At 35.9% G+C, this 55,096-nt stretch overlaps 1 protein-coding gene across 5 annotated transcripts; it reads right to left on the minus strand.

The window, feature by feature from the left end:
* Positions 1–1,336: 1,336 nt before the first annotated feature.
* On the minus strand, positions 1,337–39,895 carry LOC127811662 (uncharacterized). Of its 5 annotated transcripts, XR_008025768.1 has the most exons (15): positions 39,561–39,895; positions 38,977–39,098; positions 38,730–38,890; positions 32,865–32,982; positions 32,392–32,426; positions 13,180–13,255; positions 13,041–13,071; positions 12,243–12,365; positions 12,079–12,158; positions 11,438–11,695; positions 4,411–4,512; positions 4,237–4,287; positions 3,241–3,408; positions 3,039–3,126; positions 1,984–2,041 (listed from the first exon to the last, which is right to left on the minus strand). XR_008025768.1 is itself a non-coding variant. In XM_052351734.1 (14 exons), the coding sequence occupies exons 1-14, from the start codon at positions 39,712–39,714 to the stop codon at positions 1,869–1,871; spliced, it is 1,557 nt and encodes a 518-aa protein (XP_052207694.1). In that variant the 5' UTR covers positions 39,715–39,894; the 3' UTR covers positions 1,337–1,868. The 5 variants fall into 5 exon arrangements, 4 of the variants coding, with proteins under 4 accessions (XP_052207694.1, XP_052207693.1, XP_052207692.1 ...); XM_052351734.1 differs by lacking the exon at positions 3,241–3,408 and having other exon boundaries at positions 1,337–2,041; positions 12,079–12,146; positions 12,243–12,362; positions 39,561–39,894; XM_052351733.1 differs by lacking the exon at positions 3,241–3,408 and having other exon boundaries at positions 1,337–2,041; positions 12,079–12,146; positions 39,561–39,893.
* Positions 39,896–55,096: the final 15,201 nt, after the last annotated feature.

A 55,096-nucleotide genomic window follows, 5' to 3' on the forward strand; every position in this document is an offset into this window, starting at 1 on the left:
CGAAGAAATCTGTTTGAAAATAACCAACTGAGCTACTTGCAGTTGGTTTCAAGCTCTCATGTCTTGCAGCTAAGTTGGATTTCCCTTACGTTTTGGCTAGAGCCTTATGATTTTCCTGTTAAGAAATGGGATTCTCTGCAGATAGAGACGTGCTTTGAAGTCTTAGTGGGCTCTGTAGTGTTATAGTGGGTTTGACAGGAAGAGGGAAATGGAATAGAGTTTGAGAGAAATATTAGTATCAAATGAAAGTGGATGGAAACACTTTTGGTCAGTTCTCTTTCAAGCCCTGCTTTTTTTTCTTTTCTTTTTTTCTTAGAATGGGTGAACATGGTAATGTATTATGACTATATTAACTTCAATATTTTTAAAAAAAATTCAACTTCGTTCTTGACTTTACAACATATTGTATTTTCTTTAGAAGGGTGTTAATGATATTATGTTTTAGTACCTTTTCCACTTCATCTACTTCCATTGCCTTTTCAAATAATAAATCTTTTTCGTTACTTCTCATCTTATATTCTTAGGCCCAAAAAAGAGATATATATACATCTCTCATTTTAGTTCCATTCCATTCCATTAATAAGTCTTCAAATCCTCGTGGTGTGACTTGCCGTGCATATTATATTTGCAGGCTAGGGGCATGTTTGCTTTGCTTTCATTCCTATTTTCTAAAATTTTAGAATGAAAACAAAATAATATTTGATTATTTGTTTTTGTTTTTGTTTTTTAAGAAGGTAAAGGAAAAAAAAATGATTTTGTTTTAAAACTGAAGGAACAAAAATATGTCCACAATTCCTATTTGATTTATTTTTTGTTCACCATTTTGAACACCAACAATACGTAGGGGTGGATATAATTTGGTTTAAACCATTGAATCGAACCACTCACTCTGTTTGATTTGCTTTTAGTTTAGCTTTTTAAAGATCACTTGGTTAGAAAATCAAACAGTAAATTGTTTTATATATTATTATAAACAACATTTACTCAATATTTATTTGAATTTGTGTTAGTGGCTTTTATAATATTATTATTATTATTATCATTTTGAAGATAAGCTACATTAGTCACTGGAGTTCATTTATTTTGATTGCTACCAGTTATTGGACTTAATGATTTCTCTTATGAAAGCCCCATCTTTTTTGTGCAATTGGTTCAATTATCAAACAGGGATATTAGGGAACAGTGCTGTCTGGAATTTAAATCCTCGAACAGTAATTTAAATCCTAAACCAATTTAAATCTCCATATTTTTAACTGAAAATGAAAATAATACATAAATACAAACACCAAATTTCAACAGCTAAGAACTAAATTTTCATTTCAAACCAATCCGGAGCAGTAAGCAAGTCTCAATGTCATGTTTAACCAATTAAACATTTCAAAAAACAAAAGAACATATTCCTCCTCAAGAGTGTTACAGCGTTGAAATGATAATTTCTACCATAAAACTGAATCTTTTGTACACTGCAAATCACAACACTCTATTTCTCTACTAAATGGTGCCCAAAGTTTCCAATGTAACATGATCTTATTTTTACCATACAATTCAAAACCAAAACAAAACAAAACAAAAAAAAAACTTCCTCGAGCCCCAAGAACTTGCGCTCTTCCCTTCAACATGATTGTTAAAACCCAAGTCCGTCTAGGACTCCCATTTTACAGAAAGAATTTCCCAATAATTTCGAATACCATTAGAACTTTACACTAATCTCTCTCTCTCCCCCCCCCCCCCCCCCCCCCTTTCTCTAACCTCTACTGAGACACAAAATATATACTCATTGATAGTTCTTCGATCAAATGAGCGACAGTCAAAATTTTGGTAGCAAGAAAAAAAATTTCTTTGTGAGGTGGTCATAAAAGAGAACATGCCTATGGAAACTTTGTGCCGAATATACCGTTAGATCCTGGGACCGGGATATGACGAATAACTGGCACCGGCGGCTGCGGAAGAGGGAAGTGGTTTTGGACTGTAAATTGCTGCTGTCCACCAGCTATAAAGGATGGGGTCACACACAACTGCAATGCTTGAGGTGCTGGAGTCCCTGCAATTAGGTAGAGTTAATTTGAAAAAATCATAAGCAATCTGAATATCCGGCCAAAGATTACAGGGAAAAAGTGATTTTATTGTTAGAGCAGTGACGTGTTTTAACCTACTTGTTACAATTTCATGTCACTCTATTCCCTTTTTTGTTGGTATTCTCAACTGGTTCCCGTAGAAATAGTAATAATTTTGATCAATCTTCATAACACAACTTCTACTTCTGGTAACTACAAGGCCTCACACATGGTCCATACAATTGACCCTCCCATATGGTCATTGAAGTTTACCATAAGAGATCTTAGACAATGGCAATGCAAACTCATTCACGTTTACCCTAAGAGCTGATAACCAGACAGGCCCCTTCAAACTAAGAAAAGTAACATCAACCACGCTAGATACAGACCACAAAGTACAAGTGTGCTTTGAAGGGGAGCAAATCTCACCCTCCCACAATACTAGTGCATGTGCACGATCAAAATTCCAGGCTTGTGCAGTTTATCATATCGCTGGGATGGGGATCCAGTGGCCCAATCATATTGCTGGTAAGCCCTCTGGTAGGTAGGGTTTGGTGTGGTGTGGTGTGGTGTGTGTTGTATTCTTGTCTAAGAAAACAAGCAAATATTAGTGCTTTCTTTTATGTAGTAAGTGCCTGACAACAATTTTTCAAGACTCTTCCAAAGCCTTGTCATACTGTGAGGAAAATGTATCAAAGTACTGGAAGGATCAAGATCATGCTCAAATTCATTTTTACAACAAAACTTTGTGAATATGAGACTTCTTGCACAAGGATATGTATGCTCGTTAAGCAGGCTTCAAGTTGGCTAAATCGATATAGATTTTTACTCCAATGCAATTCTTTCATGGTACTATAATTTCAGTTTAACATAAATCACATTGGATATTTATTTGCACACCCAAGAATCAGCCTAATAAAAAATACGCTATTACTTCATGCAATGCAATATGTCGGAATACAGACAATTGTGTTTCTTCCATACCTTGGTGCTTGGGAAGATGGCCCTGGTGTGAAGTCAGCAAAGGGCGTGTAGATACTTGAGAGAAAGCTGACACACCCTGATTCACGTGCTGCAAGTTGACATTAAGGGAAAAAGGCAATTTTAATGTAGCAGAAAACAGAGAGAAATAGGGGCAATATGAAAGAGAAATGAGAAAGAAGCAAGAAAAAGAAAGAAAACAAACCTAAATGGATAGGGAAAAAAAAAGTGATCAGCAAGTTTGTATATAGAAAGTGTCTAGCAGGAACTATTTTGGGTTTATCATTTATGAAATAAGGCTCAAAAGGTTGTTCGCTCCATAGCCCTCAAGATTTGCTTTTACCAGATGCCAATAGATGCAATTCACCAGACTCTACAAACAATCAAGGACTTCATTGGTGCATGACCACTAAAAAAAATGATAAATATACAAAAAACACTTGTATTTTAATTATTCCAGCACAATAAGATTGAGTGCAAAAGATATGTGGCACATATTTTTCAAGACTCCAATAGTTATTTGCTTCGGCATCTAGCAGGAATTATTCTGGGTTCATGAATAGCCAAGACTGTTTGGTCCATGGACCCTCAAAACTATTGTTTACCAGATGCTAATAGGTGTAACTTGTAAGAATTCGTACATTAGATTTTATCACCATAAGAAATAGTAATACAACAATAGTGTTTTTTTCATGAATTAGTTCAACATAGTTAGTTTAAGCTCAACATAATCACGGAACCTATTTTTCTAGACCATTTCCCCTACTAGAGTTGGAATCGCAGCGCAGCAAGTTGGATCAGAAACAACAATTAATCCAATTAGTGGAACTCACAAGTGAATATGCTTAAAAAAATTTAAGGTAAACCACAATGTGAAAGAACTGTGGACAAGAAAATCATTGTTTATAATATAATTTGAAAGAGGGGAACAGTGAACTTGAGCATCAACCAGCTCCAACTACAGAAAAACCAAACAATGTTTAATGTGGGAGATACCTTCATTTTGTTCCGTTGATTAAGAATGGGATTATCATGCTCCTCCATCCACATGATTATTTCCATACTTTACAAAGATAATTTAATATAGATTATATTGCAGTCCTAGATACCTTTATCTTGTGCTAGCTTCTCAACAAACATTTCAACTGCACATATTAATGTCATGCAATCTTTCAAGTTGCATTGAATGATCATAACTTACATGAGAAACAGGATGCATATAAACAAGCTGCCCCGATCGTCCAACCATAACCTGAAGGTCACAATGAACAATAAAAAAGTCACAACCTCTTTGTCACACTACACAACACAAAATTAACTTTGAGGAAGAAAAGCACACCAAAAAAATCCTGAGAAATAAATCTCTATTATTTACATTTTGGAAATTTGGATGCATATACGTGGGCCCTGCTTGGATAGGATGATGGTGACCAGCATAAGTCGCCAGCTGGGTCCTGTCCCCCACATGTCCAATAACCTGTAATCAAAAAGAAAATTAAATAGGAGACAATAACTCTAGACACTTGCACACTGACAAGGTTATTAGCACAGTTAGTAGTAGATGTTTGATGGCAATTAATAACTTACTAGTTATGCTAAAATTAATTGGAGAAATACAATAGCAACAATAAACCTTAACCCATTAGTGGGGCAGGCTGTATAGATTTTTGCCAATCATCTGTTTCTATGACTATATATCCTGCTAACATTTAGTTGTCCAACATTTTGTGCAATATAATAAAGCTGATTTTATAGCCAGTCAGACAAAACTTTTCTTTTTTCTGTTACAAAGATTTTATAATCGCATAAAATGCTGGAAGTACTTTTCTGCTTAACCATCTTGCATTGATTCTGTTAGTAACATCCTCAATAATCTCTTCGTCTTTTTGAACAATTGACCTGAGATATCTGAACTAGTCTTTTCTCAAAATAACTGGATCTTCAAGTCTCAACACAATATCATGCCAGTTTTATTTTTACTAAACTACAGTCTATATTATTCCATTTTTGACATATTCAATTTGAAATCTTTGGATTTACAAGTGTCATTCCATAACTAGAGCTTAATATTTATACCTTTTCTCTTCTCTACCAATACAATATCATATAAATACCATACACCAAGGTGTCTCTTCTTAGATAAGCTAAGTAGTAAAGGCATGAAAACTCAATGAAAAGCATAAATGTAATCCAACTGTAATGGAACCTCCTTTAAAACACTTTTGTAAAGGCAAAAGCTTTTATGAGAATTCCATCTTAGGGTTTTCTCAGGTCTATAATCCCCATACATAAATCCTTCTTATTATTTCTAATACTTTTTATTCTCAGCAAATAGAAAGCTTTTAGTGTTGACTTACTCAGCATGAAAATAATTCATTTTCGAAGACCTTGATTTCCTTTCTTAATTTGCTCAATCACCCGTCAAAGTATCATAATATGGCTAATTAGTTTCACCCCTGTAATTTTCACAATTTTTAATGTCTCCTTTGTTCTTGTAAATTCTTGTAAATGAGTAAATAGTGTTATTTTTCCACTCATCAAGCATCCTCATTAAATAGTTTCATCAACCATAAAATGTCTTTTCTTCCCATGCATTTCATATTTCTATCTAGATATAATCCAATCTAATAATTTTACCAGTATTCATTTTTCTTATAAGCTTGCTTCACTTCTTTCATGCAAATACGTCAATATCTATAAACACATAAAGTCTATCATCTTTGGAATTACAAAGATGTTCCAAGATGATATTTGTTTCTCCACATTCATTAAGAGTGTATGGTATTTTGTTTTGTCTGGTTATTCATAAAAAAAATTTATACACTTCTGAACTTGCTTCATTTATTTCCTTCTTGGTGTCCTTTCTAGCCAAAATATACATGTTCAAACGTAGAGAGTGCTGACACTTTGGATTTTACCCTTTACCCCATGGCCATTGGTGTATAATATTATATGTGTGTGCAAACACATTATGCCTCCTTTTGGTGAAAAACTCGAGATAACCCTTGGATCAGAAACTCACATTTCAAATGCAATTGTTAAGTAGTGCCACCTACCTCTCTAAATGGCATCATTTAGTATATATCCAATCTGCATTCAACATATGCCTCCTGTCAAGCTTCTCTTCTAAACTCCGGCACACTTGCCTCGAGTGATGTGCAATAGCCCCAACCCACATGATACTATCCACAAGTTAGTATGATACTTGGGTCTGCTACAACCCTTCTCTATCTAGGCACATAATTCCCGTTTTGAATGGACTGTCCACCCAACTATTCCTCAGTAGTACTCTGTCATGAACCTAGGGTTCATAACAGGTTCAAGAAGTAATTGGGGAGGGATTGAATTGGGGAAGAAGTCATAATTGAAATAGAACTGATAACAGAATGATTGGAGAAGGAAATGGAGCAGAAATGGGGGGAAGAAATCAGTAGAAAGGGAGAGAGTAATAGAGAGAAACGGAAGGGAGATTTAGAGAGAAATGTAGAGAAAACAATCAGAGATTCAATTATCAATTTCCAGCATGCCTTCTCCCATGGAATGGGATGAATACATATAGGTGCTGCTTGGCGTGGGTGTGGATGCAGTAGATCATTCCCCCCTCCAGCAGTTACAACAAACTATTTTGTCCTTTTCCTAAGGCCTCACATGTGGCCTTTCTAATTCTAACAAAATTGATAGCTGGAATATAGGTGCAACAATTAAAGTAAAAGAAATACAGCATAGCTATTCTAATTAACTCTTGGGTTGTGACAATTCCCTCTCCTTGAAAAGTTTCTTGTTCGCAAGAAACTTATTACATTGAAACGTTCATATTCATCCAATTCTAGTTTTCTCTATCAATTTAATGTTTCTTTCCTTCTTTATCCTTCTAGACTTTTTCCTCCTCTTTTTTCTCAACCGTAACATCATCATGACTTGCTACCAGATCATCTTCAACCATCTATTTATCAGTCAATGCAATTGACCAGCATCCAAATTTTCCAACTGGAGGAGGAACCAATACAACAGCTGGAATTTTGTTCCCTTCGGAAAAACCTACAACTTCTTTAGCTACCTCCCTTAGTTTTTTTCCAGCTACAACCCGCACTGGGGGCTGTCTGATACCTATTTTAACCCCAGCCAAGGATGATTCAACCTTCTTTGGATCCAAAGACAAAGGAGCAATATACTTAGGGCCTTCTTTAATTGCATGTGGTCCATCACAATCTTAACCCGGCCTAGGATAAATGTTGTAGGTATTCCCACTCTTAGCTTCCAGTAAGTCCAGAATCAGAGGGAGAATTCCAACTCCAATATCTGTATAAATTGCTGGTCTTTCAATTAGATTTTCTGACCCAATGCTATTCCATTTCCCACAAACTTCTGATCTGGAACGCTACCAAATCCTTCCCCCATGCACTAGCCACCCGGGGTAACGAGTTGGCTTTGGCTTCCTCTATCACTTCATCAATTGCTTCCCTATTATTTCCTTGCAGCCTTTCAGTAGATGCATCGTGGGGTATTATTTTTTCTTCTAACTTCTCAATCACTGCAACTGAATCCCCTTCCTGCCATCTTAACTTCTCCTTCGATTGGTCCATTTTTGAGAAATTCCTCCTTGTTAAAACTTCTGTGATAATCATCGAAGTATTCAATAGGAAAGTTGCAATGATACTTCTTGATAAGTATCATCGCAAACTCTTGCAACTTCTCACGGAACATAGGGCCAAATTTTCCGCACTCTTCATGAATCCCATTGCTTGTTCCTTTGTCCATGTTGCTGCCAACTGCAAATGCAGCCTTCTTTGGTTGCCATTGAGGCTCCATTCCAACTGTAAAGGAAGCTTTCTTCTGCTGCAATTGAAGGCTCATCTGCCCCATGTATGCACTGCCTCCCCTAGCTTCACGAGTTGGATACCCCACTGAAAATGCAGCAATGGTCCGCTGCAATTGAGGCTGCTCTCTTGCATGAAAATTAACCACTAAAAATGCAGCATCATTCGACTGCAATTGAGACCCCATTTGTTTCACGTGTGCCCTGCTTCCCTTAGCTGATTTTTCACAATCAGCATACTTTGAAGACCAAGGAGCTATATACATATTGCTCTTCTTTGCCTCTCCCATTCAAACAAAGTTAACCAAAATTCAAAGTCGAAACTACCCTTTGTATACCTTACTAGCAGCCTAGAATTCAATTGGAATCACCTCCTATTGCGGCCTGCAAAAATTCGAACACTGACTGTCAGCTTCACCACTAGAATCGGCTGGCTCGAATTTGCTTTTCCTTCCACATTCGGCCTCAACTTTCAGCCCAAGCTCAATTTCCGTAACCTTAGGAAAGTGATCGGTGAGTAGTTGTCTGAACTTCTAGTTCCATTGACTCACTGGACTCTAGAATTCGCTGCTCAATGAATTCACCGAAGTTGCCAAAAACAACATCGGACCAGCCAGGCCAAGTTGCCTTCAATCCTTCTCAACCTGGACCTTAACTATGGAAACTGATTTCCCTGCCTTACACTCAAGTCAAAATCACAGCCAAAGAACAACTACTGCCCAATCACCGTCCAAGGCTCCCAGCCCAATTTACAATCGTTTCTAATTCCAAAATCACCAGAATTCACTGTCAGATCAATCGCTACACCTACTCCCGAGTCCAAATCGCAACACCCACTCCAGTCACGACCTCCTAGACGTCCGCATCAACCTCCAATGGACTCGAGATCGCCTCAAGACGTCCACACTCTTCGTCCGCTACAGTCACAAACGCCTATTGGTCCGTGTCACCTTCGACAAACTATCGCCTCTGGGATCGTCTAGGCTGCTCGCTTTCCTTGAGCGAATGAGATGCAACCAACAAAATTATGCGAAATTGAGAATTCGGGGGTTGCAGTAGCTTACGACTTGGCTTCCAAGTCCGTTGAAGCTGCATTCCCTTCCACTTCGAGCAAGACTCACTGAAATTCATGGCCAAGCGTCAATGGTCGGCTTTGTCTTCAAGACTCTAACACACTTTCAGAATTCTCAAGCCGAGAGCCACTCCTCTGTTGGACTCATGGTAATCTGAATTCGCTTAGCTTTGCTTCATCGTTCGGACAAGTCGGATCGGAATGATTGAAATGGTCTCCTCGTTTGATCGATGCTAATCTGGCTCGCTGAAAATCACTTGAGGCTTTACTTCAATCAAGCCTTCCTTCTCGCTATCAACTCACGATCAAAGTGACTTCAATATTACCAGTGGAGTTCCCACCCAATCACCGACCACTGGTTGGAATTCACCTGAATTCTTGAATCGGCCTTGATTCCTTTCGAATGCTTACACTCGCCTATCACACCGTAACCAAGGAAACTCGTTAGAGTCCTTGTATTCGCTGGAATCACTTAACAGAGAGAACCGCCGAGAAACGGTGGCTCTAATACCAATTTGTCATGAACCTAGGGTTCATAATAGGTTTAAGAAGTAATTGGGGAGGGATTGAATTGGGGAAGAAGTCATAATTGAAATAGAACTGATAACAGAATGATTGGAGAAGGAAATGGAGCAAAAATGGGGGGAAGAAATTAGTAGAAAGGGAGAGAGTAATAGAGAGAAACGGAAGGGAGATTTAGAGAAAAATGTAGAGAGGAAAATCAGAGATTCAATTATCAATTTCCAGCATGTCTTCTCCCATGGAATGGGATGAATACATATAGGTGCTGCTTGGCGTGGGTGTGGATGCAACAGATCATCCCCCCCTCCAGCAGTTACAACAAACTATTTTATCCTTTTCCTAAGGCCTCACATGTGGCCTTTCTAATTCAAACATAATTGATAGCTGGAATATAGGTACAACAATTAAAATAAAAGAAATACAGCATAGCTATTCTAATTAACTCTTGGGTTGTGACATACTCCGTCCTCTAAGCATCACCTCCCTCCATGGCAAGTTGCACAACTAATACACCTCTCAAAAACCCTTGGTTCAAGGCAAGACCTATGTACCTCAAAATCATTATAGATTTGAGAGTACACTAGTTTAAGGGTTGTTCATCTAGGCACTCAACCCTCCTCCCTCAAGCAGACCTCACTTTGAATGGTTACACGAGAGAGAGAGAGAGAGAGAGAGAGAGAGAGCATACAATATAACAAGCCAGATTGACATTGTTTATCAGTTTCTGCATATACCACACAAAGTGCCCAACTACCCTCTTAACACTTAGTTGCCCCCTAACTAACCCAAAGTAGTTGGCTTTTCAACCAATATTGCTAGCCAAGGAGCATGCCTCCTACCCTTAGGTCATCATGAAGTGAGTTTGTCTTCCAAGGCTTAGAAACACATAAAAGTTGAAGAAGAGACTACATCCTATTGTCACCTCCCCTCTATCTCTCAAAAGCATTTACTCTCTCCCTTCAGGTCTCCTGTAATCTAGCAATAGCTTGGCATCTTTATTCTTCCCCCACGGGCATTCCTAATCTTCACTCCAGCAACCCTCCTTTACTGAAAGAAAATGAGGGGTTTTTTGGGGGGGCCCTAAAAAATCATCTTTGTTTCAACAACATATCCAGCCGTTATCCCACTATGTGGGGTTGGCTACATGAATTCTAAACTTCTATGTGGGTTACATCCCAACAGATAGTTTGTCTAGAATTCATATTTGGATCCGATTAGGTTTTACGCTGGCTGTCGGCTACCTAAGGATAACCATGTGAAATACTTGGACAATTTTGTTAATGCACTCTAGAAACAATTGTAGACTTCAGGTTGAAACCATCCACATATGGTTTGATAACATCAACAATCCTAAAAGTTGCATCCATACTTACTGACCATAAATAACCACCAAACAAGAAAGAGAAATTCAACATAGCCCCAAAATGACTGTTAAGTACTCAAATGGTCAGAGGTATATTGTTGTTATCATAGAAGCCTATACCTTCGGCACTAGCCACATCTTCCTTGTGTGCCATGAAGCATGGTAGCAGAAAAACTAAAAAATTACCAACAAAAGATAGGAGATAGATAGGTATTAAAATTTTCCTATTCTAAATCTGTATTCAACTCCACCTGCGTTGAGTAATCCCTTTTATTTCTTATCATAATTGATCCCAATACTGGATAAAAGAGAAGGGTTGCATTAGGTCGCAACCAGTGCAAAAATCACCAGATATTCTTATTGTGAATTCTACACTAAATCTATATTATCACGGTATCACCACAAGAAACAGACTGTTATCATCCCAATAGTAATAAATGGAACTTCCAAGTGCTTCATCTCAAGTGAAGAGTAAAATAAAACCCAAGTAACTTATGAATATTGAACATTCCATTCATTGTCTTGTTTACAGAAAAGTCAGAACTGGAAACTCAAATCGCCATTAAAAATAATGCATGATTACATGTAAAGAAAGGGGGGGGGGGAGAGAGAGCGCTTGATAAACATACCGGTTGAGGATATTGAGAATCACTGTCACCATTTCCGGCCATTAAGTTACCATAGGGAACAAACTTAACAGGCAGAGATGAACGAGGAACAAAAGAACTGATGTCTGCTTCTGGCTGTGGACTAGCAATAGGCACCACAGGGAAGTTGTCTGGGATGTAAGTCACATTAGCAACTGCTGGCACTGCTGGAGGAGTCACTGATCTATGATTGGCAAATGATGGACAAAACACCTTTGCCCCAGGGTTGAGCTTAAATTCCTAAAGCCAAAAGGTTCAAAAGAATTATTAATCTGGTCTAAACAAAAAAATTAAAATAGTATTGTGAGTTTTTTAGGGAACATTTACATTCAATTATCAAATTAATGAGTGACTGAAATCTTTCAATTTCTGTCAAATTGATAATCCACACCCAATAACTAGGTAATAACTGGAGCTCCTTATCAATTTGCCTAATCACCAGATTTGATGGGAAAATTACCAATGGGGCTACAAGCCCTGATGTGCTTCAAACCCTATTTTTACAATACTTTTGGTTAACGGTGGATTATTTTTAAACTATCATAGAATGAAGAAAGAAAATTACAGAAGCAGCCATGTATTAAGCTACAATGCATGCAATAATATTTGAAAGATCCATTTACCTTAGAAGTCAAACTTGAACTTTTTGGAGGAGCCATCCCATTTGGAATTGATAAATTGACACAGGATTCTGCAGTGCCCCCTAAAATAGAAGTTCCAGCAGATGAAACACCTAAAGAATTAGCACTAGAAAGTGAACTGTATTCTGAAGGATGCCTTTCCTGACCTTGATCCTTCAGTTTGATAACAGGAGCAGGACGTTCAGATGGTGCACCACTTTGTAGCTGCTTGGATGATGTATCGCGTTCAATTTCTTCAACAGCTATTGACTGAGCAGAGCAAGCATCTACTGTGCATGAAGTTGGTGTTTTATAATTTGATAATAGCATTTAGTTGGGTGAACCAGGTAATCTTAATAAAAGATTAAGCAACACCAAATTTCAAACCTAGTAACAGCACTGAATTGGGCCACAAAGGAATCCTGCTAGAACCGATTCGGAAATATATATGCAAGCAGCAATGAGCAAGGGAAAAAGTGGCATCCACAAAGATCGGACAATAAAATCCTAACAGCACATGGGTTACCAATTGCAAGAGAACTAACCCATCACTAGATGCACCACATATTGGAAATTTAGTGCAGATCGCATCCAGTGAATCAGACTATGGAAAGCATCAATTAAATTTTAACCAGTTCTATGCCACTAAACAGTAGTCATTGACAGATACATGTAAATATATATATATATATATATAAACACACACACACACATATGAAGGCTATTGTTGAAATAAATTCACCTAGCAAATATACTAATCCAGACAGATAAGAATTCCAAGGCCTACTATGCTCCTTATTATGAAGTGCACCTGCCACGCTGGAAGTCCTCAAAATCATATATGCTAATTGTTTCTCTATTGGTAATCTAAAAGATCAAATTGATTGACAGGCAGGCCATTTCTATACAAAGTTAAATCCAGTCATTTTGAAGCTATAAACAATTAAGAGGAAAATTTAACTCACAGCTTGGAACCGAGCCTTGAGCTTCACGTGTCTGTAGAAATGGCAACAGAAATAACATTAAGACAATGATCAACTACCATGTAAAATAAAAATTCCCAGTTCCTAACAAATAAAATGCTTTCATACTATCTCAACATACACTTTCTTCCTTTTGAAAGTTAGACTTCTGTTGATAATGAAACTGTTTCTCTTGAGACCTCCCATCTCTAGCCTCTCTGTCAGAAACAATTCGACCATACAAGTGACTCCATTAGCAAACAAATAAGACACAATAAAAGGATATCAAAGTTTTGGGTTGGGGAACTAGGACAAGCATATTTATGTCCACCAAGTCATAATTAAAAAAGCCAACAATTGAGTCAAGTGACAATGGTAGATATAGCCAATTCTTCTATAAAGATGTCCAGCAAAATCAGGCATGCACCACATGTTTGTAGATATGAAAAGGAACAATGTATTGACTCAAAAAATGTTGAAATCATCATTGAAAATCATGTGTATCCAAGTCCCTTATGGGACACACCTTCTGGGAAAGAGACTCAAGTACTAAATTGCATTAAGTTACCTGCAAGAAAAGAAAGAAAGAAAGAAAGGAGTGCTTTCATTATCATACAGCACACAGATATGCACTTCCTTCCAGGACTCAGCTTAAAATCTTATCCAGCATCCATGCCATGTTGACACCAAGCAAAAGTGCAAAAGAAATTGTTAGAAATCCAGAAATCTTTCCTATAATTGCTTCTTTCCTAAAATATCTCTATTTCCTTATTTCTAGAGTTTCCTTTTTTATTAGGATAAGATTATGTTTCCTATTTGATATTGTTTCCCTTATTTTTTTCCTTCGTTGATTGAGTTGACCAATCCCTAATTATTTGGGATTGGTTGCCTAAATCAGGATCCACGCACTTGTAATAAATACCTATTGTACGGTTACACCATACAATACGATATAAAAAAGTATTCTTTTCCACATGGTATCAGAGCCACCATCCTTGGGCTCTCTCTCAATCAGCATTCACTACTGATAATCGACCTTATTGCCAATTTTTTCTCTCTGTGCCTTCAGCAACTTGCCAATAATCGGCCTTCCCTTCTGCACCCTTGCCATTTTGCCGACCTGACCAGCATCTTTCTACTCTATTCTTCCTAAATAGCCATAATTGACCACCTAAAATTTTTCTGACAATAAGTGATTCAGGAAGTGTTACCTCCACACCAACCAGGCTTGTTTCGCAGCCTTCAATTAATTCATTGAATTGAGAACTTCGAATATGAGAAAATACCGACTTGATGGAAAGAATTACATTCAATGGTCACAAATTGTGAAGACACATCTTAAAGGGAAAGTAAAGCTTAGCCACCTAGAAGGAACCGAACCTAGCAAAGAAGATTCAAAGTTTCAAGCCTGGGATGAAGAAGATTCCATGATAATGTCATGAATATGGGGCTCGATGCAACCTGAAATCAGCAAAAACTGTATGTTTCTTCCCACTATCCGAGAGATTTGGGAAACCACTTGTCAGTCATACTCCAAAGCTCAAGGCACAGCAGTCATATTTGAACTCAAGATGAAGATTTCAATGACAAAACAAGGTACTCATTCAGTCACCGAGTACTACAATATCATGAAGGGACTTTGGCTTGAAACAGACCACTATCAAAACATATAGATGAAATGCCCAACAAATGCTAATACTTGTTACAGCCGAAGGGAACAACTGTAATTAGTAGCTTGGTATGATTGTAATTAGGACCCAAGCTGCACATGGCCACTTGGGTACTAACAGCAGAGAGTTAGTTACTTAGAACTCTCTAGATTGTAAGCCAAGCAACCTATAAATAAAAGCTATCTCGGGAGAGTGGGGATCATGTGAGGATTATTCCACAGATCTCCTCCCCCCCCCCCCCCCCCCCTCTCTCTCTCTCTCTCTCTCTCAAATTCTCCCGGTTCTTCTCTCCTACCAATTCTTCTTCCCTCTTCCTAAATTCCGGAAGAGTCCACTGTCAAATCTCGGATTTGACAATCTTCAAAGCTATATGGAGAGGGATAGAATATTTGAGTTTCTGGCAAGTTTGACCATGGACTTTGATCAGGTTCAAGTTCAACTAATCAGAAAAAAGCAGCTACCATCATTAATTAAAGTTTTTGCTATTGTAAGATTTGAAGAGTGTCAACAGAAAGTTATGCTTGAGACCCAACAAACAAAAGGGTCAGCCATGGTATCAAAAGGGGATAAGGACAACAGCAGCCTTGGACAAAACCAAAAGCCAAATTCAGCGAAAACATCAAGCCAAGATGGGTTATGGTGTACTTATTGCAAGAAGCCATGATACACGAGAGAGAACTGCTACAAACTCTATGGAAGGGCCAAAGTTCTCAATCAGACTAAGGGTCGGCAGCAACCTCACACCAATCTAATGAATGGGGAAGGAACTCCTCGAGAGAGAAGCCAAATGTCATGAACCTAGGGTTCATAACAGGTTTAGGAGGTAATTGGGGAGAACAAGACAAAGAGGGAAAGAAAGAGAGAAATTGGCGGGAGATTGAGAGAATGCAAGTGAGGGAAATAAGAGATTTCAATTCATCAATTCAAACATGCCTACTCTCTTACAGCAATGGCTTATTTATAGCCTCCAACCATCATCTGCCTATGTGCAATACAACTATAAGCCTAACAAGTACTATATCCTTATTACAATATTGCCCTTATACTACTATTAGGGACATGACACCAAAGAACCTTTGCAAGGGGAAGAGCTTGATAAAATCAGGGCCTTTCTTGACATTCTCTCTAAATCTTCTAATGTGTGTTCATTAGCTCAATCAAGTGAGTGCCTAATCTCTGAAAACTCTAAAGTTTCTAATAATCGTGACTCATGGGTTCTTGATTTAGGAGCAACTAATCATATGACACATGACCCAACCTATTCTGACACCTACAAACCTTCCCCTGGTAACAAAAGAATCATTATTGCTGATGGATCTTCTGTTATTGGTAAGTCCTCAACTCACCCTAAAAGATGTTCTCCATGTTCCTAAGCTCTCTACCAACCTTCTCTCCATCCACCAACACAACAAAAATTTAAATTGCAAAGTGATTTTTTTTGTTAACCATTGTGTTTTTTAGGACCTAAATTCAAGCAAGTCCGATTGGGGTGAGCATTGGATTTGCTAGGGAATGAAACAGGCTCTACTACCTTGACCTTGAGGATTCAAGCAAGTCCGATTGGGGTGATGCTCAACAGGTGCTCTCTAAAGCTCATGGTGTTTCCTTCAACTCATCCAATCTTTCAAACTCATCTAAAACTTGGCTTCAACATTTTAGGCTAGAACATCCTCCTTTCAATTTACTAAAAAATGTGTTTCCTTTACTTTTCCAAAATGCTGCTATTGATAATTTTCATTATGATATTTGTGAGGTTGCCAAACATCATCATGTTTCCTTTCCTGTGAATATCAAAGAACTTCTAAGCCTTTCTTTTTCATCCATAGTGATGTGTGGGGACCATGAAAGGTTTGTGTCCTTTATTGATAATTGTACTCAAACAACATGTTATATCTTGTGAAAGAAAAATCAAAAATTAGTTCGATCTTTTAGAATTTCCATTAAAATGATAACTACTTAGTTTGGGATATCAATTAAGAGGATTAGATCCAATAATGAAAGAAAATATTTTAATCAAAATCTTAAAAATTTTCTCAGAAAGGAAGGAATTGTTCACCAATCCTCTTGTGTTGATACACCTCAACAAAATGGAATGGTTGAAAGGAAAAATACACACATCCTAAATGCCACTCGTTCCCTCCTATTCCACTCTAATGTCCCTAACCAATTTTGGGGAGAAGCTCTTTTAACTATTGCCTACCTAATCAATCGGGTTCCCTCCAAAGTCTCAAGTAACAAGAGCCCCATGCCCCCATACAGTTACTATCTAAATTATATCCTGATTTCTCATATCGTAACAAAATACCTCCTAGAGCCTTTGGATGCATTGCTTTTGTTCATATACACAGTCAAAACCAAAGCAAACTTAACCCTAGAGCTCTAAGATGTATCTTCATTGGATACTAACACTCAAAAATGCTACAAATGTTATCGCCCATTGACCTGTAGAGTCTTCATCACCAGGGATATCACATTCAATGAAAAAGAACCTTATTTTCATTCCTCCAATCCCTACCTTCAAGGGGGGCATTCATTGGAAGATAGAGGATTAGACTTCACAACACCACTTCCTTCCTCCACTCATATACCACCTTCTTTGTCTCCACCTAATTCATTGGAAGACATTGTGGCTGAAGAACATCACCAGCCGATTGAACCAGCTCCAAAGACAGCTTCGAAGCCAACCAAACAGAAAGTTTACTCAAGGAGGCCAAAGTCAAATTCGTAACCGACACAAATCCAAGCAAATGAATCAATATCAAGTAATGAAATCCTCAACCTACTTCATTTGTTGATGAACCTGAATGTTGCAATTTAGATTTACCTATTGCATTGAGAAAAGCTAGCTAGAAATGTACCCATCATCCCATCTCCTAGTTTGTTTCACTTCACAAACTAGCCCCTCAATACAAAGCCTTTATCACTACTCTTGATTCAGTTGCTATTCCCACTGTCAAAAGGAACTTTGAAGAGAATAGAACTTCCATTCCACGTATAAGCTAATATATACAAGAAAGCTCCTAAAAACTAGGAACAAATTACAATCCTAATTAGTAGGACTAGATTACAACAATAGCTTCATAATTTACAAATTTACATAAGAGATTAAAAAACTTAAAACAAATAAAGCTTCATCTTCTCGGCTCCTTATCCTCTTCCATTCAAACTTTAAACTTCAATCGTTGACACTCCCCCTCAAGAATGAGAATGGATATCATCCATTCCAAGCTTGCTAGTCATCTTCTGATACATGGTTGCGGGTAACCCTTTAGTTAGAATATCTGCAAGTTGTTCACAAAATGATATATACGGGGTACAAATCAAGCCACTATTCAATTTTTCTTTGATAAAATGTATGTTCACTTCAACATGCTTAGTTCTATCATATTGGATTGGATTGTGAGCAATACTTATTGCTGATTTGTTGTCACAATAAGAGTCTCATAGGTGCTATCAAAGTGATTTTCAAGTCATCTAGTAATATTTTCAACCAAAGCAACTCACAAACTCCTAGATCCATGGATTTGAATTCTGCCTCCGCACTTGACCGGGCCACTACACCTTGTTTCTTATTCCTCCAAGTCACAAGGTTACCCCCTAGGAAGGTACAATACCTAGATGTAGATCTCATATCCACCACCGACCCTGCATAATCTACATCAGTATAAGCTTCAAGTGTCACACATTCTCCCCTTTTGAACATAATGCCTTTTCCCAGTGTTCCTTTCAAATAATGCAGTATTCTATAAATTGCCCTTAGGTGAGTTCTTTCGAATCATGCATGAATTGGCTAATCACCCCCACTGCATATGCAATATTCGGTCAAGTATGAGCTAGGTAAATTAGTTTACCCACTAGCATTTGGTAGGACCCCTTATCAACTTCATTATCCTCTGGAACTTCCCCCAATTTATGATTGGGTTCCATTAGAGTTTTAGTTGCCTTACAACCTAGTAGTCTAATTTATGTTAGCAAATCCACAATATATTTCTGTTGTGAGATAAAGATGACTTCTTTTGAGTGTGCAACTTCTATGCTTAAGAAGTATTTCAATCTCTCCAATTCTTTAATTTCAAACTCCTTGATTAGGTATTCCCTGAGTTTATTCCTAACTTCTTCATCATTTCCAGTCACAAGAATATCATCCACATACACAAGTAACACTGTCACTCCCCCTGTGGCCAAGTGATGTATGAAGAGGGTATGGTCTCCTTGACTTTGTTTATACCCTAAAGTAAGAATCACTTTCATAAATCGACCAAACCAAGCCTTGGGAGATTGTTTAAGACTGTATAAAGCCTTCTTCAATTTGCACACTACATGATCTTGGGTAATTGGACTATATCTAGGTGGTAAATCCATGTAAACTTCCTCTTCTAGGTCTCCATGCAAGAAGGCATTTTTTACATCATATTGCAGCAATGGCCAGCCTAGATTAGCAGCTAAAGATAGGAATACCCAAACTATGTTTAGCTTTGCAACAAGGGCAAATGTGTCTAGGTAATCTATACCATATACTTGAGTGTATCCCTTGGCCACTAGCCTTACCTTATATCTATCTAATGTCCCATCAAAATTATATTTGACTGTGTAAACCCATTTACATCCCACCAAGTATTTTCCTTTAGATAATTGAACCAGCCCCCAAGTTTGGTTTTTTTCAAGGGTTACCATCTACTTCCATGGTATTCCTCCAATTCTCATCCCCTGTAGCTTCAATAAAGTGCTTGGGAATAGGTATGGTATGCAAGCTGGTCAGGAAGGTTTTATTTAGGGTAGATAATAACTTGAATAGGACAGAAACAGATGCAATGGATGCTTGGTACAGGTCCTAGTGCCTTTTCTAAGAGCAATAGGCCATTCAAGGTCAGTTTGAGAGATTTCAAACTCACTCACAAGTTTAATAGGTTCGATTATAGATACAAAGGGATCAATAGGAGATTTACCTGATAAGATTTCAAGGAGACTATCGGTGCTCGTATCAATAGCAGGTTCAAGAGATGAATTGAATTCCTGGACATGCATAGGGCTAGAAACCAACCGCTTCAGTCTTGAATAGACTTGTAGGGGAGGAGTACTTGGAGTAGGTTCCTCCTTAGTCATATTTGATGAATCCTTAGAATTAACCGGACTAGAATAAGGCAAAGAATAAGAAAAATCCAAATCAGGTAAAGATGAAAATTGGTCTCTGTCTGTGACTATTTGGCTGTTATGAGAATGGTCAAAATGAGGCATGTTTTCCACAAAAGTCACATCAACTGACAGAATTTTTTTGGAGGGGGATGGTAACATTTATAGCCTTTTTTAGTAGATGAGTATCCAATAAAGATGCATTTTAGAGCTTGAGGGTCTAATTTGCCTCTATGAGGATTATGAATATGGACAAATGATATACACCCAAAAAAATTTGGTTTCCAGCAACTAGGGATATGAATGTCAGGAAAGTGTTTGGTTAGGAATTGCATACGACTCAAAGAATCAAGAGTTTGGGAAGGTAACCAATTGATAAAGGATGTGGCAGTTAGAACTGCTTTTCCCTAATAGTGTTTAGGAACATTGTGGTGAAAAAGAAGTGTTTTAGTAACAGTCAATAGATGCCCATTTTTTCTCTCGGCCACCCTATTTTGTTGAGGAGTATAGGGACAAGAGGACTCACGGATAATCCCTTTTTGTTGGAAAAAATTTGATAGAGATTGGTTAAAGAAATTTTTGGCATTATCAGATCTTAGTCCCTTGATTTTCACTCCAAATTGAGTACTAATCATGTTATAGAAGTTGGGTAAAATAGTGCTCACTTCAGATTTATTTTTCATAAGAAATAATCACATCACTCGGGTGCAATCATCCACAAACACTATAAACCACAGTGCCCCAGAAATATTGGGAACGATTGCAAGGCCCCAAACATTACAATGAATGAGAGAGAATGGAACAAAAGTTCTTTTATTCGATGAAGGATAGGTCACCCTTTTATGTTTAGCAAATTCACAAACTGAACACTGAAAATTTTTAACATCAAGACCCCTAAATAAAGCTGGAAATATGACTCCAAGACTGAAAAATGAGGGGTGACCAAGGCGATAGTGATGTAACCAAATTTGATCTCTACTAGATTGCACCAAACATGGCACAGAATTCACCTTTTCCTTTTTCTCCTACTCATTCGGTCCCTCAAGATAGTATAGGCCAGCCCTAGACTTAGCAAGCCCAATCATCTTCTTCGATTCTTGTCCCTAAATTTCACATAAAGTAGGATGAAAGTTAGCATTGCCATTGTTGTCTAGGACTAATTTTTGAATGGAGATAAGGTTAGTGAATAATTTAGGGACATGGAGAACATTCTTCAGTGTGAGATATTCATTGAGAATGATATCTCCTTGACCGGCAATGGTGGTTAAGGGCCCATCTGCTATGGTTATTTTCTTGGAACTTGAACAAGGATTGTAGGTAATGAAATAATGGGAAAGAGAGGTCATATGATATGTTGCCCTAGAGTCTAGGATCCAAGGGTTGGGTTATTCCCAAAGCATGTATGGTAAGAGAATGAGAGAAAATACCTGTAAGTGCAAGAGAACAGGTACCTTTTTCTTTTTTGTCAAGAGATTCTAGAAAATTCCTTAGCTACTCAATTTCTGCCTAGTTGAGATCCAAGCCTTCTCCCTATTCTGATCCTTTTTGTTCTGCTTGATGTTGGTTGCCAGCCATATTAGCCATTAGGCTTGGCTCTAGCCCCTGGTTGTCCTCCTTTGGATTGTTTTCCATGTAACTTCCAACATCTCTCTATGGTATACCTAGGTTTTTTACAAAAGGTACACAATAGAGAGTCTCTATCCCCAGCTGCCTTCTCCTCTTTAAGACTCCTGTTAGGAGCCTTTAGTGACACTAGTGTTGATCTCTCTATTGGAGACTTGTCCAACATCACTCCCCTTCTCCCTTCTTCAGCCCGGATTATAGAGATTACTTCATTTAGAGAGGGTAAATCCTCCTTACCAAGAACTTGAACTCTTACCAAAAAACTTCATATTAAGTCCCGCCAAGAAATCATAAGTTCTTTCTTTCTCCGCAAACCTTTTTTGTAATGCAGCATCTTCATTGCATTTCATCTTTAGGCATTAGTAATGATCCAATTCTTACCATAAAGTTTGCAGTGTATTGGCATACTCAATGATAGACCTTACCCCTTGTTTACTGGCAACAATCTTGGTCCTTACTTCGCAGATCTGTACAACATCTTTCACCTTGGAATAGGTGAGCTTGACTGCCTCCCATATGTCTTTAGCAGTTAAGAATATCACCGTATCACTTATCTCCGGTACCATTGAATTCCATAGCCATGACATCACTAAGGAATCCTCCTCATCCCATGCTGCAAGCATAGGATCTTCCTCCTTAGGACCAGTCCCCAAGAGATAACTTAGTTTCCTTTTTCCCTTGAGAAAAGTACGAATCAACTGGGACCACTTCAAATAATTTTTCCCATTCAACTAGTAGGCCGCTTGGAGATTTTGCAACTCTCCTCCATTGCCTATACTGCCCATTCCAACAACCAAAACTTCCGTGATTTGTTAGATTCTCAAATCTAACAGTGGAGTCTCAAGGAATCAAGAATGGTATTGAAAGAGATAATTGGGAGAGAGAGGTCAGAATAGAGAGAGAATTCAAAGAAGAGATTGAGGGAAATTGATTTCCAAATTCATTCAACATATCTCTTTAGGCGCACTCTTGATCAGTTATATATACTGATCAAGCTAGTAGTTTGGGCACCAAAAGCAGTAGGGTCACGCCCATGTGCACTTACAAGTGGCTACAGCATGCGCTTAGGTGCGCTTCACGCGTTTCTGCATGCTAGGACATTTCCCTAGCTATGCTTAACGGTCATTTACACCATTATTTATACTAATCAGCTAGCTATCGTAACACATGGTACTGTTGGTTTCCATCGTCTCCGGTGTAGGATTCGTGTTAGAGGCAATAGACATTCTATCCTATCGGGTGAAGGAATAAATAATCAAAGATCGGGTGAGGAAAAAAGGAACCACAGAGGGCTTATCAAGTGAAGAAAAGAGGCAAAGGAGGCCTTGATTATCCCACTAAGGTGGTGATAACGGATGCTTGAGAAAGGCACTGGAGGCCTGAAAAAAGAGCCCATTAGAAAGTCGACTCTGATACCATGTCAAAAGGAACTTTGAAGAGAATAAAATTCCTTGACTTCCATTCCGTGTGTAAGCTAATATATACAAGAAAGCTCCTAATAATTCTCCTAAAAACTAGGAACATATTACAATCCTAATTAATAGGACTAGATTACAACAATAGCTTCATAATTTATAGATTTACATAAGAGATTCAAAAACTTAAAACAAATAAAGTTTTATCTTCTCGGCTCCATATCCTCTTCTATTCAATCGCCAACCATTCAAACTTTAAACTTCAATCGTTGACACCCACCTCAATAAGCAAAGCTTTAGAGAATAAGGATTGGGTACAAGCCATGAAAGAGAAGATGAATGCACCAAAGAAGAATAACACATGGGAAGTTGTGAATTTACCTATGGGGAAGCAATCAGTAGAATGCAAATGGATCTACACCCTCAAGTATAAGATAAAGGAACCCTTGAAAAGTATACGGCAAGGCTGGTTGTTAAAGGGTACACTTAGACTCATGGAGTTGATTACCAAGAAAGGTTTGCACCGGTAACAAAAATAAATACAGTACGAGTATTGCTCTCCCTTACAACTAATTCTAATTGGTGTTTGTAGCAATTCAATGTGAAGAATGCATTCTTACATGAAGAGCTACAAGAGGAAGTTTGTACGAAGCCTCCACCAGGTTTTGGCAAGAACTTTGGAGCCAATCTGATGCGGTCACCAATCAAGACTCGGCCCAAGACTGACCCAACTAAACCGGAATAGTAGTGCCATAATGTTATTTTAATACTTCTTAAGTTTTAGAATTCTACTTGATTTAGGATTCTATTTTATATTTCTACTTGATTTAGGATTCTATTTCATGTTTCTACTTGATTTAGGATTCTACTTCATGTTTGATTAGAATTTTATTTTTATTAGGATTCTAGTTGACTTTTATTTAGGATTTATTTTTATTAGAATTCTAGTTGGATTTTGTTTTCCAAATATTAGATGGATTTGGATTAGCCAAACACTATAAATATACCTAGGATCTAGAGATTGTAATCAAGTTTTTATTAATCAAATTTCAGCAACCTATTTGGGTTTTCTTAACAAAACAGTCTTATTTTTTAGTCTTCTTGAAAGCCAAGCTTCGGTCATTAAAGTTTGTTCTTTTAAGGATTTATTTTAGTGTGTTTTCTTCACACTCGCGCTACACACTACGTCAGGTGGTATCAGAGCGGTTAATCAACCAATCAGATGGCCAATCTTGAAGGTAACAATAGCAACCAGCCTCGTGATGGTGATCACGGGTTGTCCGCAGTTTGGAGAGCAATCAAAGAACAGCGGGAAGTAACTCGTACTATCCAACAACGATTGGAGCAACATAGCAACTAATTGGGCACCTTACTACGAGTTGATGATGACAGGAACCTGAATAATGGGGTGAATCAAGCCGGAGCGGGAAGACAACCCATTAATCATGTCCTTGTTAATCCTAGAAGACCAGTGATTGAAGATAGCGATGAAGAGGAAGATGTTGCTGAAGAGGAAGTATATTGCGGGCCTGATGGGGAGGATGACGAAGAAGATTATGGACATGGGCAATATACCTGTGTAATGAGGAAGTCAATGCTATCTCAAAAGAATGAAGATACTACTCAACGGCATAAGCTTTTTCGCACGAGGTGTACGGTGAAAGGAAAAATCTTTGAGTTGATTATTGATAGTGGAAGTCAAGAGAACATCATAAGAAAAGACGTGGTGGCAAAGATGCAGTTAACTCCTAAAAAACATCCAAGCCCTTACATGATTGGATGGATCAAAGAAGTTGGTGGTATACATGTAGATGAACGTTGCAGGGTGCCTTTCTCTATTGATAAGTACTCCGACGAAGTCTATTGTGATATTGTTGATATGGATGCTTGCCATATTTTATTTGGGAGGCCTTGGCAATTTGATGTGGATGCTACGCACTCGGGTAGGAAAAACACATATCAGCTTGAGAAAGAAGGTGTGCATTATACTTTGTTACCCATAGTGGAAAAGAATCAAACCAAAGCTTCTAAAGTGGAACTTGATTTCGAAGATTATGTTGTCCCAACAACCTCAACATTTGCAAACTCAGGTCTGATTTATGCTACTAACATGACAGAAACTCCAAAGTTATTGACTCATACTGGGGTATTTTCTAGTCTCGATGGCTCAAGCATTGCTTCGCAACCCAAGGATGGTGGTGTTTATTCTGATCGACTTGCGACTGTAAAGGAGATGGAGGTCATGGTAGCAAATCCTTTTACAGTTTATTCAAGATCTGGCACGGTTGAATCGAAGGCAATAAGATCTACTAGATTAGAGAAGCACTCAAGATGGAAGGTTCAACGTCCTCAATCTAACAGTAATAATGCAATGGAGGCAGAAGGCAACAAACATGGCGATGATTGGACCCATGCCAATGCTGATATGGCTAAGAAGGGGAGGAATGTCTTTGCTCATGTTCCCTTAGCAGAAAAGTTCAAGCGATTCAGGAAGATGTCAAGCAAAAGTTGCACAAATAAGAAATATAAGGCGACAGCTGACAAGCATAGGAAGCACAAGGTATTTGAGATTAGAGATGAAGTCATGATATTCTTGAAAAATAAACAAATTCCAGCAGGAAAGCAGAACAAGTTCAAGCCAAAGAAGTATGGTCGTTACAAGATTCCAAAGAAGACCAATGACAATACTTATGTTGTGGATTTGCCTAATCATATGGGTATTTCTAAACATTCAAAGTGGCTAATCTCTCTTCGTACTTATTGGATGTGGATTTGTCCAAACATGATCAAAATTCGAGGTCGAATTTTTTCTCAAGTGAAGGTGAATGATGCGGTCACCAATCAAGACTCAGCCCAAGGCTGACCCAACTAAACCGGAATAGTATCATCAAAATAGTAGTGCCATAATGTTATTTTAATACTTCTTAAGTTTTAGAATTCTACTTGATTTAGGATTCTATTTTATATTTCTACTTGATTTAGGATTCTATTTCATGTTTCTACTTGATTTAGGATTCTACTTTATGTTTGATTAGAGTTTTATTTTTATTAGGATTCTAGTTGACTTTTATTTAGGATTTATTTCTATTAGAATTCTAGTTGGATTTTGTTTTCCAAATATTAGATGGATTTGGATTAGTCAAACACTATAAATATACCTAGGATCTAGAGATTGTAATCAAGTTTTTATTAATCAAATTTCAGCAACCTATTTGGGTTTTCTTAGCAAAACAGTCTTGTTTTTGCGTCTTCTTGAAAGCCAAGATTCGGCCATTAAAGTTTGTTCTTTTAAGGATTTATTTTAGTGTGTTTTCTTCACACTCGCGCTACACGCTGCATCACAATCATGCATGTAGACAAAAAAAAAAGTTTTGTATGGTCTCAAACAATCCCTAATAGCCTAGTTTGGAAGATTCACAAAATTAAGGCTTGGAATGGGCTATAGGCAAAGTAGGGAGACCACTGACCACATGTTGTTCATTAAGCATTCAAGTCAAGTTATGGTTACCGAAGAAATCGAGTATTGGAATTCAATAATAATCTTCACAGCACATAGGAAATAAATATACAACAGAATGGAAGACACCTATCTTGGTAGAAGTCTATCTATATACAACATATCTTAAGCTATTTAAACTACAAATTATCTAGCTCTAAAAAATAGGAATTAAACAAAAACTAGATGAGATAAATAGTATTATCTTCTTCTAAAAATTCGGCTTCTTATCCATGCACGTTGCACAGCTTCTGATTACCCTTATCCTTGCTTCAAAGCTGCCTAATAACTCGCCTAATGACTTCCGAACCTCCTTGATTTCCACACTCCCCCTTAAGCTGGGTTGAATATGTTATTCAAGCCAAGCTTGCAACTCAATTCATTGAATATTCTTCTAGATACAGCTTTAGTGAGAATGTCAGCCACTTGGTTACTAGTAGAGTGTAGATCAGCTTGAATACTCCATCTTCCAGTTTTTCTTTGATAAAGTGTCTGTCAATCTCCACATGTTTAGTCCAATCATGATGAACCAGATTTTTAGCAATGCTGATCACATATTGGTTGTCACACAACACCTGTACTGACTCTGTTGTATCTATTTTCAGCTCTTGGAATAGTCTTTTCAGCCATATTCCTTCACAAAATCCATGAGCCATTGCTCTAAATTCGGCCTCTACACTACTTCTAGATACAACCGACTGCTTCTAGCTGCGCCAAGTCACTAGATTTCCCCATACAAATGAATAATACCCTGAAGTTGACCTTCTATCAAAAATTGAACCAGCCCAATCAGCATCTGTATAGACTGTGATTCCTCAATTTGTTGTTTTTTGAACATTAACCCCTTACCTGGAGTTGATTTAAAGTACTTTAGGATGCGGTAAACTGCTTCCAAGTGCTCCTCTTTGAGATCATTCATGAATTGACTTACAACACTAACAAAAAATCCAATATCCGGCCTAATATGTGATAGATATATAAGCTTTCCTACTAACCTTTGATACCTTCCTTTGTCAACTATATTACTTTCTTTGCCAATGTCCAATTTTACTGTAGATTCCATAGGAGTTTCAGCTAATTTACAACCCAACATTCTTGTTTCCTTAAGGAGATCCAGGATATACTTCCTTTGTGTGACTGAAATTCCCCACTAGGGACAGCAAAACTCTGATGGTATTCAACTTTGCCACATGAGCAAATGTTTCTTAGTAGTCAATATCATAAGCTAGGGTGAAGCTCTTTGCCACTAACCGAGCCTTGAATCTGTCAATCTCTCCATCCTCCCTATATTTTACTGTGAAAACCCACTTGCAGCCCACAAGGCTTTTTCCGGGAGGCAAATCAGTGATATCCCACGTTTCATTCTTTTCCAAGGCCTTGATTTCCTCAAGAATAGCCTCCTTCCATCTAGGGTGCTGAAAAGCCTCTTGGATACTGTTAAGAACCTACACTTTGTTTACATTTGAAACAAACACACTGAATTTTGGTGAGAGACCCTTGTATGAGATATAATTTTATAGAGGATGTTTTGTGCATGCTCTCACACCCTTCCTTAAGGCAATAAGACAATGTAAATCCTCATCATCAATAGAAACAGTAACAGTATCCTCACCAGTTGTATTTCTACCTCTTTCTACCCGTGATTTCAGCTCAGCCTCTTGAACAATCCTGGGGCATGTTGGAGCCTCATTTTCCTTAGGTTTGGACTGTCTTCTAGAGTAAACCTGCAGTTTAGTGACAGTATAGGCAAGAAATTCCTTGGTAGGAGAAGGAAAATGGCTGGTAGAGGTGTTAGATTCAGATTTCTCGGTCTTCTCAAGTTCTTGGCAATCAATAGAATCCCAAAACTGATATTCTAAGGAAGTATCTTGAGTGTTCTCCCCCTGAATATCAGTTTTGTGATAATATGGCTGATTCTCAATAAATGTGACATCCATGGAGGTAAAGAATTTTTGAAGTTCAGGAGAGTAGCACTTATACATATGCATTCGAGAGACCGAGGCTCAAGCTTGCTTCTCATATGATTATGCACATGAACAAATGCACAACAACTGAAAATTTTGAGGGGAAGATGTGAAAGGATCCGAGTGTGAGGAAAGAAAGTAAGAAGAAGTTGACTAGGGGTTTGATGCTTTAGGATGCGTAAGGGCATTCTATTGATTAAATAGGCGGCTATTAGAATAGCCTCACCCCAAAAATGAGAAGGAACGTTAGTAGAGAACAATAGGGATCTCGCAACTTCCAATAAGTGTCGGTTCTTTCGTTCTGCAACCCCATTTTGTTGGGGGGGTATCAACACAAATGCTTTGGTGTACTATGCCTTGTTGGGAAAGATAATGACCAATGATAGAATTGAAATATTCTTTGTCGTTATCTATTCTCAAGATCTGAATTTTGGAATTGAATTGTCTTTACACCATTGAATGAAAAGTTTGAAAGATAAAACCAACTTCAGATTTTTCTTTCATAAGAAATACCCACATTAAGCGAGTATGATCATCAATAAATGATACGAACCAATAAATGATATGAACCAACGAGCCCCAATAATGTTTCTAACCCTAGAAGGCCCCCACACATTGCTATGAATCAAGGAGAAAGGCAAAAATTGAGTATAAATTGGCTAGGATAAGTGTTTCGTATATGTTTAGAGAATTGACAGATTTCACATTGTAACAAATGGAGATCTTTATTCCCTTTATTCTTGAACAAAGAGGGAAACAATTTTTGAAGATAAACAAAATTAGGATGACCTAATCTATAGTGCCATAACATGATAGCATCATTATTGGAATGAAAATTAGATAAATAAATAGCTGGTTTAAGAGAAGAACAGTTGTTCGATTGAACGAGTTTACTGCTAGAAGAAGTCTTTTTAAGGATGTAGAGGCCCGAACATGCTTCAACACTGCCAATCGTGCTCCCCGAACTCTAGTCCTGAAATTCACACAAATTTTGTGAGAATTTAACCACACAATTACAATCAGTAGATAACTTGCTCACTAATATTAAGTTGCAGTCTAAATTTGGCACCAAGAGAACTAATTTTAGGGTTAAATCATCTGAAACTGCCACCATTCCAATTCCAGCTACCTTTGATAGTGAACCATCAGCAATCCTTACCACCCAATCTTGCTTGCAGGGTTGAAAATTAGTTAGTATATTAGATTCTCCAGTCATGTGATCAAAAGCCCCTGAATCAACAATCCATACAGTAGAAAACTCACTTTTGGCAGTTAAAACATGAGATGATTTACCTTTAAGGGCTATGGAACTGGACGCCAAGTTAGAGGGCTGAGAAAATTGGGTCTTTTCGAACATAGTTTGAAGCCATTCCATATGTTCCTTGCTGAACAAATTAGGTGATGAGGTTGTTGTGGTTTCCTCCGTGGAAGCTAAAGCACCTCTACTCTTCCTTTCATGAGTTGGCTTCCAATCAGGTGGCTTACCATAAATTTCCCAACAAGTATCCTTAGTGTGTCCTATCTTGTGACAGTGATCACACCAAGGTCTGCCCTTCTTTTGTTTGAAGACAATTTGATGGCTTCCTCGAGTGATTAGAGCCGATTGCTCCAAGGTTGGACTTGTAGGCTTGAGCATAATCTTCATCCAGCTCTCTCCCCTTCGGACTTCAACAATGGCCTCTCTAAGACTTGGCAAGGGCTTTGTTCCAAGAATTCTCCCACGTACAGCATCTAGGTTTTTATTCAAACCGATGAGAAATTTGTACAGCCTCTTCTTTTCCACAATACTCTTGTATTTTGTTGAATCCTCTGTGCACTTCCATTAGATAGTATCATACTTATCCAATTGAAGTCAATACTTGTTTAAGGAATTAAAGTATTGTGTGACATGGGAATCACCTTGCCTTTGGTCATCAAGAACGCTTTCTATGTCAAATAACTCCAAATTATTTTCGATATGGGAATAGGCTTCCTTAGCAACCTCCCAAATTTCTTGTGCGATATCATAAAGAAGGAAATTCTCACCTATTTCATTTGTCATAGAATTGATGAGCCAAGACATCACCATGTTATTTTCTGTCTTCCAACCTCTGTATCCTGGTTCCTCTTCTCCTGGTTTGGCTATGGCTCCGGTCAAGTAGTCATCTTTGCCCTTGTCACATATGAACATCAACACTAATTGTGACCATTGGAGATAATTCTAACCGTTGAGCTTGTGTCCTGTAATAGCAATCATGCTGTTATTATCCATGGTTACAGCATTGTTGCTTGGTGTAGGAATAATCTGGATAGACTGCTGGCCATTGTAAAAGAATTCTGGTACTATCGGGTAGAAGGAAGAAAGGAGATTAAGAGATGGTTGGTGGCTGCAGCAACTAGCTGCTTAGGGTTTGATAACTGGAGGAAATAATTCTTGCTCTGATACCATGAAAAAATCGAGTATTGGAATTCAATAATAATCTTCACAGCACATAGGAAATAAATATACAGCAGAATGGAAGACACCTATCTTAGGTAGAAGTCTATCCTATATACAACATATCTTAAGCTATTTAAACTACAAATTATCTAGCTCTAAAAAATAGGAATTAAACAGAAAACTAGATGAGATAAATAGTATTATCTTCTTCTAAAAATTCGGCTTCTTATCCATGCACGTTGCACAACTTCTGATTACCCTTATCCTTGCTTCAAAGCTGCCTAATATCTTGCCTAATGACTTCCAAACCTCCTTGATTTCCACAGTTACTATCATTTTGGCATATGTTAATGACACAATTGTGACTAGGGATGATAAAGTTGAACAAGAGTCACTCAAGAAGTGTCTAGCCCGAGAATTTGAGATCAAGATCCTCAGCAAGCTCAAATACTTTCTTGGTATTGAGGTGGCCTATTCTAAGAAGGGCATCTTTATATCTCAAAGAAAATACATTTTGGATCTCCCCAAAGAGACCGGAAGTCCCAATAGCAAGGCAAGAAGTACTCCTATTGATCCAAACTACAAAATAATTGGAAAGGGAGATAATAGTGTGACCAATAAAGGAAGATATCAAAAACTAGTGGATAAACATATATATCTATCCCATACAAGGCCGAACATAGCTTATGCAATTGGAGTGGTAAGTCAATTCATGCATGACCTAGAAAAGAGTATATACAAGCAATCTTCAAAATCCTCCATCATCTTAAATCATCCCCATGGGAAGGTATCCTATTTAAGAAAGGTACCAAGTTCATTATTGAAGCCTATACCAACACTGATTATGCTTGGTCTCCCACGAAAAGAAGGTCCACATTAGGTTATTGCACTTTTCTAAAAGGAAACTTAGAAACTTGGAGAAGTAAGAAACATTGCTAGGTCTAGTGCAGAAGCTAAATTCAAAGCAATGGTGAATGGAGTATGTGAACTTCTATGGCTCAAGATCATTGCTGAAGATCTCAAAGTTAAGCAAAAAGAGACTATGAAACTTTATTGTGACAACAAGTCAGCCATCAATATTGCTCACAATCCAATTCCACATGATCAAACCAAACATATCGAAGTAGATAGGTACTTCATCAAGGAAAAGTTTGATTGTGGATTAATTAGTACTCCTTACATTCCAACTAATGACTAGTTGGCTAATGTATTAACCAATGTACTACCAGTGTCAAGATTTCAGGAGATCATCAGCAAGTTGGGAATAGATTATATCCACTCACACTTGAGGAGGAGTGTTAGAAATCCAAAAATATTTCTGATAATTGTTTCGTTCCTAGAATTTCTCTATTTCCTTATTTCTAGAGTTTCTTTTTTATTAGGATAACATTATATTTCCTATTTGGTATGGTTTCCCTTTCTTTTTTTCTCTTCCTTGATTGAGTTGATCAATCCCTATTTATTTGAGATTGGTAGCCTAAATCAGGAATCACACTTGTAATAAATACCGAGTGTACAATGTACAGTTACACAATACAATGCAATATAGGAAAGTATTATTTTCCACAGAAATCTTATCCAAATAATTGCCAAGAAAGACAAATAAGAAAACCAGTAAAATCATTAGGAATATGTACCTTCCATTAACTGCTGCACTGGAAGCTACATCCATCTGAATCAGGAGAAAAGTAAACAGAAAATAAGGAAAAGAACTAAGAGAAGTTTCACAAGTTACAACACGGCATTCAAGTGTCCAAATGGGCAACGAAGACTGGGGAATATTGCAAATGCATTTGAAATAAAAGCTACATGAACATGCAAGCAATGCATCTAAGGTGAAAACTGTGAGCAAACTAACCAACACCAACCCAAAAGGAAAAGACAAGAGACAAAGAGGACAATTTTCAGGCATCATTAATGTGACCGAATTAAAATCAGCTTCACTGGTTAGTGCACTATTTTTATACAACAACCATAAAGAAAGGATGTAGTAGTAAAATCAAGATTTTCTCCTGCTGGAAGCATCATGCCCAGATAGTTATTTTCCACGAGACCCTATTTACCATTTCAAATAAAAATATAACCTATTTACCATTTCAAAGAACTTCACCTTCATAGAGTGTACACCAACTGACGTCCCATTCTCAACTGATAAAGAATTGCCTGGATTGCGCTTGGTTGTATGTGTAAACCCCTGAGCAATTCCATTCTCAATTTGGGGTTGTCTCCTGCTTTGTAAAATGAAAGTAAGCTCATAGTTTGAACCCAAACAACAAGTATACATAATATTATATTGACATGAGATAACATTTAATATATCAAGCATTTTAAGGGTAGGGAAAAAGCAAAGAAGAACATGATGCAGAAACAGAAACAGAAATAAATGCAGAACATACCATGTGACTTGATGTACTGTAACAAAAATATTTAGTTAACTGACAATTTCACCCATGAACTGGATCAGTAACTTGATCAAAATCCAAAAACAACAACAACATATCCAACCTTTATCCCACAATGTAGGGTCGGCTACATGAATTCTAGACTTCCATGTATTTCTGTCTTTTGTCTAACTTTGATCAAAATCCAGTTGAAAAAAAAAAAAAATCATCTTGGTTAATAAATATTTTTGTGAATTTATAAAGCTGCAAAAGCCTTTAGTGAACCATTAAAAAGAAGGTTGAAAATATTTGGCATGATAAGGGAGCATGGGAGATTTCAGACCTTCATAATTACTAAAATATTTTACAAGAATTCTGCACTGTCCCCCCCCCCCCCCCCCAAAAAAAAAAAAAATAATTAATAATAATAATAACAATCAAAGAGCATTACTGCAAAAGAATCTGTTGTAAAAAAATATATATTTAATAAAACAAAAAAGATAACCTGTTGTAAACTACCAAAAGAGGAAAAACAAATAAGGCCGTCTACATGCCTTTAGACCACACAAATCATCTTTATGGAACCAAATTTCAGTCATTTGGGCTAAAGGAAAAAAAAAAAAAAAAGACAGAAAAAAAAATCAGTCATGTCAATAGTAAAATGCCTGCTCAATCTGAACCTTTAGTTGTTAACCATGAATAAGGGAAAAAAATTAGAAACTGGTTGTTTCCTCAAATTAGGTAAGAATGGAGTTGGTCCAAATAGATTTGATAAAATAGAAGCAACAAATGATGAAAGCACTGGAAAAAAAATTTATTGTTCTCCCTCTTCATAAATCAAAATTGCACCAAAATGGTAAGAAGTTCATCATACATGCATAATTAATGATAAATGACAAAAAGGTACCCAAAAAATAACTTGAAATAACTTATTTTCAAAAGGGCTAAATGCTAAAATCCACAAATAAAATTATTTCTCACAGCTTCATTGCATATAACTCCACCTGTAGATTCCTATCTACAGCCAGTCCCAAGCGCAGATAGAAGAGCAAGTTGTGTTAGGTAACTGACAATTAACGTAAAACTTGTATAATTAAACAACATGAATCCTTACAATTAACAAATCATTGGGGTGTAACCCTTCATAGCAACACATTGCAGTACTCACATGCAGTGAAAAAAGAAGCTAGAGCCAGTGCATCAGAGCCCATATGTGATGTTGAACTTACATGGGTTCTTACATTTACATGGACGGATGCAAGTAAAGAAGTTAGTCCAAGATCATAAATTAAGGATTGGGTCATGAAATATTGGGACTTTGATAGAAAAATCTATAGAAGTGGTGGACATGATGAGTAGGAGAAAATCAATATTATCTGCCTCTAAAAAACGAGATGGGTTGGAAAGAAGGCTAAATATTTATAGAATCATGATACTCAGGGAATGATTGGACAAAGAACGGAATGGGGATTATTATAGGTAACTCTAAAAGGATGGAACAGTGAATGTGAAAAGAATAGGGGATAGATTATTGCAGTTAAAGCTGTCATAGGAGAAGAAACAATAAATATTATTAGTACATATGCACCACAAGTTAGCTTAAGAGAGGAGATAAATACAAAATTTAGAGAAGATTTACAGGAGTTGGTACAAGAATTACCTAGAGGAGAGAAAATCATAATAGAAGGTAACTTAAATAGTCATATGGGTAAAGAAAGGAATGGGTATACAGATGCACATGGAGGTTATGAATTTGAAGAAAGAATAATAAGTGTAAATCTATTTTGGTTACGCCATGGCATATGAGCTCATCATAGAGGTTTAAAACTTGCAATGAATATTTAATCACATATAAAAATGGATTATCAACTATCCAAACAGACTACTTTCTTATCAGACAAGAGGACCACTTATGTTGTATGGACTATGAAGTCATACTAAACGAATGTCTGACCACTCAACATAGACTTAACGGTCATTGGGGTCCATAATAGAAAATAGAGGAGAGAAAATGATACAAAACATGGCTCAAGAATCAAATGGTGGGATTTGAAAGGTAAAAACAAACTATTTTCAAGGAAAAAATGTGGGCTAGGAGAGACTAGATGGTAGAACGAGAGGCAAACCAAATCTGGATTGAGATGTCTATTGCTATTGAAATACAACAAAACTGGTTCTACGAGTCAGAGAAAAAGCCCCAAATCAGAAAAAGTCTTGGGGAAATGAAGAGATGCAAAAGAATCAAAAATAAGAGCTTGCTATAAGACTTTACATAAATGCTGTAATTGTAACACTAACACCTTGAACCCTTGCAATGTTCGAGTTAAAGTAATATTTTAATAATTTCATGTGGCTAAGGTAGGGGTACTAGAGTAATTAAGAGAAATTTAAGAAGCCTAAGGTACAATTTAGGTAAAATGACTATGTATTGGGGAATTATATAATTAGGATGAGATGCATGTGATGTCATGAGTTTAAATCATCAAGATTTTTGCCACATGGGTTATTCTGGACCAAATGAGGGTAGGTATGAGAATAAAATTAATCTATAGTATAACAATTATGTCATTCAAGTTGAGAGAAGTTTGAGGAGAAAGTGCTTGAGGTTGAGAATTATTTAAAACACTGTGTGGTTTAGGTTTTTCTCACACACACACACACACAGAGGCAAATATATATATAGGGATAGGGAGAACAAAAACAGGGCCAGGTTGCAGCTATATGTAAGCATCTGCATCACAGGTAACAAAATGTAGGAAACCTTCACTAAAGGCTCTTGCCGTGGGAAATCTTGCAGGAGTGCTGCGTGTTATTTGTCACCACCTGAAAGATCATCACCATTGCAGAAGGAGAAAGTTCATCATTGCTGTACACAGAACAGTGATGCTGCCATTGATGGAAGATGACATCACAGTTAAAGATTCTGTTTTGAGAATCGTTGTAACACTAGACTTCCATGCCGCAGGAAACGGGATGAAGATCGCCATTTAGAAGATAAAGAGGGACTGCTGTAAGTTGCAGCGGCTGATCACCATTAATGGAAGAAGAAAAAATGGAAGAATGATGCTAACGGTGAGAGATAAAGAAGGAACTTCATTGTTAAAGATTGTTGCTGGAGATGGGAAGCTTCATTGTGCACACAGCAGAGATGTTAAGGAAGACTTTCTGTTCTGGTGTAAGCACCATACCTGTGTATATTTATGTATACCAGCCATATACCCGATGAAGAAATTAACACGTACACAGAATAATGGAACCACCTTCGCTGCATTTTAAATATGTTACTAGGTTTGATGAGAGGATTTTAATGATATAAAAATTATTAATTTTGGTTAAAGTTTATGAAAGTGGAATTAGGTGGTTAAGCAACTAGAACCTAATTAAGCTTGATTATTAAACTCTCCAGCAGCCCTAGCTGATATTCTAAAATTCCAGAAAATATTTTGGAGACCTCTAGAAGGTCTTGAGCTGGTTGGAGAAGAGTTAGGTCAGCTCACTAGGTGTCACAAGGCAGCAAAGCCACCAAGGGATTAAACATGGCATTGGAGAATGACTTTAAGTCAGGTTACTAGGTGTCACAAGGCAGCAAAGGCACCAAAGGATTAAACATGGCAACAAAACAGGAGGACACCAAGCAGCAGCTTCAGCTCAAGCAGGAGCCAGGTCTTGCACAAGACAGATGCCACCAAGCAAGGACTAAATGGCTGCCATACATTCAGCTGCTTTAGCAGCTTGGAGATGCCTATCTGTGGAGAACTGAGAAGGAATCTGGAGCATTATCGGAAGTATGCAGCCCAGATAATGGTCCTAAATATTAGGAATGTTAGAAGTTGAAGATAAATCAGTTGAAGATGAGACCGAATAATTCTCCTAGAAGATTAGTTGTATTCCTATTTTGAAGATAGTTGTTCTGTAAATTTAAATAGCTTAGATAACTATCCTGTACTTGTAGATGGCATAGACTTGTACATAAGGTAGGACTCCTATACGTGTATATATAGGATACACTCTAATGAATAATTATTCCATTCCCTTCTCTTAAAATAATTTCAGCACTATCAATAGGCCTTCAATCTCTCATTTCCAGCAGAAGGAAATGAGTTAGAGTGGGAGGCTCTCAAGGGAGAAGTCCTATAGTGAGAGAAATGCCCAAAAAAAAAAAAAAAAAGCATGAAAATTAGGAAGGAACTGAGGGGAGATACTTTTAAATGGATGAAGAAACTAAGGCTTAGCTTGAAGTAAGTGTGCACGATTTGGTTATTTTATGTTGGCATTATGCATAAAATGATTCTATGGCAGCTTATTATGCAATAAAATATGATTATACGCATGAGATGTGTGTGGATTGTGATCGTGCTACATAATGTGAGTCAAACACATAGGAATGGGAAGGTTCACCACCAAACAAGTCTGTGTGACCCCTCTTGGCAGGGGAAAGCATGAAAAGATCAATGGTGAGCCTTCAGGGCCTTTAAACCATGAGAATAATGTCGCCAGATGTGGGGTATGATGTGCATTAACCTAAGGTGCACTCATAAGAAAGAGAAAATAGAGGGAAAACTGAGGTTGCCTACATAAAATGTGTGATTAATATGCATTGTGTGCGATTGAATTGTCATGGCATGCCTTGCTGAGATTATATTCCCATGCATTGCATTTTAACATTCCAAACCATGCAAGGGACAGGAGGAAGACCAACTTGGGTTAGAGTCTAGACAAGGGTACAAAATCATGTGTATATCTTTAAAGCATGTGAGCCACACGTGTAATGCATAAGGAATAAAGTTTTTTGATAAATTTATACTTGGTGTTATCTTAGTTTAATGTTATGGTATATGCAAAACAAATGGCATAAGAAAAGTGAAACCTTAATAAAGAAGACTAGACCTGGGACCAAAACAGAAATAGAGGGCCTAATTACATGTGAAGGTATCAGAGAGAACCATCTCATGGAAGACTCCCTTGCAACTTCGCATGGCAGAGTCACTAGACAAAACCCTACTGGGAGTGGGGTGCCTAGTAATGAAGAAAACCTACAGAGGTATAGTTTGGTAAAAAAATAAGCAAAAAGACCATTACTCACCAGTCAATTTTGAAGTTGATGTTCATAATGGACGGTATCCTCACTTGGATTGCTAACATAAGTTATTCAACTTTTGGAGTTGAAGTTCATAACATGTCAGTTGTGTGACTACATGTTCTAGCATCTTATGTTCATGCCCACAACTATTGATGTCCCTCTGACTAAAGCATGAAGAAGGCATATTAATGTAAAAATATTTGTTGTGATTGGCAAGTAAGGTTTACATGAAAAATGGGAGAACTTTAGCACAGATTGCATGTTGTTCATAAACATTTGGGCATAGTACAGATTGTATGTTGTTCACAAACATTCAAATCTCGACCACCAACTTAATAGACAATGCCATAGCACAATTACGAGCTCGTATACTGTATATAGGAAAATCCAATGCTTTAACATTCATTGAGTGGTTTCTTGATGTTTGAAATGCCTTATACTTCATATAAATTAACCAAACTATATCTGGTACATGTAAGTAATTGAAACAGTCAAATGTTTTATTATAACATACCTTGTCCGACTAGTTTGCTTTCTGTCCATGTTGTTGTTGTTGGATTGTTTCAATTTTTCCTCTCTGCCTGCACATTCTAGGGAAGGAACAGTGCTGGGAATATCCATTCCATCATGGCCAGCAACACTGCAAGTAATGCCATCCGCTGGAAGCAAAATTCCCTATTTAAAGACCAAAAAAGTACAGATCACTTAGTACAACATCCGAATGATCAATTATTCTACACGGGAAGAAAATGACAACATGCCTTTGCAACCACTTGGACGAGATCCTCTGATTGGACCACAAGTGTTTCTATCAGTTCCCCACTTGCTACATTAGCGTCGGAATTCCCTTTCTTAGTCATCCTTGCTTCCTTCAACACAATACCTAAAACCATGCACGAATTGATATCAATTACAAATCTGGAGGAACATTTTTCATTTTTAATAGAAGGCTACAAACAGAAGACGGGCGAAAAAGAGAGAGAGAGAGATTAAAATGGATCACGGACCTCTTCCAGGTTATCGAAGACCCTAACAAAATAAAGGTACTATTGAACAGACCAAAACCTAAGTACACCATATGGATACCTTAAGCCCAGCTAAGTGCATACCTTCCTACTTTCTAAAATCCAAAAAGTATAGGGAAAAATAACATTCAAAAACTCCGACTACAACCTATTCCTTTTTCCTATTCAAAAAGTGCACGAGTCAGTCCGATCCAATCCAATACGATACCGAACACATGAATTCATCAAGAAACTCGAAACCTAGACCTCGATTCAGAAATTTCCAACAGGATCAACAAAAATAAAAGAGAAAAAACCCAATCAAAGCACGGATAACGCACTGTAGTCGTCCTCCACACAGGCGGTGTGGAATACTCCAGAATAAATCGCACCGTCCTTGACATGAACATCGACTGGGAGGCCAATGATGCACATGGTGGCGAAGAGTAAGGCGTCGCTTTCTTGCCCCAAAAACTCTCTGTTTCTGCAGCCCATTCTCTCTCCCTGCTTTCTCTATCACTCTCTCTTTCTGTATCTGTGCGTGTTCGATTCGTCGCTGTGAGAGCTTCGACGATTGGAATCTCAGGTCGCGAAGGAGGTCGGGAGCATGCCTTACGGCTTCGAAGCCGATACGGCGAGGGAATTTGAACCTTTATTTGCGAATGCTTTTTTGCTCAGGTGTCCCTCAACTTTGACGGTTTCCCTGTAAAATCACGTTTTCTGCCCTACTCTTCCAATTTTTTACCACTCATCTAGAAAATTCTATTAATCCCCTCAGGTTGTCTAACTTTTAAATTATTTTTAATGCAAAAATTAAAGATTTAGTTACTTGTTCACCTTATTTTTTATTTTATTTTTAATAATACAAAAATTAAGACAACTGCGATACACAACACTTTTAATAAAGATCGTCACATTTTCCTTATAAATTACAGACGCGACCCACACAAATAAGTGAGGCAAGCCAAGTAAGTCAGACTTAAAATCTATGTTTTGACCCGAGCTAATACTTTGAAATTTTATAAGTTTTTTATTCTTAATTTGATTTTTTTATGTTGTCAAAAATATAACATTGAATTTTTTAAATTAAGTTTAAGTTAAATTTAGAGACCAATATTTTGAAACCTAAAATTAAATATTGAATCAAAATAAATTGAGAGACACTTAAGAGTCGATGATCAAATAAGAATTTTAATTGAGATTAATTTTATCAAAATAAATATATAATAATTAAGTAAAAAATAAAGTACATTATATAATCTACATTAACATTTTCACACATTTAAATTTTTTTTATTAAAATTCACCAATTCGTTAGATTTTAAGCACTTATTTAGTAGTAGATAATATTTTTTTAAATTTAACAACACTTTGAAGTTTTATAAGTTTTTATTCTTATTTTTGGTTTAGAAAGTTTGATGCAAAGCCAAAATTTTGCTCGATAAATTGTGCAAAGAAATAGGTGTTCAGCTCGAATTACTTTTTTTGTAAAAAAAATAAAATTTTATGTATTTAGCAAAATTGAAAAAACATACAAGTTATGCAACTTATAACTTCTTCAATAGTTTTTTTTTTATTTTTAAGTTTATACCTTTTTATTTTTTGAGAGCTTATAATTTATTTTCATAAAATTGTTATTGATTAAATAAAAGATCAAAATACTTTTTAAATAAATTTTTATGACTTATGAATCCTAGCGATTAAGCGTTTTATAATTTAATTCAATTGTTCTCAAAATGAGTAAAATAAAAAATTAAAATATAAAGAAAGAGGAGAAGAAATATCAAAGAGAGACGAGAGACTAGCATGAGATAATTTTTTGCGACCATGAAAAAAAGTTAAAATAACTAATTAATTTTTTGACTAGTTAATTTTTAGGTGGAATCATATTAAATTATTATTTTTTTAATTATGTATCGCCCAGTTCTCTCGTCATTATTAAAAATACTTAATAATGATTTTTAAAGACTTCCATGTTCCATAATATGGACATTTTTTATTATTTTTTATGTACCTAAAAAAAGAATACTTAATAAAAAGTAACTCCAACCACTTGACCTATTTGCGAGGCTAGCCCCTGCACATTCAAAATTTTATATACTTACCAAGTAAGAGTTGCATAGGTTACATTTTGAAGTAAAGTTGCATACATTATCTATTTGTCAACCTCTTCTTTATTAAACTTGTAGTCAATAGTTCTTAACTATTTATTAAATAATTTGCTAAATAAGTATAACAAACACAAATTACATGTACCAACTAAGTTTATAAAAATTTATAGATGAACATATGGATTCATCTTCTAATAGATTTGATAAATAAAACCATTTTATTTTTCACATGTTGTTGTTGAGGTACAACATTAAATTTATTTGACTGAAAACGTCATCATCAAATCGCATGAACTTGTAAGGAAGAAACAGTCAGGGGATGCGGGACGATCCATTGCAAATACTCCGATACTTAAATCAAACACTTAATAAGATAAAGTCTATATTGAAACTAATATTAGAGGCATACATTTTTAGTAATAAATGTCTCTTTATATATATAGAGATATGAAGTAATTTTAAATAATTCGGGATTAATATTCTTACAGATAATGTATATCTTGTCATTCTAAAATCCATTAGGATTAAAATTCTTATAAATAATATTTATCCTAATATTATGAAATTATTTTAAAATTAAAATTTTTTATGAATAATTACTTATATTTTTCTTGAAATATTAAGATGAATTTTTGAATATCAGAGTTATTTAGTTTGTGTGTTATGTGGGACCCCCTCGATTATGGGTAAATTTACACCTTTTAGCTTAAAAAGTTATTTTGAGGCTTTTGAGCTTTTTTGTCTTTTAATGATGTTTTGTCTATGACACAACAATTAAGATAAATAAGATTGAGCTTGTACACATAAAGACAACTGAGCAAGTTATTGACATATTCACTGAGCCATTAAAGACTAAGGTGTTCAAGCATTTCGCAAAAAGCTTGGAGTAATGAAGGTACAAATTTAAGAAAGGAGAATGTTGAAATGTTAAACTTGCACGCAGAAGTTGAGGTGAAAAAGATGAATTTAGACGAAAAAGAAATTGAGGAAGCTCATGCACACAACAAGCTGGAAGAAATAAATAAATTTTTTGGAATTCCAAAAAACCTTTAATGTACTTTTTTGTTAAAGCTTTTGCCTATAAATAGGCATTGGATCCAAGCATTTAAAAGACTTTTTCCAGCAATATAATATTCTTCCTCATTGTTCAAACTTGGTCCCTCATACACACTGTAGTTAAATTAAGAAGAAGGAAAGAGTATCTTCTAACATTTTTGTTGGGGAAGCAATTTTAACTACTACACAGCTTATCAACTAAACCCAATCTCAGATCCTTGACCAATAAAGTCCCCTTTAAAAACTTTATGTTTCATACCCTCACCTACTATATTTGATTGGTTTACCTCTCAAGGTCTTTGGCTGATAGAATCGTATAGTTACAGCAACAATATCCAATAAGGGGGTGAATTGTGTAGTTTAAAAATTTAATATAAAAATTGAAATTTTTTTTCTTTGAGAATGATGAAAATTTTGATGCAAGGTAAATATGATTGAAAGAATGTAAATCACAATTTATGAAATGAAAAGTAACACAATTGGGTGACACAAGCGATGTATAGTAGTTCGACTTAAGCAAGCCTAATCCACTATCTTATCTCCTCATTAAAGATTTTCAAGCAAATCACTATAACTTTCTTATCACATCGAATAGGTCCTCTAGCACTAAGATAGGAAATTACAATCCTCTTGCTTAGGCAAACAACCCCTCTAACAAAGCTAGGTAAAATACAATCTCCTACTTAAACACAAGTAGGTCCTCTAGCTATACAAACTAAGAACTCAAATTGAAATATAAGAGAAAGATATCAAAGAGTATACACTCTTAGTTACAATATAATCACAAACAAAATCAAGGCTTGAAATCGAATTTTACAAGATGAATACAAAACCTTGAATTGAAGAGATTGAATACACCAATGAAGCACAATGATGGGTTAGCGCTTGAGAGCTTGTATCTTGATCACTTGAGTCACTTGGATTCTCCATTTAACTTGAATTTATAGTCTCTTCAAAGCCCATTCGTGAATCTTGTCTTTGTAAGTGGAGAGAGCACTTGAGAGTAGTGGACAAACTAGCCGTTAGATGTTACTGCGATAAAATCAAGCGACAGATGCAAGGCATCGGTCGACAATTGAGTAAAAATTTAAATAACGATTAACAGTTCATTTGCAACTATCGACAAGTCCTTGTGCAAGTATTCTATCGGTTGATAGATACATAAGCATCGATCAACAAATGGCTTGCAATCTTTAAAGACAAGAAGATTGGGCCTATTGCAGGTCGATAGATGGACTTCAAAACAAAAGATCGGTTGACAGATGATTAGAGATTTGTTGACAGGTGAATGATATTTCAAAGGCAACCATTTTGTTGGTCGACAAATGCATAAGTATTTGTCGATTAAGGTCATACTCACGAGTAAGCATTCTGTCGATTGACAGCCCAAAAGCAACTGGTCGACAGCCAGATGCTTTGCACACATAAACTGTTGATAGTTTGGCCAAAATTTGAAAAGTAGTCAACAGTGTCTTTTTGACTAGTCGACAGTTAACCTTAATTCTTTGGAAATTTTTGCCTCATTTTGAATCCATTTTGACTAATGGTGAACACATTCTTTAGAATATAATTTTTCATAATTACATGTATAAAGATTGATTTGATTATAAAAGTTAGTTTTACAAAAATGTTTGTTTATCTTAATGACAAATTATTTTCAATAATAGATTTAAGAAAAATCAAAAGATGTTTTTCATTATCAAAACTAAATACACATGTTTGAACATAATCACATGATACATCATTGGTTGCACTACTTTTGTCTATATCCACAAAATAAATTGTATTAAACTTGACCCTAAAGTGCTTAAATGCACTAAAAAGAGATACAAGTGTTATTATCCCCCTTCTCGAAAGTTATTTATGTTAGAACGAGGGGTGCATGGCACATACCAAGAATGAGGGTGAATTGGTTATTTTAAAAACTTAATATAACTTGAAATCCTTTTAATGGAAAATAAAAATTCAATGCAAGTGAGGATTGGATAGATGCTTAACAATAAAGAGAATTTAAAGAACACAAGCACACAAGAACATCAAGATATATAGTGGTTTGGCTTAACCCAAGCCTAATCCACTATCTTAGCTCCTCACTAAGGATTTTTCAAATAATTCACAAAAATTCCCTACTTAAACCAAGTAGGTCATCTAGTCCATGACTAGGAAAATTACAAAACCTTCCACACAAATGTGTCATTTAGCTACATAAGATAGAAAATACAAGAAATATAATAAAGAGATAATCTAAGAGATAAATCTCTTAGTCACAAGATATCTCAAAATACGAAACAAGGCTTGAATGAATAAAAATTTAGATCAAAACCATGAAAAGAGAAACATAAAGCACAGTCACAATAAATACAAATGAATATAAATGTAAGCTCAAATCAATTTATTTTCCATTGATCAGCCTTCTCAAGACATCCTTGATTTATATTTATAAGCATTTCAATAGTCTTACCCAAAACTAACTGTTTTGTGACTGTTGGAGAATGAAAAACTAGTCATTATGGCTTTCTGCGAAAAGAGTTAGTCGACAAAAGACAATAGATAATCGATAGATTCATAAATAAAACAAGACATAGTTGACAAAAGAGATGTGATAATCGACAGAACAAAAATATGAAGAAAACTTATATCATACACACACATAGTCAATAGAATAATTTTCATAATCGATAGAACGATGAGGATAGTCGACAGATCAAAAAATATAGTCGACTATTCGAGGCATAGTCGACAGATGCAAGACACATAGTCAACTATTCACTTTAGAAAAACTTAACACTATATTGTTCTTTAATTTATATTTTACCTTCCATTTACTTTAATACATAAATATAAATAAGAAAGTACCTCATATTTGGATTCAATAAAAATATCCAAAAAATCAAAATCCATAACCATAAGAAAATAGAATTTTGGTTTTAGTACAAATTCGGGATTTAGCAAATTTACCAAGTCCAAAATACATATTTTCTATTTCATGAAAAATTCATTAAAAATCATTTTATCACCAATGGATATTAGATATCAAAATATCGGGAGATAGTTTTTCAAAATGAACACACTTTCAAAAACATGTTCTAGTTGGTCTTTTGCCTTAGAATTATTTTGACCAACGACTTCAAGGCTAATTTTAAAAAACACCTTAGGAGATTATTTTAAATCTTTAATACTTGTTTTTGCAAATCTCCATATGTATAAAAATGAAATTAATTTGATTTTCATTTGAACAAAATAGAACTTGATGTTGAAATTGATATATGTTAAAAACCGTAGCCTTGACTCATGACTTAGGGATTAAGCCAATATATGTTTTTTATCATCAAAACTAATATATAAAAATCAAGCAACACTTTATATCCCTTGATATCTCATTTCATGAAGGTTGACCATTTTTTCCTTCTCCCAATCTTCATCTTCAAGAAGAGCACTATTTCACTTCAGAATATGAAGTTTTTATCCTTCCTTTGCCTGCAGCAACTAACCATGATCAACCCTTGTAGCCTTTGCCTATAGCAACTGGCCATGATCAACCTTTGTAGCCTTTGTTTGTAGCAACTGACCATGATTAGGCCTTGTAGCCTTTACCTATAACAACTGACAATTACCAGTCCTTACTACAACAACTACTCAAAACCAACATTTACCTTTTCTCAGAATCACTTATCATTACCAGTTTACAGCCAATAACGACCACTCTTTAGTTAATAACCATTTTGTGACCAACAATCAGTCTCTCCCTATGCCAGCCTCACCATTGAAACTTCTAAACAAGCAAGAGACAATGAAGCATAAGGAACATACATTTATATACTTAAAAAGACCATAGCCTAAGTTAGACCAAAAGCTACTCCCCATTTCCAACCCGAAGTCAGGTAATGAAATTTTTAAACTTGGTTATACTAATTTTCAAAATTCTATTGATTTTTAGTGGCCTATTGCATTAAGGACGGATACCCATAAGTATACTCAACACATTATTTCTCAATTTCTTTCATCTCACCATTTATCTTTAGAGCATTCAACCATTATTTCAAATCTTAACTCTATAACTACCCCACTTATAAAGTATTAAAAGATAAGAACTGGACTCTTGCTATGAGTGTTAGTGTATGCCCTACAGCTTAAGAGTTAAGTTGTACTTGATATATTAAGATGCGATATATTTGTTGATAATATATCTAGATATTTCATATTCATGTTATTTGTTGGTAAGATTCGTCTTTTGTATTTATTCGTCAATTACTTAAATGCAAGATACATAAAGACAAAGTCCCTAGGTATACTCTGTGTATAAAGGAATTGAGGTGTGACTTCAATTGTAAGTCCCTTGATACACTTAAAAGTATAACCTTAAACATGTCCCTGATAAAAATGTCATTGAGATAAGACATCGATGACACAAAGAGACCAGTGTGTACTAAGTCGTCACCTTAGGAAGGTGGAAGTTGATCTTACAAATTGTTGGCATTGGATGTCTAAGGTAGTACATGGGTGCTTGTTGGTGAGTACAAGTTCACTGGACAATGACTTGATTGAAATGATTCCTTATAGATCTTGCAAGAGTGTCTAAGTAAATCTTTAGTAGCGATTGTCCAAGTGATGTTTTGACTTGAGGTCGCCATTGTGTTTTGCATGTGGATTCGAATACTTTAACACTGTTAAAGAAGCATCTCAATAAGAGGTGTGAGTACTGTAGTGATTGGGTATACCAAGAATCATGTGAAGGTTGTGTGTGAGCCAATATAGGATCCATCGACCCCTAATTTAGGGAGATATGTCTCATGACCCTTTGAGAAAATATAGCTTGTAAATCTATAGCCATAGCAAGATAGAGATCATATGAAATTATATTTTTTGAAAATCAAATAAATATTATAATCAGACACTGAATGGGGCACAATCCATGTCCCCACTTGATTGAGACACTTTAAAACGATAAAGGGATTGAATTGCAAGAGAAAACCATCATTGAAAGGCAATGATCGTAAATTAATCCTTCTACTAATTGGAGGCAATGATAGGTTGCTAGACTCCACTCATGGTCCATAGCTTTATTCGATAAAGTCATGGTTAACATATGTAGAAGCCTAATGGGTCATATGCAATATGGGTTTGCAATTACAAGGTAATGGCGAGCTTGATTAGGATTGTGGAATCCTAACGTGGAGCTAGAGTTATTAAATATTAATAATTAATATTTTATAACTTATAATAAATAAGTCTCTTAATTAAGTTTGTCATAATTCACCTGAAAACTTAGTTGGAATAGGCTACCCAAATTAAGGGTTTGGGTCTTGGTGGATTGTTACTTGATTAATCTATGGGCCTATTTATAAAACTAACCTAAGGACAATAGGTGGGTTAAGGAGCTTAATGGGTTGTTTTAAAGTATTTAAAATTAAGGCCAAATGGGTTGTTTTAAAGTGTTTAAAACTAAAGCTATTGGGTTGTTTTAAAGTGTTTAAAACTAAGGCCCAATGGGTTGTTTTAAAATATTTAAAACTAAAGCCCAAGATGAAAAATAAAAGGAAATCCCAATTCCATGTTTTAAAAGGTTTAAAACATGGGCTTAAAATATGTCCCAAACCTCAATTAGGGTTTGTGACTAGGGGTTATAAATAGCCACTATGTGGTTCCTTTGGTCTTTCTAAGCCTCTCTTAGCTTTTCATGCCATTTGACGTGTATGCAAGAAAGCTCTCATGCCACCCTCTTTGAGCTAGCATTCTTCAGTCCTTAGGGAAGCCGCCCCTTTCTAGGTTCTTGGATTGCAAGCTTGCGAGGATACCATTAGAAGCCAAGCAATTGAACGGCTCTGGATCACCATTTTCCGTGATTGGATCTACATGTAAAAAGGTAATCCTATGCCTTTCATCCATAATCTATTCCCTTTTGAGAGATCTTAAAGGTGTTTACGGTTAATTTTTTTTTCACTGCATAATGATCCGTAAATTCCTTCAATGAGGTATAAAATGAATGCCCTAGAAAAAAATAAGACTTGTGAGGTGGTTGATCAACCAAAAGAAAAAAAAGATAGTAGATTGTAAATGGGTTTATACACTCAAATACAAAATTGATGGGCCGTTGAAAATGTATAAAGCTCACTTAGTTGCAAAAGGTTATACAAAAATATATGGAATCGATTATCAAGAACTTTTACACCTATGGCTAAAATGAATATTGTTAGAATCATATTATCTCTTGCAGCTTGCTTTGAATGGGATCTACAACAGTTTGATGTTAAAAATGTCTTCCTGCATGGAGATTTAAAAGAAGAGATCTTCATGGAATTATCACCAAGTTTTGAGAATAAATTTTGACTAAACAAAGTGTGCAAGCTGAGGAAAGCTCTCTATAGACTAAAATAATCCCTTAGAGCATGGTTTGATAATTTTACTAAAGCTATGCTAAGGATGGTGTAACACCCTGTGTTGTTGGTGTGAAGAGATTGAGAAAGGAAGTGAGAAATTTTCACAAATGCCCTTGAGATGGTGATGGATCTTTGAAAATATTGACACTCTATGAGAGGGGCATTTTGATAATTTGGATAGTGAAGTCCAATAAAGGGTAATTTGATAAATTGAAAAAAATTCCTAGGTGGAATTAAGTATGGAAGTGAATTAATTTCTCTTTTTTGTATTTATGTGGAGATAAATGGGATTAATAAATCACAAGGGGCATTTTAGTAATTTGGAGTGAAATTCCATAAAGGAATTAAATTATGAAAAATGGAAAAAAATAAAGAATATTCAATTATGAGAGAAAATAATTGATTTTCCCTAAATTGGTGAATAAATGTGGTGGAAACACATGGATGGTTGAGATGAAAACTTGGAAGCCAGGGTTAGTATCTAAAGATGACACTTGGCAAAGTCTTATTCAAGTAAAATAGTGGGATTAAATAAATTCAAATGTTAATGGGAATTAGTCATTTATGTAATGATGGTGTTGAATTAAAAGAAAATCCAAATAAAATGGAAAATTGTCTCTCATTAATGTTTTGAAAGTGTGGGATTTATTTAAAAGAAAAAGAAAGAAATTGTGTCTTTCATTCTTGATGGGTGAAAATTGTCTCAATTTATTAAATGGTGAAAAATAAATAAATCTAATGGATGAGATTTATTCTTAGAAAAAGAATTGATCCAAGGGCCACCATTAAGTCTTGGAAGTTGGTATGGATTGGCAAATGGGTGGAGATATTTATAAAGAGAGATGAGATGGATGGTGAAGATATATTCTCCAAAATAAATCCATGGTGGAGATTTAATCTTGGATAGGCACCATAGCCGGCCCAACAGAGTTGGGGGCCTTAGGCGAAAAGGTTTGTTGAGGCCTTTCAGTATTAATTTTTTTTATAAAAAAATAAATAATACATTTTTTTACATAAATATTTCATCATTTTATTAAATAAAAAAAAGTTAAAATTCAATCAACTACAAAATATAATAATCTCTTAACAATAATAAATTTTCAACTAAAATATAATGTCTCAAAAAAAAAAAAAGCCAAACAACTTACAATAATAAACAAAAAAAAAAAAACTATTTTTTTTGAAAGTCTAAGAAGATCAGTGCAAGCAAAAAATTATACAATTATGATTCTCTTATAGAGAGAAATAAAACATAACATTAAACTGATAGTATTAAAGGATAAAATTCATCAACAATAACTTTTCATTCTACAAATATGTGTTGGACTATGTTCATCTTTATATAAAATTAATTTTTCTTGTTTTTTGAGATGCAAAATTGTTGATTAAATTTCCATAATCAAGTTTATCTAATAAATCATGAGTTTTATGGGAAACACCACAACAATGGTTAAAAAATGGAAAATGGTGAAGGAAGCTAAAAAAATTTAAAATGTTTTATATTTAATTTTTAATAAAATATTAATTATTAAAAATAAAATATATATATAAATTTTACAAATTTCTAAAATCTGGGGCCTTCTAATTTGGGGGGCCTAATGCCATGGCATAAATGACTTCAAGGTAGGGTCGGCCCTGATAGGCACATGGATTGTGCTTTCTTTGAGTGGTTGAGATTAAGCATTGGTAAAGGCAAAGTGATCCAAGGGTTGAGATTTAAAGAGATTAAATGGCATGGATTGTGTTTGTTTGTGTGGATGAGATTTGCTCTCTTAAAGTAAATCCAAAGGCCAAGATTTAGTCTTGAGTCTATTAGATATAAAAGGAAAATGGAAGAGATAAATTGAAAGAAGTCTTCCAATGTTAAGGTTTTCAAATGGGATAAGAAAAGGAAAGGAAGAAAATGAAGGTAGATTCTTCTTTAGTTTAGAAAATCCTTTTGTTTCTCCTGAATTGTGGCTTAGCTACCTTGTTTTTTTTTTTAAGGTTTCTTTGGGTAAGAAAGCTGGAGGTAAGGAGGTTCTTGGAAACCAAAGATTGTGGGAGCTTAAAGAAGTTTAAGGTAAAGGATAGCCCCATGGGATGGTGCCTTGCAAGTTGTAAGTATGTACTTAAACTTTTTGAATGTGTGCATTAGCATATTTTTCTTTGTGTTCAAGAACCTATGGTCATGAGGTTGTGTGGGGTGGGTAGATTAAAGCCTCAAACCAAGGTGGTTGTGATGATGTGGAAGCCCTTACCAATGTTTATGGTTCATAAGGTTTTATCCTCGCCTTGTAGGTTGTTCTTATAGCAAGAGATTGGTCTTATAGCAAGAGGTTGGGAAAGTTACAAGCTTGAGGTTGGAAGCTTTGTGAAGTATTTTTGTGTAGTTAGTTGTGGCTTGTTAAAGTCTAAGCATGTGTTGTAATTTATTTTGTGGGTAATGGCTTGTTAAAGTTTAAGACCATGGTGTATTTTATTTGGATATTTGTTATGTAAGCCTCATTTGTGAAATTAAAAGGATATTTTGGATGTAAGTTTGGTGTTTATTTTGGGTGTTGGAAAAAATGATTTTGTTGGAAATATGGGTGATTTTTTGAAAGCATTTATTTAATTTAATTTCTGAAAAATTTGGGTTGGGAAACCCAAGAGAGAGAGAAAAAAAAAAGTGAAGAAGGCCGCAACAGCAGCAACTGAGGCACACCAGGTGGCTCGCAGGGGGCCACAATGAGCAGCAAGCACGCGGCCAACGCATCGTAGGGCCGGGGCGCACTAGCAAGCCCCGTCGGCTTTTTTTTTTTTTAATTTTGAAAAAATGGGAATTTTGGGGGTATTTCTTAATTGATTTTGGGCCCGAAATAAATTTTTAAAATAAATGGATTTTTCGGGCATTTTGGAGATAAATGTCGAATTTTTGGAAAGTGAAAATATTGAATTTTTCCTTGAATTTTGAGAAAATCAATGGGTTGTTTGGAATTTTAAAATATATGAAGCCCGGTGGAATTCTTGGAAAAAAAAAGAATTAAAATAATAAAATGATGATTGGGCAAAATTTAATGAAAATTAATCAAACCAAGTGTGGTATGATTAAATCCCAAGTCTGCTAATTGATCTTGGGATTGAGGGAAGGGAATGATGAAACGTAGTTCCCATCTAGGGCATTTCGTGTAAAAACATATTTCGCCTTTCACAAATGGGCGGGCATGTGAGCAGTTCAGATGATTGTTCACGAGTGGCACCCGTAAGTAAAAGCGGGGCGTCACAGATGGGGTATTAACAAAACTAAGGAGATCACACCTTCTTCATCAAACACTCAAAGAAATGTAAACTCATTATTCTCTTAGTTTATGTTGATCATAAAATTGTGACTAGACATGATGATATTGAAAAAATGAAAATTGAAGATTCATCTAGTTGAAATATTTCATAGAGATTGAAATTGCCTACTCTAAACAAGGCATATTTATTTCTCAAAAAAAATATATTATTGATTTGCTCAAAGAAATAAGGAAGATAGGTGTCGAGTTTCTAATACACTAATTTAGCAAAATCACAAATTGAGAGGACAAGAAGATGGAAGTGTTGTTGATAAAGGTATCAAAGACGGGTAGGAAAGTTAATTTATCTATCTCATGCTTGTTGCTTACTCAATAGGGGTCGTTAGCATATTTATGCAAGATCCTAGAGAAAACATATGCAAACTGTTCATAAAATCTTGTAGTATTTGAAAGCCATACTGGGGAGAGAAATTTTGATAAAAAAAAGAAGAAAATTAATTATGGAAGCTTATACGGATGTTGATTATGTTAGATCATTGACAAATAGGAGATTTACTACATGTTATTATATATTTATTGGAAGAAACATTGTTTCATGTATGAGCAAAAAAAAAAAAAAAAGTAGTATCCAAATCTACTGTTGAGGTAAAACTAAGAGCAATGGCTCATGAAATTTGTGAGTTATTGGGGTTGAGAATCATTATCAATGATTTGAAATTAAAAGGAACATAATTTATGAGGTTATATCATGACAACAATAAGCATAACACACAATCTAGTATAACATGATCGAACTAAACATATAGAGATTGATCGGCATTTCATCAAAGAGAAATTAGACAACGAGCTCATCACCATACCATATGTCTCTTCAAATAATCAGTGGGTAGATGTCTTTACAAAATGTTTTCCTACAACTAGATTCGAAGAAATTACATGTAAGTTCGGAATGGAGAATATTCATTTACCAATTTGAGGGTGAGTGTTGAAAATATCACAAAGATATCGATATTGTGGAAATAAAATAAATTGTGGACAGTTTACTAGAAGGATGACTTGAGTAAGAGCTAGATTTTTCTCCTAATCATATGGCGCAAAAAATAAGAGATAAAACATAAAGTGATAAGGTGATGTGGAAATTAGAAAATTCCAATAATAAAGGAATAAATGCAGCAGATAAAACAGTAGACAATTCAATATATCTTAGTAATTTTTTTAAAATTCTTCTTGTTGTATATGATGTATTTTATCTTCTAAACACATTCTAATATATTCCTAGAATGTAGGAGTAATCTAAGTTTTGTGTATAAGTACCCCATACTACTCGAGAATACATTTCCAGCTTGTTTCATCTTTTTTCTACAGATATCATAACAATTGCCTCCTATTCTTTTTTCTACAAATATCATAACAATTGCCTCTATGCTTTCTGTTGGATATTCTATCTTTTACTGTCCTAAGGATGAATTTTTACAGGGGGAATGTTGGAGATCATATTGAGAATGATTTAGAAGCAACAGAGAAGGCTATTGCATCTGGTTTTTGTCAGCCATTGTGCAAAGGCTGTAGAAAAATAGATCTTATCAAACAGTGAAACATCCTCACACAGTCTACGGCAAAACAAGAGTATATGCCACAGGTTACCGAGTTAAAGCCAGAATGGTTGTTGGAGATAGCTCTTCATTCTTATCAATTAGTCAGTGGAAGACGACGTATCAAAGAAAGCGTGAATCGTGACAGGGAGGAGGTAATTAATTAGCACAGGAATTGGCTTAATTAAGGTGATAATTCTGCAGAAAAAGAGATTATGGGCACCAGCTGGCCGTGAGGAATAGAAAGGTGTAAGTCGCCAAAGACAGATACTTTGTTCATTCTGTGTGTTTACACTGATTATAAATTTGATCCAAATTGGCTGCTATTGAACCAATGTGTTGATGCTGCATTCACCAGGCAATTGGAGGTTGCTTTTTCATCACGCATTGATAAATATGTAGCATTTGTAAAAGAACGAGATAATGATAATAATAAGGCCTATTAGCATGAAAAATTTATTTATTTTTTATTTTTGTGATTTTATTTAAAAATTTTAATTTTGACAATAAGATCATGATTTGATCAATTGGTTGCAATTTTATCCAGGACCCAAATTTGATTCGAGAGGCGTTCACGATCAGTTGACGTGGCATGCCACCTGACATTTTAAAATATTTTGAGTAGGCACTACATGCATGTGTGTAAAAACAAATAAAAATAAAATGATAATATATATATAAATAAAATGATGTTATATGTTTAACATATATATATATATATACACACAGAGACAAGGAAGTAAGTAGAAGATGGTGACGATGATGGTGACCAAGGACGGTGATGGCGATGACTGATTTGGAAGTTGGAGGCGACGATCGATTTGGAAGCTAGAGACGATGATTGATTTGGGCTTCCTTCTACTCACTATGACGACGATTGATTTGGAAGTTGGACCAACAACCAATATGGGCTTTTTCTTGTTCAGGGCCACCTCACAGAAAACGACTGATGACCCTCTGCTCTTAACGATCAATGACGTCTTTTGTCGGTTGCCTCGCCATCGCCGTTGGTCGCTTAAGCTAGTCTTATCGACGTCAATGATCGACTATTAAGCTTCTAGATGTGGCCTTCTTCCAAATCGACCTCCATTACCATCTCCAGCTTTTAGATCCACCATCGCCTCCAGCCCAGCGTTGTTGCCTGTCATCTTCGCCATCCTCCATCATCACCTTCCCCATCCTTTGCTTGCCCTCTTTTGTAAATATATATATAACACACATATACATAATATATATTTAACTTTATTTTAATTTTTTATTTTTTTTACATGTGTGCATACAAGGTCATTCAAAATATTTTAAAATGTTAGTTGGCATGCCACGTCAGAAGGTCTTAGACGCCTCTCGAATCAAATCCAGATCGTGGATGAAATTACAATCAATTGATCAGTTCTTCTTGTAAAAATTGAAACTTTTAGATAAAATTAAAAAAATATGAAAAGATTTAAATTTTTTATACTAATAATCCTAATAATAATAAA

The sequence above is a fragment of the Diospyros lotus genome, chromosome 10 (assembly GCF_014633365.1).
Source record: "Diospyros lotus cultivar Yz01 chromosome 10, ASM1463336v1, whole genome shotgun sequence".
Classification (NCBI taxonomy): Eukaryota; Viridiplantae; Streptophyta; class Magnoliopsida; order Ericales; family Ebenaceae; genus Diospyros; species Diospyros lotus.

Bases quoted from the DNA above. Each gene is read 5' to 3' on its own strand.
- LOC127811662 (XM_052351731.1), bottom strand. From the start codon at position 39,714: ATGGGCTGCAGAAACAGAGAGTTTTTGGGGCAAGAAAGCGACGCCTTA. The intron at 13,256-32,391 runs GTACATATTCCT...TGTTTCTGACAG, and splicing joins AGTGCAGCAGTTAATGGAAG to AGAGGCTAGAGATGGGAGGT. The intron at 11,696-12,078 runs GTAAATGGATCT...TTTTGGCTTTAG, and splicing joins GTTCAAGTTTGACTTCTAAG to GAATTTAAGCTCAACCCTGG.